Source organism: Danio aesculapii, chromosome 22 (assembly GCF_903798145.1).
Source record: "Danio aesculapii chromosome 22, fDanAes4.1, whole genome shotgun sequence".
Lineage (NCBI taxonomy): Eukaryota > Metazoa > Chordata > Actinopteri > Cypriniformes > Danionidae > Danio > Danio aesculapii.
The window spans coordinates 26,944,166-27,016,254 of NC_079456.1; the positions used below are offsets into that span (position 1 = coordinate 26,944,166).

The 72,089-nt window shown below is 38.6% G+C and overlaps 2 protein-coding genes across 2 annotated transcripts; both read right to left on the reverse strand.

The window, feature by feature from the left end:
- Window positions 1-19,418: 19,418 nt before the first annotated feature.
- LOC130215839 (D-galactoside-specific lectin-like) lies at window positions 19,419-20,774 on the reverse strand. Its single transcript, XM_056447684.1, has 6 exons — window positions 20,736-20,774; window positions 20,475-20,564; window positions 20,322-20,369; window positions 20,083-20,218; window positions 19,784-19,887; window positions 19,419-19,706 (listed from the first exon to the last, which is right to left on the reverse strand). The coding sequence occupies exons 1-6, from the start codon at window positions 20,761-20,763 to the stop codon at window positions 19,693-19,695; spliced, it is 420 nt and encodes a 139-aa protein (XP_056303659.1). The 5' UTR covers window positions 20,764-20,774; the 3' UTR covers window positions 19,419-19,692.
- A 29,790-nt stretch (window positions 20,775-50,564) lies between these two features.
- Window positions 50,565-51,877, reverse strand: LOC130215983 (D-galactoside-specific lectin-like). The gene is made up of 6 exons (XM_056447857.1): window positions 51,838-51,877; window positions 51,573-51,659; window positions 51,443-51,490; window positions 51,191-51,326; window positions 50,885-50,988; window positions 50,565-50,806 (listed from the first exon to the last, which is right to left on the reverse strand). Exons 1-6 carry the CDS (start codon window positions 51,863-51,865, stop codon window positions 50,793-50,795), a joined length of 417 nt encoding a protein of 138 aa, XP_056303832.1. The 5' UTR covers window positions 51,866-51,877; the 3' UTR covers window positions 50,565-50,792.
- Between the last annotated feature and the right edge of the window lie 20,212 nt (window positions 51,878-72,089).

A 72,089-nucleotide genomic window follows, 5' to 3' on the forward strand; every position in this document is an offset into this window, starting at 1 on the left:
TAAAGCATGAAGCAGAATGGCAATCTTTACCTTTTCAGTTTTTGAGTCTGATCCTGTAGCAGTCATATAAATGTTGAACCGCTGTATCCATCTTCTCCAGTTTTCACCTGTATTGCCAGACAGGACTAATGGAGGTGGTAATCTGAACTGATCCATGTTTGTTTTTCACTATGGCAGACTTACTTTAGTCAGGATGAGTTCACGTTCTTCATCAATTTGCTGTCAACTGCAGGCTTGAGTCCGCAAAACAACTCTTTTCTGACACCATGTAGTGTTTCCCTCCTTGTGCTGTGTGTTATATAGACAGCTTACACGGAGAGGTATAATTCAGAAACACATTTATTAACAGAACACGAGTAACTCCCACCTTTAATTATCACATGCACTTCAGTCTCACTCTCTGACTCACTGACTCCACAGCACCCCCGAAGTTAAAGAGCCCATATTATACATGAAATAGGGTCATATTTAGGTTGTACGGGTCTCCAACAACAGTCTAATATGCATGCAAGGTCATAAAACACTTTGATGGTCTTATAACCTGCATTTATTTTTACCTAATTATCCCAACGACTCCCATATGAATCGTTCAGCGATTCATTTGTTCCCAACCCCCTCCTCAGCACGAAGCTAATCTGCGCTGATTGGACCGATGACAGCCTGCTGCGATTGGTCGACAGTGACAGGCTTCAGCACGAGACAAAGTGAAATGCCCAGCTGGTAATCAACTATATAAAAGTAGTCACAGTGCACACGCGCTTCATAGTGCAAGGCTTTTTTCACACACACACACAACCCTCCTCAGAAGAACTGGGGAGATCGACGCGAGTCTCTCTCTCTCCCTCTCCCTCTCTCACACACACACACAAAGCTCCTCAGAAGAACTAGGGAAAGCGACGCGAGTCTCTCTCTCTCTCTCTCTCTCTCTCTCTCTCTCACACACACACACAACGCTCCTCAGAAAAACTAGGGAAAGCGACGCGAGTCTCTCTCTCTCTCTCACACACACACACAACGCTCCTCAGAAGAACTAGGGAAAGCGACGCGAGTCTCTCTCTCTCTCTCTCTCTCTCTCTCTCTCACACACACACACACACACACACAACGCTCCTCAGAAGAACTAGGGAAAGTGACACGAGTCTCCTGTCTCCTAGCTTACGATCGATCGCCATAGCAACGACAAACGGCAGTGGAACGCCAGCTCACAAAAGCCTTTAACGTTAAATCCGTAAACAAAGCGGCACGCGTCGCATTTTTAACGTGGCTTACATGTGATAAGAGAATATAAAGAGTAACCGCGTGTACTGTACCAGGTTAACAACTCATCTTTGGGTAGAGACTGTCAATATTATCCATCTGAGCACAGCGTGACTTCATTGACCGGCGGCGTCTGTGTGTGTGTGTGTCTAGTGTTTTTTCTGTGTTACTGGGCGGGGCCGCAGGTTTCAAATCTCCCTGGTTTGCGCGCGTAACTACTGGCGAGGCTTGTGTTTCGTGGCTGCGTCATCGCGAAACACCTAATGACTCGTTATCAAGGCGACTCGTTTGAAGCACTATGAGTCGACTCTTTTATAGATGAATCAATAGTTTTAAACACTGTACACTTACAGATTTAAGCCTTAGCTGGATATTTCACTTCACTTAGAGCTGTGGTACACACTACATGGAAGGGCATTTTCAAAAACCCATAATATGGGCTCTTTAAACCCAGGTGGCCCTCTAGTGGAGTGAATACGCAATTACATTATAAGGGCATATAACACTACACCACAGACTGTTTCTCAGTCTCCACTCTGAAGTCATGAGGTGTATTTCTATGTTCTGCAATCTTCTCATTATTAATGTGGTCTCTTACAGATGACTAGCATGGCTGCTAATATTAGCGCAGCGAGTGACTCTGTCCTTTCTCTCCAGTTGGAAACTCAGATGGATGATGCTTCTGCTTAAACCAGGTCTACTCAATAGATACGTTCACCTTCATTGCTAAACAGTTATGTGTGTAATCTCTTTTTGTCATGTTTTCTTGATATTTTACAATATTTTGTTGCATATCTGGTGTGAATTACCACTCTCAACAGTTTAACGACATGTGTCCAGTAGGTTAGTGGTAGTGCAATATTTCAGGCCAGCTTTGTCCATCTCAGGCAATCTTTTCATGGTTAGATGTTACTTTAAATTTTACACTCACGACGTCCCCACAACACACATTCAGTCTCTGTGTTGGAGTTCACACTGGTGCATTAACTTGAATGAATCTGGTCCCCATAAGTAACTATAATGTTGTGTGTGGAAGGTCCTCATAAAGCGTGTTTTACTCAAGGTGTGTGTGAGAGAGCACAGACAGAAGTTCCAGGACAGGAGTAAATATTTAAGTTGAAGCCGACTGTCTCTCAATCTCCTTTCTGAAGTCATGAGGCGAGTTAATGTTCTGCAATCTTCTCATTATTGATATGGTTTCTTACAGATGACTAGCATGGCTGCTAATACTACTGCAGCAGGTGACTTTGATGCTTCTCTTCAGGAAACTCAGATGGATGATGCTTCTGATTATTGGTGTAGTCCCAAATTTTAAATGAAAGTAGGCAAAGAAACGGTGAAAGTCGATGTTTCTTTCATTCATTAGCTATGTATGTATGTATGTATGTATGTATGTATGTATGTATATATATATATATATATATATATATATATATATATATATATATATATATATATATATATATATATATATGTATGTATATGTATATATACACATATAGGACGACTATCCGTTTAAAAAGAAAAAAAAAACATAACAAATTTGTTCATTTTAAAGGGTAATGCTAATAGTCTAATCCTATTTAATGATTTATGTTTAGCTAATAGTGCCATCACCCCCCCAACAGACTCAGACATTGGCTGTATGTATACAGTATGTAGCTTATTTAATCATTTTATTATGGAAAAAAAAGAGTCATTCAAGATAGTTACAACAATTTAGTTCAATTTTATTTAAGTTAACTCAATAGGGCCTGTGCATACATGGAAAGACAGCTTTTTAACTTAGTTTCTTTACTGGCTTATTACTTTACATTTAATAGGTTCCTTTAAATATCAATTAGCCATTATTTTTGATTGTCACATTCGTGCATGCTTGTTTTAAACCAAGCTATTAGGAGTCTGTCATCTGTTGTACTAGTACTTTTTTATACTAGTGGTTACCCTTTTAAATTGCATATTGTTACGCGATTTATGAGTAGTCTTTGCCTCATCGTTTTTAGTGTTATAATTAGTGTCGTTCCCTGTAGCGGTAGGCATGATTAAGACAAATGTGAAATACTGCGATTTTAGGAATTTAATTTTAGGGCGGCTCAGGATCAGATCGTTTTGGGGTAAACAAAGAAAAATGTGTTATATACATATATACACATTTTTAAGTAAGAATTCAAAATAATACACTTAAAAATGTTTGACCAATATGGTAGGCTAGAATACTAAACTAGCAGTATTCCACTGTATTATATAGACAGGCAAAGTCATTTGAGTTCTGAATGAGCCAAATAGGCTCAACATACCCGTTTACTGTAGTACAAATTACTTTCTATATTTAATTATTCTTTTCCATGTATTAAATAAATAAAACTGCCACTTTTTAAATTCAAAATGGCATAAATATGAACATATAAAAATGTACAGGTTATTTTACATATTTCACTATCATAATATAAGTCATAATAAAAAATAAATAAATACGATGGAGGGGGGAGTGGAGGGGGAAAACCGATTGCTCCTCCATGCTCCTTTGATTGGGGTAAAAATGATACAAGTGTTTCTGTTGTAAAGAACTACAAATATGCAAATATTATAAAAATCTTTGGATAAACACACACCTTCTGCTCTCACTCTGCACAGCTGTGGTTTGCTGATTAAATGGAAAACGAGCTGAAAACGCCGCTGTTTTCATATCAAATTTAAAGGGGACTGAGGCGATCATTTAGTAGTGTACAGTTCATGAGCTAAATCGCAAAAAATTCAAGGGGGATGAATAGCTAAAGCGACACCCATGCTGTTTCATAAATTTACCTGATCGTTTCAGTGAGACATCATTCAGCTGACTTGTCGGGGTCTTCGAAAAACTCTCACGGAATTTTCTCACAGCTGCTGCAGTCGTCAGGGGGCGGGGAATGGTGCAGTTTAAACAAAAATGTACCAGTTGCAACCAATCAATATGCGAGTTAAAAAAAAACATTTGGTATACAGTTAAAGATGACGTGAATGGACTTCCGGTTATGAGGCGTGCAGGGTAGTCGCGTGCTCCGCTTGCTCCCACAGTTTTACTTATAATTATCTTAATAGACATCGTTTTTTTTCAGTTATTGGGCTAACGACAGTTTTCATAACTTACTGCAGTCAATTTGATCGCGTTACCATGTCAAAGGCTAAAGGAAAGCAATCAGAAAAAGACAAGGAACTTTCGTCAGCATCCAGCATAACTATGGCCGACATTAGCGCGCTCCTGGAGGAACACAGAGAGGGCCTGTCAAGCGATTTTAAGTCCTCCTTTGAGTCCCTCGCTTCAACGTTGGACAGCATTAATTCCACTGTTGCCGATCACGAGCAACGCATTGGCTCTCTGGAAACAAATGCCACGCTCGTTGACCAGCGGCTGCAGCAGCTGGAAAAAACTTGTTCCGATTTACAGAAGGATAACGAGCAGCTCAAACTTAAAGTATCTGACCTGGAAGGCCGCAGCAGGCGCCAAAACGTACGGATCATTGGCTTACCGGAATCAATCGAGGGTCCCCGTCCAACCGAGTTTTTTTCCAAACTACTTGCGGATGTTTTTGGCACGGATGTCCTTGCTTCACCCCCCGAACTTGATAGAGCACATCGAAGCCTTGCTCCGAAACCAGCTCCAGGAGGAAAACCCCGGCCAGTAATCTTACGCTTTCACCGGTTCCAAGTTAAAGACCTGGTTATCCGCGAAGCTCGTAAACGGGGAACCTTGAACTACAAAAGCCACCCGATACGCCTTTTTGATGATTACAGCCCTGACGTTTTGAAACAGCGTGCTGAATACAGAGGTCCGATGGCCGAGCTATACAAGCGGGGGTACAAACCAGCGCTCCTGTACCCAGCGAGACTGCGCATCACTCTGCCTAACGGGGAAAAGTCATGGATCCAGTCCGCCTCGTCGGCTGTGAAATTCGTACAGGACTTAAGTACGAACTTGTAAGCAATTAAACTGACACCCTTCTCGTTTACATACATATACCTACATATGCCTAGTAGGCTGTCTCTAAAAAGGTGATGTTGACATTATTGTAAATAATTTTGACCCCATTTTTTGTTTGTTTTTGAACTGTGAATTCTGGGATAATTTATAAAAGTACATAATACTTGTTATTTGCAATATAATAATGATTATCTATAGAAATAAGTTTGGGGCTTTCTTTTTCTTTGTTTTTTTTTCTAGCCCTCATCTCTGTTTATTTGACTATAGCTTTTGAGATGTCTGAAAGTTCTATTTGTATTTCATTATGCTGTGGAAGCTGCGAGTTAAATATAAGGAAGTTGTGAAGTTTGCTGATCATTGTATCAGAGAATGTTTGTTGCTGTTTATGTTCGTTACGGCAACTGGTTTAAATGTTGATTTGTTTAATGTTGTTATTTCTCTTCCTTTTTCTTTTCTTTTTCTCTTCTTTTTTCTTTTGTTTTTGTTTGTTTTGATTTTTTATTCATCATCTTATTTTTGTGTGCTACCGGGGGCACAATTGAAGTGTAGAGCAAATATGTACAGATTCATGATCTCTAAAATGATTTTATGTCAAGTAATGTAAGAACAGTGCCAAGTGGTACACTGAGACTCATTAGCTGGAATGTGAAAGGGTTAAATTCGCCAGTAAAACGCAGCAAAGTGTTTGACCACCTGAAATCTTTAAACACTAAAATCGCCTTTTTGCAAGAAACGCACTTAATACCAGCGGACCATCTTAAACTTCGTAAAGGATGGGTGGGCCAGCTTTTTCATTCTTCATTTTCAAATAAGGCAAGAGGCACCGCTATTCTTGTGCACAAGTCAGTACCACTCTCGGTAACTAAAATAATCTCAGACCCTAATGGTCGCTTTATTGTTGTAGTAGGGAAGCTCAATGGCAACAATTTAATTCTTGCTAATGTATATGGCCCAAACTGGGACAACATGGATTTTTTTAGTAAATTTCTGTATTCTCTTCCAGATATAAATTTTTGCCAGCTTATTCTTGGTGGTGATTTTAATTGCTGCCTAGATCCTTTATTGGATCGTTCATCTACCAGGCCCCTTTCTTTGTCTAAGTCATCCCAAGTCATAAAGCTATTTATGGAGCAGCATTCAGTCTCTGATGTATGGCGCTTTTTCAACCCTTGCGATAAACAGTTTTCTTTCTTTTCCCCCGTGCATGGATCTTTTTCACGAATTGATTATTTTCTCATCGACAAGAAACTACTCCCCTTTGTAAAAACCTGTACATATAATCCTATAGTTATTTCAGATCATGCTCCAGTCACAATGGACATATCTTTTCCGGGTAGTCCTTCAACACGTTCGCCATGGCGTTTTAACTCACTATTACTCACTGATCCTGACTTTATTCAAACCATTAATAATCGCTTAGATATTTTTCTTTCTACTAATATTACTCCAGATGTGTCCGAGTCAACAATTTGGGAGGCTTGTAAGGCTTACCTGCGTGGAGAGATAATATCTTATTCTGCCTACCGTAAGAAGCTCACTGCAGAAAAAAGCACTACCATTTCTAAAGAACTGGCAGATTTGCAATCTAGATGTGTGGATACACCTGACCCTGAACTCAATAAGGATTTACTTATGAAGAAGGCAGAATTTGATATCTTGATGGCTAATAAAGCAACTAAAGCGTTACTTAAATCACGTCATAAGTATTATGAGTTTGGAGACAAACCTGGCAAAATTTTAGCCCATCAGATTCGACAATATGCTTCAGCGCAACACATAACACAAATTAACACTGACAATGGTATTTCAATCGACTCTCAAAATATTAATAAACAATTTAAGAATTTCTACTATTCATTATACAAGTCTGAGTGCTCATCTGATGAAGCTCAGTTAGATAACTTCTTTCAGTCCCTTAACATTCCCTCAATCGACTCTGAAACTTCTTCCAGGTTGGATGTGCCCTATTCAGTAGAAGAAGTTAAAAAGGCATTGTCAGCTATGCAGAATGGGAAATGCCCTGGGCCCGATGGATTTCCTACTGAGTTTTTCAAGGCCTTTGCTGATAAGCTTTCTCCACTACTCTTAAATATGTTTAATGACTCCTTAGAATCTGGCACACTACCTCTCACTCTTAGACAGGCCACAATTTCTCTTATTTTAAAGAAAGGAAAGGATCCCCTTTCCTGCAGTAATTATCGCCCCATTTCCCTGTTATGTGTGGATGTTAAAATCCTAGCTAAGATGCTGTCAAAGCGTTTAGAAGATATTTTGCCCTCAATTGTCTCCTCCGATCAAACAGGGTTTGTAAAGGGTAGACATTCTTTCCACAATATTAGACGTTTATTTGATATTTTATACTCTCCCTCTACTTCAATATCCCCAGAATTGGTTATTTCAATGGATGCGGAAAAGGCTTTTGATCGTGTGGAGTGGCCTTATTTATTTTACTCATTAAAAAAATTTGGATTTGGCAGTAAGTTTATGTCATGGATTAAACTTCTTTATGCCCTTCCCCTGGCCCGTGTCCGTACCAATAATGATTATTCTGATTATTTCCCTTTGGAGCGTGGCACTCGTCAGGGTTGTCCACTCTCACCCTTACTGTTTGCCATTGCTATTGAGCCACTGGCGATAGCTCTCAGGTCCAGCCATATGAAGGGAATTATTAGAGGAGACTCAGTGCACAAACTGTCCCTTTATGCGGATGATCTTTTACTTTTTGTTTCTAACCCGGACCAATCTATACCTTGTGTGTTGGACCTGCTGAAGGAATTTGGGCTAGTATCAGGATATAAACTAAATTTTCATAAAAGTGAACTTTTGCCTATAAATTCTGCAGCTGAAGCATACCAACTTTCTAAACTCCCATTTAAAATATCACTTGATAATTTTACATATTTGGGCATATGTACAACCAAGAATTACTCAGATCTGTTTAAAAGTAATTTCTCTTTTTTGATGGATAGAGTGTCTGAAGATTTTCATCGTTGGTCTCTGTTGCCCCTATCACTTGCTGGTAAGATAAATTGTATTAAAATGAACATACTGCCCAAGTTTCTTTATCTTTTTCAATGCATACCAATTTTTATTCCAAAACATTTCTTTAATTCCCTTGATAGTGCCATCTCTCATTTTATCTGGAATGGAAAAACTCCTAGAATTCGAAAAGGCATATTACAAAAAAATAAGGAGTTGGGTGGATTAGCATTACCAAATTTCCTGTTTTATTACTGGTCTGCAAATATCCGCAACATGCTATTCTGGCAACTTTCTAATGCTGAACCTCCTGCTTGGTTAAGGATTGAGGAGGCTTCATGTGGCACTCCCTCACTCACTTCTCTTTTATGCCTACCCATGCCATTTTCACCATCACAGTATTCTAAAAATATTTTAGTTAAAAATTGTCTTAAGATCTGGGTTCAGCTCAGACGTCACTTCAATTTACAGATCACACCTCTTCTATGTCCTGTTCACTCGAACCCTCTTTTTCCTCCCTCGCTTAATGATAAGGCTTTCGTAACATGGGTGAGATGTGGAATTGTTTCTATCAAAGACCTCTACATTGATAATATCTTTGCGTCATTTGAACAACTAACTCAAAAGTATAGTCTACCAAAGTCACAACTTTTCAGATATTTTCAGATTCGGGATTTTGTCCGTAAATACTTTCCCGGTTTCCCTACTAAACCACCATCTACCCTGATCGATACCATCTCTAATATTAATCCTGGTCAAAATGGAGCCATCTCTAAAATATACAACTCCTTGCTCACGTCTCATACTTCTACATCTGAAAATTTGCGTTTTATTTGGGCTAGGGATCTTAACATAGACATAAAAGAAGATCTTTGGTCAACAATTTTACAAAAGGTCCATACATCATCTGTATGTGCTCGCCATGGGATTCTACAGTGCAAAGTAGTTCACAGAGTTCACTGGTCTAAGTGTAAACTGGCTCGGATGTTCCCTGCTATTGATCCAACCTGTGACAAATGTCATGCTGAACCTGCAAATCTAGTTCACATGTTTTGGACCTGTCCAGCTCTGTTTCCTTTTTGGGAGTCTGTTTTTGATTCATTTTCAGCAATTACATCTATTAATATTGATCCTTCTCCGTTAATTGGCCTGTTCGGAGTTCTTCCCCCTGACTGTGAGTTACCATTTTATTTTTCTGAATTAATAGCTTTTCTGTCATTATTAGCTAGGCGGTGCATTTTGTTGCAGTGGAAGTCACCTCAACCCCCATCCCATACTCAGTGGATTAAAGATGCCTTATTTTTTGTTAAATTAGAAAAAATTAAACATAGTCTTCGAGGTTCAGTGGTCAAATTTTCTAATATTTGGTTGCCTTTTTTGGAACATGTTAAATCTCTGAGACTTGAGGCAATTACTGTGGAGTGAAGGGTTGCCATTCTTGCATTTTTGTTTTGATCTGTGTTTCCAGTTGAGTATTAGTGCTGTTGATATAGCACAAACATACAACTTTTTCTTGACATAGAACCACAAGTTTTAAGAATGTGCCACCCTCCAGCCTATTTAGTTTAATACACTTTCCCTTTTCTCTTGCTTTTTTTTTTTTTTTTCTAGTTTTTTTTGTTTATTTTAAAATTTCTTTTCTATTTTTTCTATTTGTTTATTTTATTATTATTGTTTATTTTACTCAATACACCATGCTGTCAACCTCAACGTCTGGTACAGACCTGTTTAAATGCTCAATTTGAAAATTGATTTATGCACATCATATAGTGTTTATGCATGTCATATACTGTGTGTCGCACAATATGAGGGTTATAGTGTGGTTTATTATTATTTTTTTTTAATCAATGTTGTACTGTTATATATATTTTTTTTCTGTTTGTACTGTTATTGTCTCTTTTTACTTTGTTAACTGTCAAAAAAATCTAATAAATAAATCTTTAAAAAAAAAAAAAAAAAGATGACGTGAATACACGTAAATAAGGGAAGTTTAATCAGAAAAAAATAGAGTATACCGAGGGTATACGCAATTATTGATCCTCAGAAATCGTAATACCCAAACAGCTCATGGAAAAAAGTAAGCATGCTGAGTATACGTGCGTATAACACGGACTACACCACTGCTTCTGATCAAACCAAATCTATTCAACAGGTACAGGACCAGAATTAATTTATTTTCTCTCTTAATTTTGTTCTCTCTCTCTCTCTTCTCCATTTTCTACGTGGCTCTGATTTACTGTATTATATGTATTTTTAACATACATTTTACTGTACTGTATTTAATGTATTATATCAACCAGACTGATTGATCAATATTGGCATTGGCCATTAAAAAATCTCATCTGGGTCAACCACTAGAAGAGACTCCATGCTATGTAATTGTACTTAGTCAATAGTCTGATGTTTGTCTTTGTCTGATAAACTACTACTGAACTTTTATTTCACTTACAACTTTATTTTAAAACAGAAAGATTCTACAAATACCACATGTAAATTATAAAACTGACAATATCTTAACAACAGTTGCAAATTTACTGTCTTTTAATATACTGAAGAATTAATTGTGGCATTTCTACTTTATTTGTTTTATAGATGTAATGCACAAATCTTCAGGATTCAACATCACAGACACAGTGAACAGTCTTGCACCCAAAAGCACCTGGAACAGGAGAAGAACCCAGTCAGAACACACATAACAAAAAAGAAATGGGGCTAGAGAGTGATCTTTCTTAATATGTTCTCATAGAGCCTTCAGCAGACGTGGCTCTTCCTCCTGCTGAAGTGAATACGTCACCACCATCCGACGAGCAAATGCCTTCTGGAATGTGAAAACCGTACAGTTTTACATTTATGAATTGCATCACAGTTTAAAGAAATTATTACTGTAAACAAGTTCTCTGACATGGCAGGGTTTGTAACTTATGGCTTAAAAAACATGAAATATATTGTTAGGTATAAAAAGACAAATATTTAAGTTTGACACAGATTAAAATCTGCGTTTGTTTTGTTTTACATATTCTACTGTTACACGTGGCCATTTGTAGTTTAATTTAGCATAAAGCAACATATGTCTAATAGCAACATGTAAAGGTGGCCTTGCAGCACTGTCTCCAGAAGGCATCTGATGATGTTTTGATCTCCTGGATGCGTGTTGATGTATTCACTTCAGTAGTAGAAAGAGCCACCGCTGCTAAAGGTTCTATGAGAAATATTCAACATGTTAAGAAATATCAATAATAAAAATAAATAAATCTTTTTTAAATGTTTACTATGCACAAGCGATTTAATTTGTTAAACTAAAGTTTCAAAGTAATTTCTACTTTTACAAATAATCTCAAAAGCATGTAGTTCTTATCATCATTACAAATATAACTGAACTACATCTACAAATGTTTTTGCAGTGAACATTTATTTAAAAATAAGCTCAACTAAATAGTTTTATTGTAGTCATAACGTCATAAAACCTTTATTTGTTGCTCAACCCATCCAACATAAGAGTGAATCAGCTAGCATTGCACATGTAAGCTTTTCTTATGAATCCACAATTATATTAAGTATTAAGTTCCTCTAAATATTGGTTACTTTAGACTGTGTGGAATGATAGCTGGAAGACATTTCATTCCCTACAAGCATTTTTAACAACAAAAAAAGCATTTTCAGCACACTGAAGCTGCATCCTTAATGTTGGTTATGATGCTGGATGCCATGGTATATATGGTATACCCCCTTAGCACTGATCCCAAATTCATCCAAGTTTTCACAAATGAACTCCTCTAAGTTTCCGTGTTTGAACCACTGGAGACACATGGGCTGTTTTGAGAGTGTTGTTGGTTCCTTTCTGGTCATTGAGTGTCTTGATGCTATGGGGGGGTCAGAGAGCTCTCACATTTCATCTAAAATATCTTCATTTGTGTTCTGAGAGGGCAACTGAGAAGGCAAATGCATTTGAATATGAATAGACAGAATAGAGAGGGCGGCGTCCGCGTCAGCTCCCTCGCCACCCACGTCCTCAGCAGTTATATCTGTGCCTAGGGTGGCAGAATAGAGAGGGCGGCGTCCGTGACACCTCCCTCACCACCCGCGTCCTCAGTTATATCCGCGACCAAATCCTGCTTGGCAGACTTACTTTTCAAGCCTTATAAACAGCAACGTAAATAATGCTTGTAAACTCTTTGCAATGATAGAGAGCCCCAACACCCCCCCCCCCCACCCCCCACGTATAGTAATATCAGAAAGGCAATCAGCTCATCCAATCAGCCAAGTTGTGTCGAAATCAGACAAGCTCAACCACAACTTAAGAAATCAGACATTATGTTTGATTTCATGGCAATTAAATGGTAAAATCTTAGAAGAGATTGTGCAAGTTATAAAAAACATCAACCTGCACTCTTGACACGCTCCCCACATCATTCTTTAAAACAGTGTTTACCTGTTTAGAAATGGATCTACTAAAAGTGGTAAATGCTTCACTTCTCTCAGGGTTTTTTCCAAACTCACTTAAAACTGCAGTTGTTAAACCTCTCTTGAAGAAGAGCAACCTGGATAATTCACTATTGAGCAATTACAGGCCCATCTCAAATCTCCCTTTCATTGGCAAAATCATTGAAAAAGTTGTTTTTAACCAGGTTAACAAGTTCTTAAACTTCAAGGGGTGTTTAGACAATTTTCAATCTGGTTTCAGACCACATTACAGTACAGAGAGTGCCCTTATAAAGATAATCAATGATATCCGCCTTAATACAAACTAACAGTGCTGGTACTGCCCGATCTTAGTGCCGCATTTGACACTGTCGATCACAGCATACTTCTGGATAGGCTGGAAAACTGGGTTGGGCTGTCTGGGAAGGTCCTCAAATGGTTTAGATCTTACCTTGAAGGGAGAGGTTACCATTTCAGTATAGGTGATCATAGGTCAAGGTGGACACCCATGACATGTGGAGTCCCACAAGGCTCGATTCTGGCACCTCTCCTGTTCAACCTTTATTTGTTAATTGATTGTTAATGCGTGCACACGGCGCATACCTGAAGGCATTTTCAGTAGATCGCAGAATTCACGAGTCACCATAGAAAGTCACGGTGAGAAAAAAAAAGCAATGCACCTTACAGAGGCGGAGCTGGAGGTTTTAATGAAAGATTACACATCTGCATCAATGAAAGAAAGACATATAAGATAAGAAATAGATAAGAAAAGAAAAAATAAATAATAAGAAAATTTGTTAGTTCATTAAATTGCACATGCCACCCTCCCTTTTATTGTAATGAAACATTTAACTTCTCTTTAACATCCTTCTTGAGTATGTTATGTAACCATTCATGCATTTAATTTTCTTGCCATTAATTTCTTAAGGCCACAATACAAATGTGTATTGACTCGTATATAAGGCTTATAGAAATTGTAATCCTTCTGGAGCTAGAATAACTCTGTCCAAAGTCATAATTAAACACAGACACATTCTCTGAAAACGTAATATTTGATTACTGGAGCCATGTATTAAACACTTTAGAATATTCTTTCTGTCATGTAGCTAATAGAAAGGAGGTTGAGGCCTGTCTAACTGCTGTGGCCCACCAGTTAGAGGAGCTGCTCTGTCCTTTAATAAAGGCTCATCAGTGGTTGAGTTATTTGACTTAAACCACACAATCTGTCACTGATGTAGATGAATGCAGATGAAGTTCCTTCTGCCTCAACTAACAAGCAGTGCAAGAATTTGTCTGCACTTTTCCATATTTAAATTTCACTATCGTATCACAAAACAATCATTTATTTATTTATTTTAATTCTAAAGTAGCTGAATAAGGTCCATCTTCAAAGACAAATAAAGTCACACGAGCATCATCTTAAGGAAAGAAATGTAAAGGAAAAAATATGTTACATGTTGAAAGGTGTGTGAGTGTGAGTGTATAAAGCTATGTAAAAATCAAATCATTCATTTTATTTCAGGAAATAAAGAAATGAACAGTGCTTCAGTCCAAACTATTTAATTAAACATTTTTTTGACAAATTATATTTCTTAGCACACTTCCATCTCTTTGGTCTGCTTGGGTCACTGAGGTTTCCTCTGGGTCAGGCTGCAGGTAGGGTGTCATCTTGTAAGTCAGAAAAGGGTATCCTTTAACCTCCAGCAAGTAACAATGTAGTGCCCAGTACTGATTCAAGTGTACAATACAAATATAGTGAAATGAAACATTGTTTAATTTAATTTAACATGCTTTACACAATGTTTTTTTTTTACTATATTTGTATTATACAATTGAATCTTTACTCCCTGAAAATCAGCCATTTAGCCTCAACATAGTGATGAGGTGGGGTCATCATCACTTATGAGCTAGTAAGTGGGAGCAGTAATGAGTTTAATAGTTGAAACACCAAAAGATTAAGGACAGAAAATTAAGTTGTACCTGCACATTTATACCATTGACAGATTTCATATTATCGGTGTCATTTAGTGACTGATGGAGCTTTAAAATAAGCAGCAATTAATGCTCACAATCGCATTTGGAAACCCTGAAAAAATATTAAAAATATATAGTGTGTGCGCGCGCGAATAGATGTTTACATATGAACGACGTCCTACATCTGAAAATATGGATATATTTTCCGACAAAAGACAAAGCTGCACTTATATTATAAATTACAGAAAAATGTGAGGGATGCAGAATGAGAAAAAAAAAAAAAAAAAAAAAAAACGAGAGCTCTATGCGAGATTCAAAATCAAGTCCCCACACACACACCATAAAGCAATGTGTGTTTGCAGGATCACCACAAATCATAAACTTCTGCGTGTTTGTATTATGCATATGAGGTTCTTGTAAGTGACATACAGTCAGTTTTGGAAATACCATGAACAATTTAAATCATCTCTTAAATCCAGGTATAAATGCTGATTTTTATCAGACCTCTGAAACCTTTAGAAAGTGTGGTCCTCACAGATGATGATGATTGTAAAGTCTGTCCCCCAAAAAGCGCGCGTGCGCGTGTGTGAGTGAATACTAGCTTGTACCTAAAGATTTAATGCGTTTAAGATCCTAGCAACATTTCCATTATTCTATGGTTCATTCAATTCAATTCACCTTTATTTGTATAGAGCTTATACAATGTAGATTGTGTCAAAGCAGCTTCACATAAAAGGTCACAGTAAATAGGAACAGTGTAGTTCAGTTTGTAGTGTTTAAGTTCAGTTGAGCTCAGTTCAGTGTGGTTTAATAATCACTACTGAGAGTCCAAATATTGAAGGGCAAATCCAACGATGCGCAGCTCTACAGATCCCGAACCATGCAAGCCAGTGGCGACAGCGGAGAGGGAAAAAAAAAAAAAAAAAAAAAAACTTCACTAATGGCGGAAGTGAAGAAAAAAAACCTTGAGAAACCAGGCTCAGTTGGGCACGATCATTTTAATTTCTCCGCTGGCCAAACGTCTTGTGCAGAGCTGCAGTCTCAGTGGCGGAGGCTGGAAGCTGGCCTCAGCGAAGACTCGTCTGTCTTTGGAGCGTCACAGGAATCAGTCTCATGTTCCACTCTTCCATGACCATCACAGTAGCTGCTCAGGATTCGGCCAGGTCCAGGATATGGAAACCTTGTGATCACCTCGTCGTTGGTCTTGGATCGAATCAGTGACTCTGCGTAGTCTGAGGGTATCGGGAAGAGTATCCCCAGGTGGAAATGGAGAATAAAGAAAATAATTAGCGTAGCTGATTTTCACAGTGTATATCAACAAGATGCATAACCTGTGTGGAAGCCCCCTAAGTGGTGCACTAAGTGTATGCTTTACTGAACAGATAGGTCTTTAATCTAGTTTTGAATTGGGAGAGTGTGTCTGAGCCTCGGACGTTATCAGGAAGGCTATTCCAGAGTTTAGGAGCTATAAATAAGGCTCGACCTCCTTTACTCGACTTTGCTATTCTAGGTACTACCAGAAGCCCTGAGTTTTCAGAAGAGCGAGTTGGATTGTAGCGAGACAAGATTGGTTAGATAAACAGGAGCTAGATTTAAAGCTTTATATGCAAGAAGCAATATTTTAAATTCAATACGAAACTTAACAGGCAGCCAGTGTAAGGAGGATAAAATTGGGGTGATGTGATCAAATTTTCTAGACCTGGTAAGAACTCTGGCAGCTGCATTTTGTACTAGCTTAAGTTTGTTAATAGAGGATGCTGGGCAGCCAGCAAACAGTGCATTACAGTAGTCCAGCCTAGAAGTCATAAAAGCATGGACTAGCTTTTCTGCATCTGAGATGGATAGAATACTTCGTAACTTAGCGATATTTCTCAGATGAAAACAGTTTGTGACATGGGATATGATTTTTAAAAGTTAAATTGCTGTCTAATATGACACCCAAATCTTTTATAGTAGAGCTAACGCCAACTTTGTATCCCTCTAATTGTAGGTCGAGTTGTGAGATCTGCTGTGTACAGGATTTTGGCCCAATAAGTAATAATTCTGTTTTGTCTGAGTTTAAGAGAAGAATTGTTGGTCATCCAGTCTTTAACATCTTTAATACACTCAGTTAGCTTGGACAGATTAGACGTCTCGTCAGGTTTAGTTGAAATATATAATTGAGTATCATCTGCATAGCAGTGAAAGCTGATCCCATGTCTTCTAATAATGTCTCCCAGGGGTAGCATGTATATTGTAAACAGCAAAGGGCCTAAAACTGATCCTTGAGGCACCCCGTATTTTACTGGGCTGATTTGTGAAGGCTGTCCATTAATATTCACAAACTGGTAACGGTCAGAGAAGTATGATTTAAACCAATTATAGGGCCTGTCCCTGGACACCTGTAGACTAATCGATTAATAAGGATACCATGGTCAATGGTGTCAAATGCCGCACTAACATCGAGTAGAACTAATAGCGAGACGCACCCTTGGTCAGCACCTAAGAGTAAATCGTTGGTTATTTTCACTAATGCAGTTTCTGTACTGTGATGAGCTCTGAAACACTTCAAAAATATTGTTGGTCTGCAGAAAGGAGCATAATTGAGCAGAAACAACTTTTTCTAGTATTTTAGACATAAATGGAAGATTTGAAATAGGCCTATAATTAGCTAAAGTTGCTGGGGTCCAGTTGTGGTTTCTTAATAATAGGTTTAATAACAGCTAACTTGTAAGGATTTGGAACATGGCCTAAAGATAAGAGTTGATAATGTTAAGAAGAGGTTCTCCTATAACAGCTAGCAATTCTTTCAGTAACTTTGTTGGAATTGGGTCCAATATACACGTAGCTGATTGAGCTTTTTATAATTTTGTCTAGCTCTTCCTGTTCTATGATTTTAAAGCACTGTAGGTTTAGATTCAGTGGCGTGTTTACTGGATCTGGAATATAAGGCGGTGCAGAAAGTTTAATATCTCCTATTTTCTGTCTAAAGCCTTCTATTTTATCACTGAAAAAATTCATGAAGTCATCCCTACTAATTTGCAGTGGAACGTTTTGTTCCAAAGAGGACCGATTATTTGTTAATTTAGCGATGGTGTTAAATAAGAATCTAGGATTGTTATGATTATTTTCTATCAGTTTGCGGAGGTGCTCAGCCCTCGCAGATTTTAAAGCCCTCCTATAGCTGGACATACTGTCTTTGTATGCAATTCTAAAGACTTCTAAATTAGTTTTTAGAAAATTGACATAGGGTCCTGGGGGTCTATATATGGTGATTAGAGCGAGAGATAACATAGGTTTTTGCATAGTGTTTGGAAGGACAACATTAAGCGCTAATACTTCAAAGGAGCTAAACATAAGTCCATTTCTCTGACATTAAGAATATCACTAAAGATTGACGCGACTCCACCACCACGACCAGTTTGACGAGCCTCATGCTTATACAAGAATCCTGGAGGAGTTGCCTCATTTAAACTAATATAGTCATTTTGTTTCAGCCAGGATTCAGTGAGACAAAGTGCATTAAGATTGTTATCTGTTATTTCATTTATGATAAGTGCTTTAGGCGCTAGTGACCTGATGTTTAGGAGACCAAGCTTCATGAAATTTGTATTTTCACTTTAGTGTTATTTCTGGTTTAATTCTTAATAGATTATTTCTGGAGCACACAGTACGTTTATTTCTTGATGTAATAATACGAGGAACAGACACAGTCTCTATGGGGTTAGCTAGGTATGCATTACTGTCATTTATGTGGGACGAATAGGACTCTGTATGGCTAAATTGTGAATTTGAGTTTTTACTTACTAGTCAGAGTAAAGTATTCTGGAGATGTTGTCCGACAGGAGTTCAGCTCCAGCTCGACTGGGGTGCAGCCCGTCAGCGCGGAAAAGCCTAGGACGCTGCCAGAAAAGATTCCAGTTATTGGCAAAGAGCAATTTCTGTTCTTCACACCATGTTAATAGCCATTCATTCAGAGCAAAAAGTCTACTGAACCTTTCATTTCCTCGGCGGTAGGTAGGAAGCGGTCCAGAAACGATGATCTGTGTGGCGGGCGAGGTGCGTCGAACAGTCTCGATCAGGCTCCTGAAGTCCTTCTTCAGGATCTCTGTCTGCTGGAGCCCGGTGTCGTTCGTCCCACGTGGAGGACGACGGCACCGAGGCTCTCGGCAGCGCTCAGGATAGTAGGTATCTGTGCAGAAATATTCTTTACTCGGGCACCAGGGAAGCAGAAAGTGCGTACTTTGTTACCTTTGGAGGAAGTGGAGCGGACGTGGCGCACGATTGAGTCGCCAATGATGGCAACATCGCGACCCGTCTCGCGGAGAGGGGCGAAGCGGTTCTCCGTGGGGGATCTCGAACACCGGAGGAGGAGACGTTCTGCCCCGGGACCTGGTAAGCACCTTACGCGGCTGCACCCAGGGGCCGTGGTTGCCGGGAGTCGGCGTGAACAACGCCTGGGTGAACCGCGTCCTCGGTGCGCTGGGCCTGGACAGAGAAGCACACAGGGTTGAGGAAACAGGGAGATTGTCGTTGTATCGAACACTTACCTCAGACGAGCGAGTACGGGTTAAGAGCTTAGCCCTGATGCCCTCTCGCTTAGTCTCTCTTCATATTTGGTTAACTCATGGAAAAATTCACTTCAGTTGATTAACAAACAGAACTGGCACCAATGAGTTTCATTTGCAGCAGCTCATCTTTCAGTTTTTGAAAAGGTTTGTCAGGATTGTAGTAACTTTTGCCAGCTTTAAGAAGTCCGGCCAAAGTCTTAATACAAACAGGTTTCAAAAGACCCTTGATAATAAAACTTAATATTTTAACTAAATAAAACAGGAGATAAACAGAACCAACATTTTCATGTCAAAATGCATTTAATGCAAACAGCACAGAAGGATAATATTGCCAGTTGTGAACCACACTCAAAAGGGAAAGTTCATGTATTTGTGGAACAAATCAGATTTTGGTTAACCATTTAGCACATTTAAATGCTACAGTTACACTACAGCACATCCATAGCCATCATGGTTTAACCACAGTTAGTGAGAAGGTTAATCTTCATGAGGGAAGGCTTCAGAAACTTTGTGTTCCCAATGAGAAGATGTTGGCAAAAGGTCAAATCCACAAGATTAGCCCCTACGACCTGCAAAATTAAAACGGTGGCTTAATGGGAGTTTTAACTCATCTCGAATAACTTTGCTGCTCGGCCCAATAACTTACGCTTGCAGCAGTATTTGACTCTCAGGAACTTGTATGTGCCGACACATGGATCAGAGAATACACTGTTGGTGGCTGATATGGTGCAGCTCCGATGTCCATCACAGCTACACAGACAATTAATGAAACTCATTTGATTAAACTGGACATTACGATTTGTTCTAGTGGTGTATAATGCTTATAAAACACCATTAGAGACCATACAAAAGCTTATATGCCCATCACATGCCCCCATCTATTAATAAATCAAAAATGTTAAAGCCTTAGAGAGGGAAAAAAAAAAAAAAAAAAAAACCTTATACCTTCTGGACACAATGTACAGAGAGTTGCGTGAAATGCAGTTGGTTTTTCGGATTTGACCCCATGGACGATGGTCAATGCAGGTTCTTCTATCTGTACGTCCATAGTTTGCAGCAAGTATGTGGATCTTACGAAATCCTACAGAGGGAGAAAGGAGAAAAAAAAAAAAAAAATACACACCATTAATACCACAATATTTATCCCACATGCCTAAATATATTGGGACACTTTAACAGCTTACTAGGACAAGACAGCACCAGATTAAGTCCTTCACACTCAGTTGCAGTTCCTGTAAATAGGACAGTCCAGCTTCAGTAACAAATTTCACCTACTTAAAGAAACTCTGGGGGGGGGGGGGGGGGGGGGGGGATTTTTTGGGACATAAAACACTCACTAGAAGACCTCCTACAGTAATCATCATCATCATCATCATGACCATGGCCACCATTTGCAGATATTAGCAGGCTGGAGTTCAGAAGAATTACTGAAAAAAACAAAAAAACAGGACAGAACTAATTAAGAAACTGGAGCATTTCTATTCACATTATTAGTAGCACAAAACCTGATACAAAGAAAAAAAATTTCACATGAAAACAATATAATTAAAATAGAATTTCACTGCACATCTGCTTTCTCAATTCAGTAAGAAACTCACAGGTGAGAACTAAACTGAGAAAAAACATGATTCTGCTGTCGTCCTCAACATTCCATGCAGCCTTTACTGATTCAAATTTATAGGCCGCTGGTGTGAGTGGTAATCAGCGACACCTGTGTGCCACACCAATCTGCAGTCCCACAAAGGACAACACTAGGATGAGTGACCAGCGCATAACAGTTCTGAAGGGAAGTTAATAAACATTATCAATCAATAATAATATAATAAAAATAATTATAATAATATTGCCTTTATAAAGGCAAATGCAGAAAAGAGGAAGTGCTAATGACTAGACTAAGATTAGGATATAGTAGTTTAAATTTCACTCCTGCTTTAATGGGGAAAAGTTTATCAGATAAATGTGACGATATAACAGAAAATGTAGAGCACGTCCTTATGAAATGTAATAAATATAAGACAGAAAGGAAAATCTTGAAGGAAATAATGTATAAATTAGAACAAGAATGGGGATTGAACGGATTATTGGGGCAGTTGGGAAAAATTTGGGAAATTAGCAAGGCTATTTTAAACTTCCTTAGAGATACGGGACTGGAGCATAAGATATAGATGATTATCATTTTTTTTATTTTTGAATGTACGTGAACCCTTGAAGTTGCACGTCCCGGTACAGTAGGTACAGATCCGTCATTAAATCAAGAAAGAAAGAAAGTTAATGAACATCAAATTGTTAGAGGCTTTTGCTTGAGCAATCTACAGCGTGCAAATTCAGCCAACTTGTGAGAGAGAGAGAGAGAGAGAGAGAGAGAGAGAGAGAGAGAGAGAGAGAGAGAGAGAGAGAGAAAGTGTGTGTGTGTGTGTGTGTTTGTGTGTGTGTTTTACAGTAAACGGCATGTTCTCGCAGAATAAAGCACAACAGGTTTATCAACCACACAACAGGACTGTAGGCTGCGTTCACACTGCGAGGCTTAGTGCTCAAATCTGATTTTTTCTCAGAGCTGATTTTTTTGCATAGCTGTTCACAGAAAAAGTACAGATACGGACAGCACAAACTGTCTAATTATGCACACAATATATGAAGTAAGCACGTTGTCAGAACATATATGATTGCCCTTTTCACAGACAAACGTGGTGTATTTCATGAACTGTAAAGGATTGTTTTGCTACAACTGATCTGTATTTCGGCATTTGAAAATAAGTCACTTTTTTCTATCGGAGAGAAAGTTCCCCCTTGAACTGAAAGTGTCCCGTCCTTTGGACCAATAGTATCATCCTGCACAACTGGAGTAGCTGCACATTAGACCCTTTTCACAATGACGTCGCTTCACTTCCCCCTATCGGCAACGCAGTGTATTTTTAGTTCCGGTTTACCTTTGAATGAATGGGAGACTTCTCTGGAAAATGTACAAATAAAAATATTAACATTGCACGATCTGATTTAAGACTATTATTGGTATTGGGCATGTGTCCAAATGTTTCTCTTTTAATAATGAACTGCTTTCTGAGTTTGAAAATGATTCTTTAAGTTATTAAGAATAGGTATAAGCTATTGTTTATCAAGAAAAGCATATGTTTGCAACCTTTTCACTTATTAATTAGTTTTTTTTTCCTGAATAATGGATTTATTTTTACTTTAATGCTGCTCTGAATATAAATTTATATCATTTGTTGTATGTAAATGTTCCAGCATGAGTACAATTCTTTACTAAATCTTCTTATATTACCTGGTAAGTATGTTTATAAATGCAACCAGTTTCATAATTTATTATTTACTGATCTATTAATGTTTTGTTCAGTTTCTCCATTTGAATGAAGAAATTATGTCCTACCACCACCTTTTGGGTGGATTTAATTTGATATTAGTACTGCATTTTAATTAATAACGCTACAAATAAATTCATAATCTAATAATACTGAATTCAAATGCAGTCTTCTTGGTGTTATTTTTGCAATTGTAATTTTTTTAATGCTTTTGTTTGATTATTAAGAGTCACATACAACATTGTTATTCTATTTAATTTAATTTGAATATTAAATAGACATAAATGTTTTATGTTCATGAATAAAATACCTTTATAGAAATAAAATGGCAGAGAACTGAGCAGTAGAATGTGAACAATATGAATGTGTTTGTGAATCAGCTGTCCACTGTATAGAACCACAGTGAAACGCACACCGTTTTATTTATTTTTTATTCTTCAGGACACAAAATAATAATAATAATAATAATAATTCTGACATAAAAAAATGTTGAGCACCCGTGTAAACATCTGAAATCTTTATTTGACAAATACTGACAAGTCCATACCAACTTCATCTGCAGTAAAGACAGCAACACAGAACAATAGACTCTGTTTAAAGTCCCATTTTTCTTGGTTCAAGCAGAAATCTGGATGATCTGTAAGTTTTTTAGATGTCAGATGTCTCACCTTGGATGCAGACAACAGAAACCAGTCGTAGTCACAGTCTAACCGTTTCTGTAGTAAATATACAGCTGACTGGCTGAGTTCTCTATGGGGATTTCTGTGTAGGCGGAAGTAACCATACACTGCGTGGAGTGAAACCAGAAACCGCGTGACGTTATGTGAAAAGGGTCTGCAGCAGCACCATCTACCGCATTAACAACATCTCAATTTTTTCTAATGTTCCAAGTTTCTGCACTCTATTGTTAACTGTTATTGAAACCAATAACAGTAAAAATATAAAAATAAAAAATTCAGATTCCTGAAAAAAAAAAAAACACCTACCGCATAGAGTGGAGGAACTATGATGTCACTTTGTAGTCGAATCGGCTGCTAGCATAAAACTGGTTCCCTCGATAAAATCCCTATAGGATTTTCCCATAGGCTTTTCGAAGATTGCAAATAATAAGCTCTGTGTTCAAACACCTTTCATTACACTTACACGTTTTAAATAGGCCATAGGCCGGACACTGTCGTGGAAGGTGAGATTTTCCACACTTTTTGCAAGTGAATGTTACTGTTTTTTGCTGTTGAAATGACTTTCTTTCAAATATTTTGTTCTGTTTTACATCTTTTGTCTTCTTCTTAATGGCGTGAACAGTTTTACTCTGCTCCCCCATTGCTTGAATCTGTGATTTTGCTGCCTCTGCCGCTCTGCATATGTCCACAGTTTTTTCAAGGGTCAAGTTTGTTTCTCTTAGTAGCCTCTCCTTTAAACGCTGATCACTGATACTGAACACAATCTTGTCTCTTATCATGTCAGATTCTGTTGAGCCAAACTCACAGTCCTTACTCTTTTGTTTTAGTTCTGTGACATACTTATCGATGTTAATCGCATCAAGCATGGGGTAAGCCCAGAACTGGTGCCTTTCGAAAACAATGTTCTTTCTTGGTAAGCAATACTTCTCCATTGCAGTTACTATATCTTGCATTGTTTCATTTTCCCCATCTAGCTCAACAGACAGTGAGTTATATGCTTCTAATGCCTCCTCTCCTAAAGCATGAAGCAGAATGGCAATCTTTACCTTTTCAGTTTTTGAGTCTGATCCTGTAGCAGTCATATAAATGTTGAACCGCTGTATCCATCTTCTCCAGTTTTCACCTGTATTGCCAGACAGGACTAATGGAGGTGGTAATCTGAACTGATCCATGTTTGTTTTTCACTATGGCAGACTTACTTTAGTCAGGATGAGTTCACGTTCTTCATCAATTTGCTGTCAACTGCAGGCTTGAGTCCGCAAAACAACTCTTTTCTGACACCATGTAGTGTTTCCTCCTTGTGCTGTGTGTTATATAGACAGCTTACACGGAGAGGTATAATTCAGAAACACATTTATTAACAGAACACGAGTAACTCCCACCTTTAATTATCACATGCACTTCAGTCTCACTCTCTGACTCACTGACTCCACAGCACCCCCGAAGTTAAAGAGCCCATATTATACATGAAATAGGGTCATATTTAGGTTGTACGGGTCTCCAACAACAGTCTAATATGCATGCAAGGTCATAAAACACTTTGATGGTCTTATAACCTGCATTTATTTTTACCTAATTATCCCAACGACTCCCATATGAATCGTTCAGCGATTCATTTGTTCCCAACCCCCTCCTCAGCGCGAAGCTAATCTGCGCTGATTGGACCGATGACAGCCTGCTGCGATTGGTCGACAGTGACAGGCTTCAGCACGAGACAAAGTGAAATGCCCAGCTGGTAATCAACTATATAAAAGTAGTCACAGTGCACACGCGCTTCATAGTGCAAGGCTTTTTTCACACACACACACAACCCTCCTCAGAAGAACTGGGGAGATTGACGCGAGTCTCTCTCTCTCCCTCTCCCTCTCTCACACACACACACAAAGCTCCTCAGAAGAACTAGGGAAAGCGACGCGAGTCTCTCTCTCTCTCTCTCTCTCTCTCTCTCTCTCTCACACACACACACACAACGCTCCTCAGAAAAACTAGGGAAAGCGACGCGAGTCTCTCTCTCTCTCTCACACACACACACAACGCTCCTCAGAAGAACTAGGGAAAGCGACGCGAGTCTCTCTCTCTCTCTCTCTCTCACACACACACACACACACACACACAACGCTCCTCAGAAGAACTAGGGAAAGTGACACGAGTCTCCTGTCTCCTAGCTTACGATCGATCGCCATAGCAACGACAAACGGCAGTGGAACGCCAGCTCACAAAAGCCTTTAACGTTAAATCCGTAAACAAAGCGGCACGCGTCGCATTTTTAACGTGGCTTACATGTGATAAGAGAATATAAAGAGTAACCGCGTGTACTGTACCAGGTTAACAACTCATCTTTGGGTAGAGACTGTCAATATTATCCATCTGAGCACAGCGTGACTTCATTGACCGGCGGCGTCTGTGTGTGTGTGTCTAGTGTTTTTTCTGTGTTACTGGGCGGGGCCGCAGGTTTCAAATCTCCCTGGTTTGCGCGCGTAACTACTGGCGAGGCTTGTGTTTCGTGGCTGCGTCATCGCGAAACACCTAATGACTCGTTATCAAGGCGACTCGTTTGAAGCACTATGAGTCGACTCTTTTATAGATGAATCAATAGTTTTAAACACTGTACACTTACAGATTTAAGCCTTAGCTGGATATTTCACTTCACTTAGAGCTGTGGTACACACTACATGGAAGGGCATTTTCAAAAACCCATAATATGGGCTCTTTAAACCCAGGTGGCCCTCTAGTGGAGTGAATACGCAATTACATTATAAGGGCATATAACACTACACCACAGACTGTTTCTCAGTCTCCACTCTGAAGTCATGAGGTGTATTTCTATGTTCTGCAATCTTCTCATTATTGATGTGGTCTCTTCCAGATGACTAGCATGGCTGCTAATATTAGCGTAACGAGTGACTCTGTCCTTTCTCTCCAGTTGGAAACTCAGATGGATGATGCTTCTGCTTAAACCAGGTCTACTCAATAGATACGTTCACCTTCATTGCTAAACAGTTATGTGTGTAATCTCTTTTTGTCATGTTTTCTTGATAATTTACTATATTTTGTTGCATATCTGGTGTGAATTACCACTCTCAACAGTTTAACAACATGTGTCCAGTAGGTTAGTGGTAGTGCAATATTTCAGGCCAGTTTTGTCCATCTCAGGCAATCTTTTCATGGTTAGATGTTACTTTAAATTTTACACTCAATGACGTTCCCACAACACACATTCAGTCTCTGTGTTGGAGTTCACACTGGTGCATTAACTTGAATGAATCTGGTCCCCATAAGTAACTATAATGTTGTGTGTGGAAGGTCCTCATAAAGCGTGTTTTACTCAAGGTGTGTGTGAGAGAGCACAGACAGAAGTTCCAGGACAGGAGTAAATATTTAAGTTGAAGCCGACTGTCTCTCAATCTCCTTTCTGAAGTCATGAGGCGAGTTAATGTTCTGCAATCTTCTCATTATTGATATGGTTTCTTACAGATGACTAGCATGGCTGCTAATACTACTGCAGCAGGTGACTTTGATGCTTCTCTTCAGGAAACTCAGATGGATGATGCTGATTTACTGTATTATATGTATTTTTAACATACATTTTACTGTACTGTATTTAATGTATTATATCAACCAGACTGATTGATCAATATTGGCATTGGCCATTAAAAAATCTCATCTCGGTCAACCACTAGAAGAGACTCCATGCTATGTAATTGTACTTAGTCAATAGTCTGATGTTTGTCTTTGTCTGATTAACTACTACTGAACTTGTATTTCACTTACAACTTTATTTTAAAACAGAAAGATTCTACAAATACCACATGTAAATTATAAAACTGACAATATCTCAACAACAGTTGCAAATTTACTGTCTTTTAATATACTGAAGAATTAATTGTGGCATTTCTACTTTATTTGTTTTATAGATGTGGCCAATAACACCCTACTTTTATCAGAGAAATAACATCTATAAGAAAAATGGATTCTTTTATTCTGGACTGAGCCTCAAGGAGACACAGCATTAACTTACTTTGTTTGGGAGATAAGCAGCAAGCTTTAAAATAGGTCCAATCAATAAACAAAGTTGGCTTTATGGCAAAATAAAAATAGGTCAGCAACAGGAAAAATAAATGTATATATAACTAGAAGAATAAATTCTTTGACAGTATTCAAAACATCCAGATCAAAATCCCCATGTGACTTAAAGTAGTTCAAAACCACGTTAATAAACTATTTAATATGTGCAAAACAACGGCAGTGGCTTATTTGTGCCTAATAAAGCAAACAAAAAAAAAACAGAGTATATGAGCAATCAGCACATTCCACTACATACAACACATTACACATATGATAATTCACATGAAAAGGCATTTTTTACATAAATTAATGTGTTCAGGACCCACACATAAGTTTACATTTTACACTGAGAACAAAACTTTCATGTCTTACGCATAATCACACTCCATGAAAATAAAATGAGCAAACTCACTCGTTCTGATTCTCTGAAGCACACGTGCGATTAGCAGTTAGCACCTGTGTGATCTTGTGTACTGCTCTTCTCCCCTCTAACACAGCATAAGAAATAACAATTACTGTATGTACAGCTTATATAGAGAATAAACAGCATCATCAAACATTTTGGAACATTATCAAACTCTTAATACATTTATTAAGTTAACTCACGCTCAATCTCCACTCGCGTGCTCTGAATTCTCCTTCCTCACCGAGATTTCTCACATGCAGGAACAATGATCGGCTGAGCAGCAAATTAAGCCAGCAGATAAACAAACTCACACCACCTGCATCTGCTACCTGCTCCCAAGTTAACACAAAACTGCAAACTTTCTCTCTTTAACAGTTGTATCCACTTTCTCTCTCCCTGTCTATAACTGCTTCACACTGCGCTCTCTGTATCTGACGTGCACCGCTTTTTTTTCCGCGTTTGTGTGTACGTGAACTCTTAAAGGGGCAGCGTTTCAAAACAAACAAAACTAAATATGGTTGTATAACTGGGGAAATTAATTAAATTTCAAATGAATATTACCCCGGTTACACTCTCCCCTGCCACCTGTCAACGTCCTCGATGACTTCAAACCCCCTTAATCATCTACTTCTTGAAGTTTCTCAGATGTATACAGGAGTATACCTGCTAACACCTTGGACAGAATATCAGGGCTGAGGCTCACAGCATTGCAAACTGACTTTGGCAATTTATTTGGATTACTATGAACACCAGCAGTTGACCGCTGAGTTCTGCGTGGTGATGGACAAGGTGCATCAACATGAGTACTCTCTGTCTTAGGCTTTCTGGGAACTGGCACTGGTCTAGCACTCACCGTTTCTATCGGTGAACCAGTTCTTTCAGGGTTAGGCAGAGAAAGCTCTTCAATTGCGCTCACTTCATTAATCACTCGATCCTTACTTCTCTCCTGTGCTTCCTCCATCTCATCCATAGCACCACTATCTGGATCCAAGTCCAGATAACTCTGCACTGACTCCTCCCGTACTGGATTTGCTGAGCCACTTTCATGCAATCGGGTGTTCTCCACAACCACACACTCTGCATCCAATGAAGGCATACCTTTTATGGAGGTAGGTACTTCTTCCACTGATTTAATTTTTCTCCGTGGCATTGGGACTGGTCCCAGACAGGGTCTAATGTCAGACCTATGTACTCGTCTTGCCGGGCCAACTCCCACTGGCTCCACAGTGTAGGTTGTTCCATGCACCTCGATCACCTAATAGGCTGTGGGTGCCCAGGCATCCTGTATCTTGTTCCGTCCCAGGGGACGATGCCGTAAGTACACATGTTGACCAACTGCAACTTCTGGACAGTATAACTCATTATGGCGCTTAGCAACTCGATCTGCTGCCTTCTTCTCAGCGTACTCGCGTGCACGTGTGTGAGCCTCCTGGAGTCGCTCTTTATAGACTGACAACCAGGCTGATTCCTTCTCACTCATGGGTTCCTGACCCAACAAAGCATCCACTGGTAAATGCGGTTGTGTACCAAAGAGCATATAATGAGGGGAGAACCCGGTGGAGGAATGAGGAGTGACATTATAGGCGTACACTAGCTCAGGTAGGTACTCGAGCCACCTTCGTTTTTTGTCAGGTGGTAGGGAGCGTAAAAGATCATGCAAGGTTCAGTTGAACCTTTCACACTGTGCATTTCCCTGTGGGTGATGTGGTGTAGTGTGAGACTTCCTTACCCCATATAGCTTACAGAGCTCTGCAACAACAGCACTCTCAAAGTTCCTCCCTTGGTCTGAATGGAGACGCTGGGGAACACCATACTTGAGGAACCATTCTTTAAGTATGATCTTGGCTGTTGTATCTGCCTTCTGATCACGAGTAGGGAATGCCTGGCTGAACTTAGTGAATACATCGGTCACCACCAAGACATTCTCTCGCCCATCTGATGCAGGCTCCAGTGTGGTGAAATCCATCGCAACCACCTCCAATGGATGAGAAGCTAAGAATGGGGTCCAGGGTGCCTTTATTTTGGGCTGCGGCATTTTTGATAGCACACACCGCTGGCACTTTTTCACCCACTGATCCACAGCATTATACATTCCAACCCAGTAACAGCGCTGCCTAAGCAGACCCAAAGTCCTTTCTACCCCCTGATGCCCCATGTTGTCATGGACACTTTGTAGGACCCGTTCAACCAGACAAGCTGGAAGCAGCAGCTGTTGACATTCCCCATTGAATACATCATCAATGATCCTGTACAGCAGTCCATCTTTCTCTTGTATTCTGTCCCACTGTTTTAACAATGCCAGAACTGATCGGGACAAGCTCACTCTCTCATTTTTTGTGGGTTTCCTTTTCTGGTTCCAGAAAAGTCTAAACAAGCTAATAACGGGATCTGCCTTTTGGAACTGGTAAAGCTCATCCTTGGTATACCCAGGCAATGTTGGAGTGTTCTCTAGAAAGTGTTCACCCTCAATAGCTTCCTATAGCTGCCCTGTTCCTTCCTCTCTAGATCCTGCCACTTGTTCTGCAATGCCGGCCTCCACTAAAGTTCCTACCAGAAGCTCACTGCAAACAGCCACACAGCCATCGTACTCTGAATCCTCAGTCACTACCTCCATACCTTCCATTCCTGGTCGACGAGATAGGGCATCCGCTGCATTGTTGCTCCGCCCAGGGCGGTACTGCACTTCAAAATCGAATATTGCCAACTGTGCGGCCCACCTCTGTTCAACAGCACCTAGCTTAGCTGTGTTGAGGTGGCAGAGGGGATTGTTATCTTGTTAGTACCGTAAACTTGGAACCAAGCAGGTAACTCCTAAACTTTTCCACTACAGCCCATTTGAGTGCCAGGAGCTCCAGCTTCATACTACTGTAGTTCCTGTCATTCCGCTCTGCACCCCTCAACCTCCGGCTTGCATAGGCTATCACAGTCTTATGTCCCCTTTGCTGTTGGTATAGCACAGCACCTAATCCAAGGTTACTGGCGTCTGTCTCTAACACAAAAGGTATGGTAAAGTCTGCGTATCCCAATGTAGGAGCAGAGGTAAGCTTCTCTTTGAGTTTCTCAAAGGCTTGCTGGCACTCCATGGTCCAGGAGTCTTTGAACGACTTGTTGGCCAGAGCAACACTTTTCTGGTGAACGCATGTGTTGACAATATCATGAAGCGGACCTGCAACTCTGGAGAAACCCTCAATAAAACGTCGATAGTAGCTGCAAAATCCTAAAAAGGATCGCAGCTCTTTTAGAGTGTTAGGGACTGGCCACTGGTTCACTGCACTCACTTTTTCCGGATCTGTGGACACTCCTTGAGCAGACACAACTTGCCCTAAGAACCTCACCTCAGATTGCAAAAAGTGGCATTTGTCCACCTTAATCTTAAGTCCTGCCTCCCTCAACCTCTGTAACACAGTCTCAAGTCGCACTAAGTGTTCCTCAAATGTACTCGAGTACACAAGCAAATCGTCCAAATAGACAAGTACCATTTGAAAGACCAGGTCACTCATTATGGTCTGCATGAGACGCTGGAATGTCGCTGGCGCATTACATAGGCCAAACGGCATTCGCTGGTACTCATACAGGCCAAATGGTGTAATGAAAGCTGTTTTGTGGCGATCTTTCTCATGAACTGCAACCTGGTGATAGCCGCTCGCAAGGTCAATAGACGAGAACACCTGCGCCCTACCCAAAGCATCCAAACTTTCATCTATTCGTGGCAATGGGAACGCATCCCGTCTAGTTTTACAATTTAACTTCCGGTAATCAACGCATAAACGAAGACTCCCGTCGGTCTTTCGAACTAACACCACTGGAGATGCAAACGAACTGGAGCTTTCTTGGATGATACGCTTTTTGAGCAATCCAGCTATATGGTCCTTCACTTCCTGAAACTGATTTGGGGGTATTCACCGGTATGACTGTGAGACAGGTAATTCGTCATTTAAGGGGATCTCATGCTTCACTAGTTCAGTGTAACCTAGGTCTTCCTCAGTGACTGCAAATACATCTAAATACCTTCTGAGAAGTGACTTCAACTCTGCCTGTTGTGCCTGGGTACCACCAATCTGTACTCTTTCTAAGGGACACTGCAGATCTCCACTAACTCCCTTCATTGACCTCTGATTAACCATCACCTCCTCATGATCAACAGAAATTCGGTGGAATCTAACTTCACAGGAGCTACTCTCGACATGACCACCATGGCCTAGTACCACTAACTTCACTTTGGGTGGCAACCATGCGCCTTCAGGGGATAGATTTACTACCTGTATCGGGAATACCCGCTTTGCAGGTGATACCAAGGTAGGGATCAATACCAAACCACCTGGCAATGAAGACTGGCCTGGCTCAAACAAACATAAGTCTTTACTCTCAGGTAGTATTTTAGGTGTTCTGGCCTGAACTGTAGCCACAGAAGCTGCAGGTATATACAATTTATGTGTGCTGGCTACCCGGACCAAAGAGTTTGCTTCCACTGCGGCAGCTTCTTGTACTTTGTTGAGAGCAGCTCTCCACTCAGCATCCAAATTCCCCTTCAAAGCATTGTCAAACTCAGCTAAAATTAATTGTTTACAACGCTGTGCTATATTCATGCCAAGTATGCCTGGGGGCGCTGAGTCAATCTCCCCTTCCTTCTGGTCTCGTATCACTAAGAACCCACACCCAGGTAAAGTCAAACCCATAACCTGGATATCAAGTTCAATGTACCCCTGGTAGGGAAGAGGCAACCCGTTAGCGGCAGTAATCTTTAACCACTTGCTTGTGCAGTGCATATCTTTGTCTTCCCCGTGAAGATGTTCTTTAAAAAAGCTCTCTGTTAAAGTGCTCACATTACTGTTAGGCACCGGATTGCAACTCCCCCAGTATGAATTTCCACTTCTGGGCACTTGCCCACTGCACACTCCAGAAACTGCTCTTTTGTGAGGGTACCAGTCTTTGAGCCATCTGTGCCACCTCTCACTGCTCGGCTCTTCGCAATGGAGGTGCACCGTTTCCCGCAATCAGTGACTCAGACGTAGTAGGTACAGGGTTTTCCTGGGAGCGCTGCCCAGTGCATTGCCTGGCTATGTGCCCAACACCCTCACATCTCAAACAAATGGGTTGGCCACCCCGGGTGTATCTTGGCTTAAACTTGGGCTTATTCGATTTCTCAAGAGTTGAGTCAGACCTCTGAATTGTTAAATCACGCACAGCATTGGTAAGTTCCCCGATTGCTTTCCCTTGTTGTGTAATTACTTTAATTACGTCTTGTAGGGCTAGTGTTAAGTCATTTGTTACAGTGGCTGTCACCTGTGCATTCTCAGCACTTTCTTTCACACTCACTAGATTTCTGTTTCGGGCTACATTTGTTGAACGAGGCCTCTCTTCTGAGCACCACAAAAGGGCCTCCTCACGGACTTCAAATAATGTAGCATCAGGTCGCTCTCTAACCACTTTACGGAGCTCCCTGCGGAGTGCTAGATCCCTCACCCCCTCGATAAACTGGTCCCTTAGTGCCCGTTGCACATTTGGAACACATTGTGGTGCTTGTTGCAGAGCAGCATTTAACATCAATGACAGTGCATGTGAAAAATCACGAAAATCCTCACCGTCTAATTGTTTGCGTGCATAAAATGTGTGCAATAACTGGGAGGTGCTACGCTTTTCCCTAAAAGCTGCCCTCAAATATGAGAACATGTCTTCAGCTGACTTATCCTCACCCCCCATGCACAACTTGACTTCATCGAGAGCTGAACCCCTTAAGTGCGAGAGGATAAAATCTACCTGATCCTCAGAGTTTAAACCCCTAACCCTGATTACCCTTTCCAGCTCCTCAATGAATTCATCAACATTCTGGCAGTCTTTACCTAGATCCCCACTAAAAGGTACAATCTGTTTTTCCCTTGGGATATACACATAGGATCTAGTATGGACATTGGTCATGTTAGATAGAGCTGACATGACTTGATCATGCCTACGTCCCAACTCCAGGATCTGGGACTGAAGCTGTGAAATGGGATTACCTCCTTCAGCGTCCATTCCTGGTGCTGCAGCACCTGCACCTTCAATGTCTTCTGCCATTGCGTCAGCATTGTCCATGTCCCTCTCAGCATCCATTACCTTGTATCAGAGTTTCAAAATGTCTTGACCAGCCCACAACAGTCAGATCGACGAACACTGTCCTCAAAGTCCTTGCAGACAGCAGCCCTGGTGCTCTGGCCTCTTTATCCTGCAGCTACTTCTGTCAGAATGGCACTGCAGGTCCTTCCAGCACTCAGTCGCGTGTCACCACTACCGTTGTTTGCACTCTTTGATTTTTTAGTTATTTATTTTTATTTTTAGTCCCAAACAAAACAGAATCCCACCTCTGACACCAAAATTAGATGTGGCCAATAACACCCTACTTTTATCAGAGAAATAACACAGCCAAAACATCTATAAGAAAAATGGATTCTTTTATTCTGGACTGAGCCTCAAGGAGACACAGCATTAACTTACTTTGTTTGGGAGATAAGCAGCAAGCTTTAAAATAGGTCCAATCAATAAACAAAGTTGGCTTTATGGCAAAATTAAAATAGGTCAGCAACAGGAAAAATAAATGTATATATAACTAGAAGAATAAATTCTTTGACAGTATTCAAAACATCCAGATCAAAATCCCCATGTGACTTAAAGTAGTTCAAAACCACGTTAATAAACTATTTAATATGTGCAAAACAACGGCAGTGGCTTATTTGTGCCTAATAAAGCAAACAAAAAAAACAGAGTATATGAGCAATCAGCACATTCCACTACATACAACACATTACACATATGATAATTCACATGAAAAGGCATTTTTTACATACATTAATGTGTTCAGGACCCACACATAAGTTTACATTTTACACTGAGAACAAAACTTTCATGTCTTACGCATAATCACACTCCATGAAAATAAAATGAGCAAACTCACTCGTTCTGATTCTCTGAAGCACACGTGCGATTAGCAGTTAGCACCTGTGTGATCTTGTGTACTGCTCTTCTCCCCTCTAACACAGCATAAGGAATAACAATTACTGTATGTACAGCTTATATAGAGAATAAACAGCATCATCAAACATTTTGGAACATTATCAAACTCTTAATACATTTATTAAGTTAACTCACGCTCAATCTCCACTCGCGTGCTCTGAATTCTCCTTCCTCACCGAGATTTCTCACATGCAGGAACAATGATCGGCTGAGCAGCAAATTAAGCCAGCAGATAAACAAACTCACACCACCTGCATCTGCTACCTGCTCCCAAGTTAACACAAAACTGCAAACTTTCTCTCTTTAACAGTTGTATCCACTTTCTCTCTCCCTGTCTATAACTGCTTCACACTGCGCTCTCTGTATCTGACGTGCACCGCTTTTTTTTCCGTGTTTGTGTGTACGTGAACTCTTAAAGGGGCAGCGTTTCAAAACGAACAAAACTAAATATGGTTGTATAACTGGGGAAATTAATTAAATTTCAAATGAATATTACCCCGGTTACATAGATGTAATGCATAAATCTTCAGGATTCAACATCACAGACACAGTGAACAGTCTTGCACCCAAAAGCACCTGGAACAGGAGAAGAACCCAGTCAGAACACACATAACAAAAAAGAAATGGGGCTAGAGAGTGATCTTTCTTAATATGTTCTCATAGAGCCTTCAGCAGACGTGGCTCTTCCTCCTGCTGAAGTGAATACGTCACCACCATCCGACGAACAAATGCCTTCTGGAATGTGAAAACCGTACAGTTTTACATTTATAAATTGCATCACAGTTTAAAGAAATTCTTACTGTAAACAAGTTCTCTGACATGGCAGGGTTTGTAACTTATGGCTTAAAAAACATGAAATAATTTGTTAGGTATAAAATGACAAATATTTAAGCTTGACACCGATTAAAATCTGCGTTTGTTTTGTTTTACATATTCTACTGTTACACGTGGCCATTTGTAGTTTAATTTAGCATAAAGCAACATATGTCTAATAGCAACATGTAAAGGTGGCCTTGTAGCACTGTCTCCAGAAGGCGTCTGATGATGTTTTGATCTCCTGGATGCGTGTTGATGTATTCACTTCAGTAGTAGAAAGAGCCACCGCTGCTAAAGGTTCTATGAGAAATATTCAACATGTTAAGAAATATCAATAATAAAAATAAACAAATCTTTTTAAAATGTTTACTATGCACAAGCGATGTAATTTGTTAAACTAAAGTTTCAAAGTAATTTCTACTTTTACAAATAATCTCAAAAGCATGTAGTTCTTATCATCATTACAAATATAACTGAACTACATCTACAAATGTTTTTGCAGTGAACATTTATTTAAAAATAAGCTCAACTAAATAGTTTTATTGTAGTCATAACGTCATAAAACCTTTATTTGTTGCTCAACCCATCCAACATAAGAGTGAATCAGCTAGCATTGCACATGTAAGCTTTTCTTATGAATCCACAATTATATTAGTATTAGGTTCCTCTAAATATTGGTTACTTTAAACTGTGTGGAATGATAGCTGGAAGACATTTCATTCCCTACAAGCATTTTTAACAACAAAAAAAGCATTTTCAGCACACTGAAGCTGCATCCTCAATGTTGCTTATGATGCTGGATGCCATGGTATATATGGTATACACCCTCAGCACTGATCCCAAATTCATCCAAGTTTTTACAAATGAACTCCTCTAAGTTTCCGTATTTGAACCACTGGAGACACATGAGCTGTTTTGAGAGTGTTGTTGGTTCCTTTCTGGTCATTGAGTGTCTTGCTGCTATGGGGGGTCAGAGAGCTCTCACATTTCATCTAAAATATCTTCATTTGTGTTCTGAGAGGGCAACTGAGAAGGCAAATGCATTTGAATATGAATAGACAGAATAGAGAGGGCGGCGTCCGCGTCAGCTCCCTCGCCACCCGCGTCCTCAGCAGTTATATCCGTGCCTAGGGTGGCAGAACAGAGAGGGCGGCATCCGCGACACCTCCCTCACCACCCGCGTCCTCAGTTATATCCGCGACCAAATCCTGCTTGGCAGACTTTATTTTCAAGCCTTATAAACAGCAACGTAAATAATGCTTGTAAACTCTTTGCAATGATAGAGAGCCCCAACAACCCCCCCCCCCACCCCCCACGCTCATTTCTTTACTGACAAGATCAGTAATATCAGAAAGGCAATCAGCTCATCCAATCAGCCAAGTTGTGTCGAAATCAGACAAGCTCAACCACAACTTAAGAAATCAGACATTATGTTTGATTTCATGGCAATTAATGGTAAAATCTTAGAAGAGATTGTGCAAGTTATGAAAACATCAACCTGCACTCTTGACACGCTCCCCACATCATTCTTTAAAACTGTGTTTACCTGTTTAGAAATGGATCTACTAAAAGTGGTAAATGCTTCACTTCTCTCAGGGTTTTTTCCAAACTCACTTAAAACTGCAGTTGTTAAACCTCTCTTGAAGAAGAGCAACCTGGATAATTCACTATTGAGCAATTACAGGCCCATCTCAAATCTCCTTTTCATTGGCAAAATCATTGAAAAAGTTGTTTTTAACCAGGTTAACAAGTTCTTAAACTTCTAGGGGTGTTTAGACAATTTTCAATCTGGTTTCAGACCACATCACAATACAGAGAGTGCCCTTACAAAGATAATCAATGATATCCGCCTTAATACAAACTAACAGTGCTGGTACTGTTCAATCTAAGTGCCGCATTTGACACTGTCGATCACAGCATACTTCTGGATAGGCTGGAAAACTGGGTTGGGCTGTCTGGGACGGTCCTCAAATGGTTTAGATCTTACCATGAAGGGAGAGGTTACCATGTCAGTATAGGCGATCATAGGTCAAGGTGGACACCCATGACATGTGGAGTCCCACAAGGCTCGATTCTTGCACCTCTCCTGTTCAACCTTTATTTGTTAATTGATTGTTAACCTTACAGAGGCGGAGCTGGAGGTTTTACTGAAAGATTACACATCTGCATCAATGAAAGAAAGACATATAAGATAAGAAATAGATAAGAAAAGAAAAAATAAATAATAAGAAAATTTGTTAGTTCATTAAATTGCACATGCCACCCTCCCTTTTATTGTAATGAAACATTTAACTTCTCTTTAACGTCTTTCTTGAGTATGTTATGTAACCATTCATGCATTTAATTTTCTTGCCATTAATTTCTTAAGGCCACAATACAAATGTGTATTGACTCGTATATAAGGCTTATAGAAATTGTAATCCTTCTGGAGCTAGAATAACTCTGTCCAAAGTCATAATTAAACACAGAAACATTCTCTGAAAACGTAATATTTGATTACTGGAGCCATGTATTAAACACTTTAGAATATTCTTTCTGTCATGTAGCTAATAGAAAGGAGGTTGAGGCCTGTCTAACTGCTGTGGCCCACCAGTTAGAGCAGTGTTTCTCAACCCTGTTCCTGGAGGCACACCAACAGAACATATTTTGGATGTCTCCCCTATCTCACCCATTCACTTCAAATTTTGGAGTCTCTTCTAATGTTCTGGTGAGTAGATTCAGGTGTGTTTGATTAGGGAGAGCTTGAAAATGTGTACTGTTGGTGTGCCTTCAGGAACAGGGTTGGGAAACACTGAGTTAGAGGACCTGCTCTGTCCTTTAATAAAGGCTCATCAGTGGTTGAGTTATTTGACTTAAACCACACAATCTGTCACTGATGTAGATGAATGCAGATGAAGTTCCTTCTGCCTCAACTAACAAGCAGTGCAAGAATTTGTCTGCACTTTTCCATATTTAAATTTCACTATCGTATCACAAAACAATCTTTTATTTATTTATTTTAATTCTAAAGTAGCTGTATAAGGTCCATCTTCAAAGACAAATAAAGTCACATGAGCATCATCTTAAGGAAAGAAATGTAAAGGAAAAAATATGTTACATGTTGAAAGGTGTGTGAGTGTGTGTATAAAGCAATGTAAAAATCAAATCATTCATTTTATTTCAGGAAATAAAGAAATGAACAGTGCTTCAGTCCAAACTATTTAATTAAACATTTTTTTGACAAATTATATTTCTTAGCGCACTTCCATCTCTTTGGTCTGCTTGAGTCACTGAGGTTTCCTCTGGGTCAGGCTGCAGGTAGGGTGTCATCTTGTAAGGCAGAAAAGGGTATCCTTTATCCTCCAGCAAGTAACAATGTAGTGCCCAGTACTGATTCAAGTGTACAATACAAATATAGTGAAATGAAACATTGTTTAATTCAACATGCTTTACACAATGTTTTTTTTTTAACTATATTTGTATTATACAATTGAATCTTTGCTCCCTGAAAATCAGCCATTTAGCCTCAACATAGTGATGAGGTGGGGTCATCATCACTTATGAGCAAGTAAGTGGAAGCAGTAATGAGTTTAATAGTTGAAACACCAAAAGATTAAGGACAGAAAATTAAGTTGTACCTGCACATTTATACCATTGACAGATTTCATATTATCAGTGTCATTTAGTGACTGATGGAGCTTTAAAATAGGCAGTAATTAATGGTCACAATAGCATTTGGAAACCCTGAAAAAATATTTTTTTTTAAAATATATAAAGTGTGTGTGAGAGAGAATAGATGTTTACATATGAACGACGTCCTACATCTTAAAATATGGATATATATTCCTACAAAAGACAAAGCTGTACTTATATAAGTTACAGAAAAATGTGAGGGGTGCAGAATGAAAGAAAACCACGAGAGCTCTATGTGAGATTCGAAATCAACTCCCCACACACCATAAAGGAATGTGTGTTTGCAGGATCACCACAAATCATAAACTAATGCGTGTTTGTATAATGCAGATAATATGCATATGAGGTCCTTGTAAGTGACATTCATTCAGTTTTGGAAATACCATTGTAATGGAAATTCATTTATATTCATCTTTTAGATGTGAATGCATTTTCTACATTGCTCAATTTTACTGTGCATGACTACTCTGTGTTTTTCATCTTACACTTCTATTGTGTAATGTTGTTTGTCTCCTTGTTTCGTTAGGGGCATGGGTCAGAAAGGTTGAGACACCTAACGTAAACATGATATGGCCTGATTAAAAGACAAACCTAAAGCAGTAAACAAGAATCCAATACAGGGGAAAGATAACTATAATCCATGATGCATGTGCCTAGCGCATGACTGTAGTGACCTTGTAAGCAGTGCAGGGGAGAAACCAGATAAAAACGAGCGAGCACTCTGTTTCAGTGTCTCACTCTGCAGAAACTGTCGTTGCTGTATGATTGTGACCTTCTTTGCAAAGAAATAAAACTTTAAAAGACACCCTGGGTAAGACTTTGTCTTTTTTACCACAGAGAACGCCTCATTAAAGAAAATTGCCACTACAATTTGGTGTCAGAAGTGGGATGTCTTGGAGGAACTTTTCCGGACCCTGCGGACGGTGACTGATCATCCTGAGACTTCGTGTCACAGCCCTGCCCCACTCGGTTGAGGGTTGAGGGGCCGACCGCCGGGCTCGGAGAGGAACCCCACTGACATCTGGGAAAAAGAACTCAAGTGGCATCTGAACTCTCTGGTAAGAGACAAATTCTTTGTTAATTACTAAATGAGATTCGAGTAGATTTTGGCATTTTTATTGGGCAGTCAAAACATTTTCACTGTAATTTGGGCCATCACCATGCTGGTAGATCTGTCTCTGTGGGATAGCAGCGTAATTTAAACAAGTGAGATCTGACACCAGGCGAGGATCAAGACCTTTCTCACAAGTGAGATCTGGCGCCTGACTAAGATCAAGACCTTTTTTACGTTTGGCTAGCAAACTGCGATTTACTCCCGGGAGGGGGTTGAAATCAGGGGCCGTGCGATTTACTTCCAGAAAGAGGTTGAAATCAGGGGCTGTGCGATTTACTTCCAGAAGGAGGTTGAAATCAGGAGCCGTGCGATTTACTTCTAGAAGGGGGTTGAAATTGGGGGGCACGCAATTAGAGCTGGATAGCTTCACTTTTCGACTTTAGGTGAAAAGTCGAAATCTGTTTGAGACGTCCGACAGATTAATAGGTACCGAAAAAGCCCAAAGAGAGGGGTTATCGCCAGCATGGGGAAGTCTCAAAGTAAGGTGAGAAAATATGATACACCGGTGTTTTGGAACATGGAAAGACTTTATGGAGAAAAAGGCATGAAAAATATAGGGAAATTAATAAGGTACCACAATTTTCCAAGAGAGGGAACGTTGAGTGTTACGAGGTTAAGCACAGTGAAAGAGTCGATAGAAAAGAAAAAAGGAAGAGCAGGTTGTTGTTGTGAAAGACATGTGTGTGTGTCCTGCGAAGACACTATTGATTGTTGGCTAGAAGAAGCAGATAAGAGACAAAGGAGAATGCTGCAGAAGCAACTGGCATGTAGGGAAAAGAATGAAGGGAATATAGTGAAGGAAAAAGCAAATGAAAAATGTGAAAGTGTGAATGAAAAAGTAATTAGCACTACTAATCCTTTCTATACATCTGTTTCCACACATGTACCACCGCCGTATCATCACTATCCCATGGCTGAGCTGCAAGCCCTAAGAAATGACCCAGACCTCGACTGCTGCCCTCCCAGAAGACCAACCGCACCACCGCAACCCCCACCACAAGCAAGCGGAAGACAAGTGGCCACAACCAGCAGTGAAGAAGACGAAAAAGACTCAGAGGATGAGGAAGAGGATCCGATCACGGAAGCCACAGCCAAAAGGGTCGAAAATAAAGCAGGAAAAAGACGGAGGACAAAAGGAAGACCTGTTAAACCATCAACCAGAACCAACAGAAGCGACTCAGTCAAGAGTGAGGAGGTCAGTTTTGAAGTCACAGCGCCGATGGTAGAGGTGGCTGGACCGGAAGGAGCAATGATGGTCTACAGATCCTGGACGGTGGCTGACATGAAAGAAGGTACAGCTCACTTACCTGACCCTGCAGCATCTGGGGAACAGTTTGCCGAGGCACTAGAGAGCTTCTGTAAAGAATTCAGCCCGACCACAATCGAACTTCGACGAGTGATGATGATGAAGATGGGACCAGTGAACTGGGGGAAAGTGAGTGACAAACTGACAACTGATAACGTCCGACGGGAACATCCAGAATGGGAACATGGCAGAAATGCGACATATGTGGCTGCTATCGAACGTCTGACCAGAGCCATAAAGATTGCCTTTCCAGTACAGGTTGACACCACACTGCTTTCTACGTGTCATCAAGGAAAGAACGAGTCTGTCCAAGAGTTCTACCACAGACTTCACGATACTTTCAAGAAACACAGCGGAATAAAAGAGCCAGCAGTAAGAGCAGGCGAACCGGACACATGGGAATGCCATTTGCGTGGCTATTTCCTAGCTGGACTGAGACCTGAAATCTGTCAAGGAGTGAAGGACATCTGTGTGAACTGGAGAAACGGACGATTAACAGATATTTTGCTTTATGCCCAACACGCTGAAGACAAGCTGACAACGAAACAAGAGCAAGGCAAGAAGAAGGCAGAAAAGGAGCTACATATGGCCCTCGTACAAGCAGCATCAAGGCCTGACAACCAAAGATACCGCAAGTTCAAAGGCGATAAGGGTCCCAGAGGTGAGAGAGATGGCAGAAAATGGAGAGCCTCACACATGGCAGAGGGTGACGGAACCTGCAAGGCCTGCGGTGCAACTGACCATATGACAAGGGACTGTACCAAGTGTCTGCGTTGCCATGCTGAAGGACACTGGTCAGCGGAGTGCCCGGAAAGGCGAAGACCAGCAACAACGAACTGATGTGCGGAGAAGTGGGAGAGGGAGAGCGGAGAGGGTCCGGGCGAGCAGCCAACAGCCACAGCAAAGGGAAGTGAACATTTTTTACTAACAGACACACAAAACACACACATATACACATACACTGACATACTTTTAGCTCTCTGCAATGAAGAAAAAGCTTGCATTTCCCACTGTAATTTTGATCGCAGTAATAATGATGATTTTTCTGAGATAATGGCATTATTCTTTAATAATGAAGCGTTTTTAGATATGCCGAAGTATTCTATGTTGATTGAGAATACGTTGGTTGAGTTTCTAGCCGATAGTGGGGCTAGCAGATCTTGCATACGACCATGTGACCTACAGTGTGAAATACCTTTAACAACCAAATTTCACGAGTCTCTGTCTGCAACTGGTCATACTGCCGTTGAGCGATTTACAGCTCCGCTGACCTGTGAGACAGAGGGGGGTAAAATTTTCAACCATGCATTTGTTTGTTCACCAAAATGCCCCGTTCCTCTCCTTGGAAGGGATATTTTGTGTAAATTAAACTTGGTTTTAACGGCAGACTCCTCAGGTGTGAGAGTGGAGGAAGGGGAGGAATTTTGTTGTTTGCGGGTTGAATCACAAACACCACAGTGGGCCTATGAATGGCTCATTGAAGACAATGAATGGGCTGATTTGATTTGCAATTTGGCTAAAGAACGTGTAAAACCTTTCGACATTGATATAATGTCTCCTGGTGAACTGCATTGTACGTCACATGTCGCGACTGAAAGAGATGAAGAGTTTGAAAAAGCTTGGTTTGAGACAGATGTAAATGAAACTTTGGTTTTAGAACAGATGTACTGGACAGAAAGCTTGTGTGCAGTTTCAGTGTCTCTGTCAGAAAAGCAGCTCTCACTCTATCTCATGTCAGAGCAGGCTGTACCTCACTTATCAGTCTGCAAAAGTAAACATCAGTCTTGGTCTGAATTAGGCCAGTTTGTGAAACTGTGTGTTGAAGCCATAGACTGGGAGAGCAGAGAAGGAGGGGTAGAATGGAGCAAGCACTTGCAAGCATTTAGGTGTGACTGCAAAAATGAAATAGCTGTATCAAGAACTGTGACTGCTATTGACAAACTTGGTGTAAAGAATTCTTGCATGGTTGACTTTAACACAGAAGACATACACCCAGCTTTAGCAGAAGTGCCAAATGAATTATGGGCTAAAAGCAAATATGATGTGGGTTTAATTAAAGGTTGTGATCCAGTGACAATCACTGCAAAATCTGATTACAGACCTTGTCAACAACAATATCCTTTAAAAAAGGAAGCCATTGATGGCATTACCCCAGTATTTAAAGCCTTACTGGAACAGGGTGTTATCGTGCCATGCAACAATTCTGAGGTTCGCACCCCTATTTTTCCTGTAAAAAAAATAAGGGATAATGGAATGCCGACAGAATGGCGTTTTGTACAAGATTTGCAAGCAGTAAATGCAGCTGTCAAACAAAGGGCTCCATTAGTTCCTAATCCTTACACGATTTTGTCACAAATTCCTGAGAAATCACAATTTTATTCAGTGGTTGATCTGGCAAATGCGTTTTTCAGCGTGCCAGTGGACAAAGATAGCCAGTTTTGGTTTGCATTCAATTTCAATGGTAAAAGCTACACCTTTACACGTTTGTGTCAGGGTTTTACAGCATCTCCAACTTTATACAATGAGGCATTGTTGAAAAGTTTGGAACCTTTGACCCTGACAGCTGGAACTGCTTTGTTACAATATGTTGATGATCTGTTGATATGCGCTGAAAATGAACAGACGTGTGTGAATGACACTGTGACTCTCCTTAAGCACTTAGCTGCGGAGGGCCACAAAGTCAGTTTAGCAAAACTACAGTTTGTCAAACAAAAGGTAACTTTTTTGGGGCACGTCATTACTCCACACAGCAAATCTCTATCTGAAAAAAGGGTGAGTGGTATAAAAAATGTACCAAAACCACTAACAAAAAAACAGATGCTGTCCTTTTTGGGAATGTGCTCATACTGTCGCACATTTATTCCAAATTATGCAATTTTGGAACAACCCCTGAGAGCCCTAACGTTAGGGAAGGGGATGAAATCCACTGATAAACTAGAATGGACAACAGAGGCAGAACAGGCATTTGTAAATATGAAATTACAAATGGCTGAAGCCCCTGCATTGGGCTTACCAGTACCAACAAAACCATTTGTTCAGATGGTAGATGAAAGGAGTGGGTTCATGACGTCATTACTCTTACAGGACCACGGAGGTAGGCTGCGACCTGTGGCCTACTTTTCGAGCAAACTTGACCCTGTAGCAGCAGGCCTGCCACGTTGCTTAAGAGCAGTGGCGGCAGCGGAAAAAGCTGTTATGGCTTCAAGAGATTTTGTTGGTTATTCTGATTTGATGCTGATGGTGCCGCATGCAGTGTCTATGATACTCCAAGAACAAAAAACATCGCATTTGTCAACAGCTCGCTGGCTGCGATATCACACCATCCTGTTAGATATGCCAAATGTGACTGTTAAACGATGCACAGGGTTGAATGCGGCTACTCTTCTTCCTAATGAGGAAGATGGGGAGGAGCATCATTGTTGTTTAACAGCACTCGAACAGGTGTGTACACCACGACCTGACCTTTCTGACGAACCGCTTGAAAATTGTGAAAATGTCCTCTTTGTGGATGGTTCAGCATTTAAAAATCCACAAACAGGCCAGAATAAGGTTGGTTACGCTGTGACAACTGAATTTGATGTGGTGACCTCTGGGAAATTACCAGGGCATTACTCTGCACAGGCTGCAGAGCTTGTGGCATTGACAGAAGCATGTAAATTGATGACAGAAAAGGAAGTCACAATTTATACTGATTCAAGATATGCGTTTGGGGTAGCTCATGATTTTGGGGCTTTGTGGAAACACAGAAATTTTCTAAAATCTGATGGTCGACCAATACTCCATGCTCCTTTAGTGGCTGCACTACTGGAGGCGATTTTACTACCTAGCAAACTGGCCATTTGTAAATGCGCAGCGCACTCTAACAACAAAGATTCTGTATCTGTAGGTAACTCCAGAGCAGACGCGGCAGCAAAAGTCGCGGCGTCCCGAGACGAGGACAGTTCTGAATGTACTTTGCTATCTGCTGACAATAACAATGATGTCTGTTCTTCTTTACAGGATATGCAAACGTTCGCGACGGGACTGGAGAAAAACAAGTGGAGACAGTCTGGCTGCGTGATGAAAGATAATGTGTGGAAGTGTGCTGAGGGCAAGGCTTGTTTACCAAAACATTTTTTCCAACATTATGCGAAATTGATTCACGGTAAAGATCATGCGTCAAAGACAGCAATGGTTACGCAAATGAGAGAACTGTGGTTCACAAAGGGGTTCACCACATTTGCGGACAATTTCTGTAGACGATGTGTAATTTGCAATACACATAATGTGGCCACAGCAATAAAGGTTCCACAAACATCTCACCCACCTCCAAAAGGGCCATTTGAATATTTGATGATGGATTTCATTGAATTGTCCCCATGTAATGGGAAGAGGTACTGTTTGGTGATGGTTGACATGTGGTCAAAATGGGTTGAAGTTTTTCCGACCTCAAAACAAGATTCGGCAGCAGTAGCAAAAGCGTTACTGACTGAAATTGTACCGAGATGGGGAATTCCACAAAAAATAAGCTCAGACAATGGTACTCATTTTGTTAATGAAGCAATCAAACAAGTGGGTCAATATCTGGAAATTGATTTGAGAACACATTGCAGTTACCATCCAGCTTCAGGTGGAGCGGTTGAAAGAGAAAATGGTACACTGAAAAACAAATTGGCAAAATGTTGTGAGGACACAGGACTTACATGGGTTCAAGCTCTACCTATCGTCCTGATGTATATGAGAATGAGAAAAAGACCAAAAATGAATTTGAGCCCGTTTGAAATTCTCTTTGGCAAACCACCGCGTGTAGGAGTGAATGGGGGAAAACAGCAGCTGCCCTCAACAGATGTGTGTGAGAATGACATGTTGAATTATTGTAAAGAAATGTCTCATGTGTTGTCTGATGTTTGTGTGCAGGTAAAGGCCGCACAGGGGAAGGCTGCAGAGAAACCACTGCACAGTTTGAGGCCTGGCGATTTCGTGGTAATTCGAGATCTAAGGAGAAAGAGCTGGAGAGCGAAGCGTTGGTTGGGTCCATTCCAAGTGCTACTGACCACGGAAACAGCGGTGAAGGTCGCAGAGCGGGCAACGTGGGTGCATGCTGGACACTGCAGGAAGATCCCATCACCTGAAGAGGAAACAGTTAAGGAATGTGTGAGAAAGGGAGGCTCTGAAACTGTCTGAGAGAAAACAGCAGGCTGTTATCTGAGTGAAGCAAGGACACAGCTGCGGAGAAACAACAACATAAGTCAAGATATGTGTGTGAGACAGTAACTTCTGAGTTCAAAGCCAACACAGGCACAGAACAACGAAAGAGAAGGTGACCAAAAGAGAGGTGAATAAGCTGTCAACATCAACCCTCAAACCTGAAGATGGACGGAAAGATTCGTTGGTATCCAGTTCGAGTGCCTGGAGTGTGTGGGCCGAAACCAACCATGCTGTGGCTGATGGTAACATCATTGACATTATGTTGCATCATTTTCCTTGCTCTGGAACTGGCAATTGAATATAGAACAGAGCCTAACGTCTGCACAGGGAACTGTACGGAAACTGGGATGACATCACCACAAGCCAACCATTCCAAAAACCTACGGGCAAAGAGAGCATTAAAGGTGACGATCGCCATACCGGTCTACCGCGAAGAAGAGGAAGTGGTAACGGTGACTGAAGGGACAACGGTAGAATTTTCCTGTAACCCGTACCTGCACAACTGTCCCTATTGTGCTAGACCAGAGTATGAAGGCACAAGCAAAGCTGAGTACGGCGAAGTCTACTTCTGCAAAGATTCATGCAAGTGGAAGGATGTGAAAGCCTACAGCAACCCGGCCATATATGGAACGGATGACCGATTTGAAGTAAAGAAGAGGAATAGACGGGGAAACAACAAGGATGGGATGACGGTTCTGATGGAGAGAGTAAAAATGTCCGATGCAGGCACATACTACTGTGGTATTGATGTTCAGGGAACCGACTGGTATGAGACTTTTAAAGTTGTTGTAAAGAAACCGGTTCCACACCCAGTCAAAGCGGTTGTGGGTCCGATGGTTGAACCAGCAACCGAGACAGAGAAGGCCTGGATGGGGAGCTATGGTGAAGACGGAGGAAAAGGGCTGAACGAGCCAGTAAAAACAGCTATGTCTCAATGTCAGGGAAACAAAGCGTGCACTTTGGTTGTGTTACAGAAGAGGGAGCTGGAGATCAACACAAGCTGTTGGATGTGTTTGCAGATGTCCCACTCATGGAGAGCAGCCCCTCTAGCGGTGACAGCATGGAATGACACTAAGTGCCTGATACCACTTCAAATGACAAGAGTCTTGGAGGCCGGCAGGGATATTGACAATGGCCTAGTTCCAAGAGCAACGTCTGATCCGAATTGTGAAGCATCACGGATGAATGAAAGATCTGGAATAGTGTTGCCACCCCTTCGAGTTGTGCACGCACGAGGAGATGTGTGTGTGTGTCATCCTTCACGAACGAATGTGGCAATAACGGGTTGGTCTGACTGCAGATTGCAGATAGAGACAGTGGACAAACCACCGTACAACTGCACAGCGTTAATCAAAGGCGTAAGAAGGTACTTTAGGTGTCCATTTGGTAGTCCAAGTGACACCTCACCAGCAGCAATATGGGTGTGTGGAGATAGAGCATTTCACTCACTACCAACAGGGGGGTGGTCGGGATGCTGCTATCCTGCTTTAATGAATGTGGGTACTTCAGTTTATCTTCCTAGCACTGATAAAAACGAAGGGGGAAGACATAGGAGAAGTGTTAGTATTTTACCTGGTGAAATGCCTGACAGATATAACGGATATGTGTTATTCGATCCTTGGACATCAATAGGGGCTAATGTTGGGTGGTCAGTGTTTTTGGGAGGGGGTACAGCCGTGAGCATAAACAAAATTAACGGATTGGCATGGTCAGTCTTGGTAATTGCAAATAAGACTGAGACTGCTCTGACTTTGATCAATGACGAGATGAAACAAATAAGAGATGCCGTAATCCAAAACCGAATGGCGTTAGATATACTAACGGCGGAACGGGGAGGACTATGTAAATTGGTGGGCGTGTCCTGTTGCTTCAGCTTACCTGATTACAGCCAAAACATTACTGGCATTGTGGCTCATATGAGAATGGCCGTACAAGTGCCTAAAAGAGCTAACAGTTCATGGCTAGACTGGTTGTCATTCAAATGGGGAGACTGGATCTATTGGGCCTGTACTGTAGTTGCACCTGTACTGGGGATAGGTCTAGTGATATTATGTTGCTTGCCATGTATATTTAGATTCGTATCATGGTCAGTAAGCAGGCTTGTTACAGTGTCAACATCACATCAGATGATAAGGATGGATGTTAATGAAGGTGGTATGAACATTGACATGGGTGATGATTTTGACTATGACTCTAATGATAGCGACAGCTATGTGACTATGGAAAAACCGTAAACAGTTTGACAATGAAAATTAGGTGACGGCTGTTACTTAATTGCAGAAATTAACAAAACTGACATTTGAGAATGAAATTACTATTTGCTTGCTTATATGAATTTTGGGTCTATCCAAACAAAAACAGCAAAACTGCATGAGTTGATATGTTCTGTAGCAAATCTTAAAAGAGTGATCATTTACATGAAAATCGAGAGAAGAGTGTAAATGTGATGTATGTTTAAGAGTACAGTAACAACAACGTATTCATATGTTGTAAATGTTATTAATGATGAATTAATGATGTAGAGTATTAGTGAATTTTAACTGATTGAAGAAATGTTTTGCAGAATTTATTATGTGTATGAAACAATAATAATGTAAAATTAACAGGCAAATTCTGCGATTTGAACCTCTGTGGGTGACTGAGGGTCTGATTTCGGTCAGGAGCGCAATAACAGTGATTATTCGTTTAGCCCGGCTCCAGGGAAGAGGGATGTTTTGGAAGGTAGATCTTAATGGGGAAACTATATTAAGAAGACTGTATGAACATCTCTAGTGTATATGATGTGTGCAGAAACCTGTTAAATGATTAACAACATGATTATAACCAGTATGATTTTAGAAACTAACAGAAAATGAATTTAGTGTTGTGTTATCAATGAATGATAAAAAGAGAGGAATTGTAATGGAAATTCATTTATATTCATCTTTTAGATGTGAATGCATTTTCTACATTGCTCAATTTTACTGTGCATGACTACTCTGTGTTTTTCATCTTACACTTCTATTGTGTAATGTTGTTTGTCTCCTTGTTTCGTTAGGGGCATGGGTCAGAAAGGTTGAGACACCTAACGTAAACATGATATGGCCTGATTAAAAGACAAACCTAAAGCAGTAAACAAGAATCCAATACAGGGGAAAGATAACTATAATCCATGATGCATGTGCCTAGCGCATGACTGTAGTGACCTTGTAAGCAGTGCAGGGGAGAAACCAGATAAAAACGAGCGAGCACTCTGTTTCAGTGTCTCACTCTGCAGAAACTGTCGTTGCTGTATGATTGTGACCTTCTTTGCAAAGAAATAAAACTTTAAAAGACACCCTGGGTAAGACTTTGTCTTTTTTACCACAGAGAACGCCTCATTAAAGAAAATTGCCACTACACCATGAACAATTGAAATCATCATCTCTTAAATGCAGGTATAAATGCTGATTTTTATCAGACCTCTGAAACCTTTAGAAAGTGTGGTCCTCACAGATGATGATTGTAAAGTCTGTCCCCCAAAAAGCGCATGTGTGTGTGAATAATAGCCTGTGCCTAAAGATTTAATGCGTTTAAGATCCTAGCAACATTTCCATTATTCTATGGTTCATATTTGGGTAACTCATGGAAATATTCACTGAAGTTCAGTAAACAGAACGGGCTCCAATGAGTTTCATTTGCAGCAGCTCATCTTTCAGTTTTTGAAAAGGTTTGTCAGGATTGATGTAACTTTTGCCAGCTTTAAGAAGTCCGGCCAAGGTCTTAATACATCTTATACAAACAGGTTTCAAAAGACCCTTGATAATAAAACTTAATCTTTTAACTAGAATAAAACAGGAAATAGAGAACCAACATTTTATTTCAAAGTGAATTTAATGCAAACAGCACAGAAGGATAATATTGCCAGTTGTGAACCATACTCAAAAGGGAAAGTTCATGTATTTGTGGAACAAATCAGATTTTGGTTAACCATTTAACACATTTAAATGCTACAGTTACACTACAGCACATCCAAAGCCAACATGGTTTAACAATTAGTGAGAAGGTTAATCTTCATGAGGGAAGGCTTCAGAAACTTTGTGTTCCCAATGAGAAGATGTTGACAAAAAAGGTCAAATCCACAAGATCAGCCCCTACGACCTGCAAAATTAAAACTGTGGCTTAAATGGGAGTTTTAACTCATCTCGAATAACTTTGCTGCTCGGCACAATAACTTACGCTTGCAGCAGTATTTGACTCTCAGGAACTTGTATGTGCCGACACATGGATCAGAGAATACACTGTTGGTGGCTGATATGGTGCAGCTCCGATGTCCATCACAGCTACACAGACAATTAATGAAACCCATTTGGTTAAACTGGACATTACGATTTGTTCTAGTGGTGTATAATGCTTATACACCATTAGAGACCATACAAAAGTTTATATGCCCATCACATGCCCCCATCTATTAATAAATCAAAAATGATAACACCTAAAAGAGGAAGAAAAAAATAAATAAATAAAATAAATAAATACTTATACCTTCTGGACACAATGTACAGAGAGTTGCGTGAAATGCAGTTGGTTTTTCGGATTTGACCCCATGGACGATGGTCAATGCAGGTTCTTCTATCTGTACGTCCATAGTTTGCAGCAAGTATGTGGATCTTACTAAATCCTACAGAGGGAGAAAGAGAACACGCACGCATGCACGCACGCACGCACGCACACACCATTAATACCACAATATTTATCCCACATGCCTAAATATATTGGGACACTTTAACAGCTTACTAGGACAAGACAGCACCAGATTAAGTCCTTCACACTCAGTTGCGGTTCCTGTAAATAGGACAGTCCAGCTTCAGTAACAAATTTCACCTACTTAAAGAAACTCTGGGGGGGTTTGGGACATAACACTCACTAGAAGACCTCCTACAGTAATCATCATCATCATCATGAACATGGCCACCATTTGCAGATATTAGCAGGCTGGAGTTCAGAAGAATTACTGAAAAAAACAAAAAAAAAAAAACAAGACAGAACTAATTAAGAAACTGGAGCATTTCTATTCACATTATTAGTAGCACAAAACCTGATAGAAAGAAAAAAACAATTCACATGAAAACAATATAACTAAAATAGAATTTCACTGCACATCTGCTTTCTCAATTCAGTAAGAAACTCACAGGTGAGAACTAAACTGAGAGAAAACATGATTCTGCTGTCGTCCTCAACATTCCATGCAGCCTTTACTGATTCAACTTTATAGGCCGCTGGTGTGAGTGGTAATCAGCGACACCTGTGTGCCACACCAATCTGCAGTCCCACAAAGGACAACACGAGGACGAGTGACCAGCGCATAACAGTTCTGAAGGGAAGTTAATAAACATTATCAATCAATAATAATATAATAAAAATAATTATAATAATATTGCCTTTATAAAGGCAAATGCAGAAAAGAGGAAGTGCTAAAGACTAGACTAAGATTAGGACATAGTAGTTTAAATTTCACTCTTTAATGGGGAAAAGTTTATCAGATAAATGTGACAAGTGTAATATAACAGAAAATGTAGAGCACGTCCTTATGAAATGTAATAAATATAAGTCAGAAAGGAAAATCTTGAAGGAAATAATGTATAAATTAGAACAAGAATGGAGATTGAAAGGATTATTGGGGCAGTTGAGAAATATGTGGGAAATTAGCAAGGCTATTTTAAACTTCCTTAGAGATACGGGACTGGAGCATAAGATATAGATGATTATTATTTTTTAATTTTTTCATTTTAATTATTTAACCCTTGAAGTTACACGTCCTGGTACAGTAGGTTGCAATCCGCCATTAAATCAAGATGTGTGTGTGTGTGTGTGTGTGTTTTACAGTAAACGGCATGTTCTAGCAGAATAAAACACAACAGGTTTATCAACGACACAACAGGACTGTAGGCTGCGTTCACACTGCGAGGCTTAGTGCTCAAATCTGATTTTTTCTCAGAGCTGATTTTTTTGCATAGCTGTTCACAGAAAAAGTACAGATACGGACAGCACAAAATGTCTAATTATGCACACAATATATGAAGTAAGCACGTTGTCAGATCATATATTATTGCCCTTTTCACAGACAACCGTGGTGTATTTCATGAACTGTAAAGGATTGTTTTGCTACAACTGATGTGTATTTCAGCATTTGAAATCTAAAATAAGTCACTTTTTTTCTATCGGAGATAAAGTTCCCCCTTGAAATGAAAGTGTCCCGTCCTTTGGACCAATAGTATCATCCTGCACAACTGGAGTAGCTGCACATTAGACCCTTTTCACAATGACGTCGCTTCACTTCCCCCTATCGGCAACGCAGTGTATTTTTAGTTCCGGTTTACCTTTGAATGAATGGGAGACTTCTCTGGAAAATGTACAAATAAAAATATTAACATTGCACGATCTGATTTAAGACTATTATTGGTATTGGGCATGTGTCCAACTGTTTCTCTTTTAATAATGAACTGCTTTCTGAGTTTGAAAATGATTAAGTTATTAAGCATATGTTTGCAACCTTTTCACTTATTAATTAAAATGTAATGTAAACATCTGAAATCTTTATTTGACAAATACTGACAAGTCCATACCAACTTCATCTGCAGTAAAGACAGCAACACAAAGCAATAGACTGTTTAAAGTCCTATTTTTCTTGGTTCAAGCAGAAATCTGGATGATATGTAAGATTTTTTAGATGTCAAATGTCTCACCTTGGATGCACACAACAGAAAACCGTTTCTGTAGTAAATAAACAGCTGACTGGCTGAGTTCTCTATGGGGATTTCTGTGTAGGCGGAAGTAACCATACACTGCGTGGAGTGAAACTGGAAACGGCATGACGTCATGTGAAAAGGGTCTGCAGCAGCACCACCTACCGCATGAGGTTGGCACAAGATGGCGACCTAGACGGTTGTGCTGGTTTGAGCTCTGAGCTATCTGGAGGAGTTTACATTGTTTGGGCGAATATGTATCACTCAAATCAAGGTGGGAACTTTTAGAAGTAATAACTCCGCTAATTTTGATGTCTAAACCCCTGTTATAGACTGGACTATACACAGATTCAAGAGTCCAGCGCACGTGCAAACGCTGCAAAAATGCCAAAAAGTAAAGACAGAAAACTGTTCTCTTCGCTTTTCGAACCTTCTGGAGACCATGATTCGTCGTCAAATACACCATCAAGCAGTCCTCTCTCAAAAAAACTTTTTCAGGATGAAGATGATCCTAAAGTTTCGAATGTTGACATACTGCGTGCTGTTAATTCCCTCAGTGACCGATTTGCGTCGATGGAACAACAACTTGCCCAGAATTCGATTACGATTGCTAATCTTTCAAAGGCTGTTGATTTTGTAGGCGAGGAGTTAAAATCGATGTCCACACGAGTTAAGGCAAATGACAACAAGGTCTCGCAAATTCAGCAGGCGGTTCAGGTGATTCAAAGCAAATGCGATCAAGCCGAGATCTACAGCAGAAGGTGGAATTTAAGGATCATCAATCTCAAAGAATTGGATGGAGAAAATATCAGAAACAAAGTGCTGGAAATCCTTAAAGTTCTAACTCCAGACGAAGCTGATGACATCCGTTTTTATGTTGACACCATTCACAGAATTGGTCGTCCCGGAGCAGGTGGAAATCGCCCTAGACCGGTCATAATTCAATTTGCGCTTCGAGTGTACAGGGAGAAAGTCTGGAAAGCAGCTCGGGATCATCCCGCTCTAAAGGAAAGAGGTGTTCGTCTGATGGAGGACTATACGTTTGCAGAAAGACAACAGAGAAGGCTGCTATGGCCAAAAGTAAAAGAGGCAAGAGAACAGGGCAAGAGAGCTTACTTTTCCTGGAGCAGATGCTTTTATTGATGGCAAAAAACTGTCCGTCGAGGAGTTTGAAGCTGAGCAGTGAACACTGACAGAAAACTTCCCACTGGTCGCTGGCTCTTTGTCAGTGCGAAAAGTTATTTGTTCAGTCCGCGATCGTCCAGGTGATGTGACTTTTCCAGGCTAATAACTGTTCAACACCGGCTGCTTTGTGAATTTATTTGTTTCAGGGTTCTTTATACATTTATACTAACGTTCTGACATCCAAAATTTTGTTTTATGTCTGATTTTGTTTTTAGTAATTTTAAAATTGTTTCACTTAATGTTAGGGGTTTACGAGACAGCATTAAAAGGAAATCTATTTTTATTTTTGTTAGACGTACCAACGCGAATATAATTTTCTTTCAAGAGACACATTCATGTGAAAACGATGTTAGATGGTGGCGATCGCAGTGGGGTGATCAAATTTTTTGTTGTCATGCTTCTCATCATTCAGCAGGTGTCGCTGTTTTGTTCAATAAGTTCAAGGGCGATGTGTTACAATCGGTTAATTCACCAGAAGGGAGATGGATACTGATAACTGTTAAGTTGGATAATTCCGTTTTTATCTTGGTAAACGTTTATGGTTATAACTCATCAGTCCAAGCCAAAAATATGTCCACAGAATTATCTAACACTATTTTAGTTTTACGGAGAAAATATGAAGACGCTTTTTTGTTAATTGGAGGCGATTTTAATGATGCCCCAGATGACTTCATAGATTGTTTTCCCCCTCATTCTTCATCATCTTCAAAGTTTAAACTTACTAGTTTCTTGTCTTCTCATCTGTCTATTGTGGATGTTTGGAGATTTTTAAATTTTAGTGATAAATGTTACTCATGGAGCAATTCCTCTAGATCGTTACAATCAAGGATTGACTTATGGTTGATCAATCCTGAATGTGTTCAATATGTAACAGAAATCTCATATACCTATGCTCCGCTTACAGATCATAAAATGCTTGTTCTGGCTCTCTCTAGCTCTAAAAATAATAATAAAAGTCTGCGGGGATATTGGAAGTTAAATAATAATTTGCTTAATAATGAAAATTTTAATAAGCAGGTTAAAAGTATAGCACAACACATTTTTGTCAATAATCAAATGTCTCATTCTAGTAAATGGGAACTATTTAAGTTTAAAGTTAGACAGTCAGCCATATATTTTAGTAAACAAGTTAAAAACAATAATTTGAATAAGGAACAGTTATTGATGAATGTGTCACGATTGCAGGTTTGTGCGCTTTCCGGAGCGTCTGTTTTGTCACGTGGGTTTGTTTTGTTTTGGTTGTCTACGTGTATTTGTTATGGTCACGTGTCATGCCGATACTCAGCTGTTTTGATTAGCAAAACAGCTGAGTATCGGCATGACACGTGACCATAACAAATACACGTAGACAACCAAAACAAAACAAAAAAAGATTTAAAGATTTAAAAAAAGATAATCTGACAGAGGATGAAAAAGTTAGGTTGGAAACTATAAAATCTGAAATTGACAAAATTTACGTCGATACTGCAAAAGGTGCTTTTATTCGTTCAAGAGCCAAATGGTTAGAAAAATGAGAAAAAAATACAAGTTATTTTTTTCTCTAGAAAAGCGGAATTATAAAAGACAAATGATTTCCTCCCTTAAAATTGATGATGTTATTACTTCAAATCCTAAGTTAATTTCAACTTATGTAGAGTCCTTTTATTCCCAGTTATATAAATCTGTATTTCAAAGTGATAAATGTTATAATTTTTTTGAATCTGTTAAATCTTGTGTCTCTCCTATTTCACCTCAATTTAAAGATACTTGCGAAGAAAATTTGAGTAAGCTTGAGATGGAAACAGCGATACGTTCAATGAAAAAAAATAAGTCTCCAGGTACAGATGGTCTTTCAGTGGAGTTCTATCTACAATTTTGGAATATAATTGAAGATCCTTTATTTGAAATGTATAAGGAATCTATTGAGCTAAAGGAGTTACCAACCACTTTGAAACAAGGGTTAATAACCTTGCTTCCAAAACCTAATAAAGACTGCATGATTTTAGATAACTGGCGCCCAATAACACTACTAAATGTAGATTATAAATTATTATCTTTGATTTATGCAAAACGCTTAAAAGAAGGTCTAAATGAAATTATTAGTGAGTATCAAACTGGTTTTATGGCTGGGCGACACATAAGTTGGAATATTAGATTGATTTTGGATCTGTTAGATTATTCTAATTTGATTGAATCTGAAGCATTATTAGTTTTTCTGGATTTTCATAAAGCTTTTGACACTATTGAGCACCAATTTATATTTATGGCATTAAAATATTTTGATTTTGGGGACAGGTTTATTTCTATTATAGAACTGTTTCATAGAGACATCAATAGCTCTATTAATTTATACCCAACTACTTCTAAAAGATTTCCCATATGTAGAGGTGTCCGTCAAGGATGCCCTATTGCCCCTTTCTTATTCCTTTTTGTTGTAGAGTTCCTGTCCGTTTATGTTTTAAAATCATCAGCAATTCAGGGTATTACTATATTTAATAAAGAAATAAGCATATCTCAACTTGCTGATGATACTGTTCTTTTTCTAAAAGATAAAGATCAGTTACCTGCAGCTTTGCAATTAGTAAAGGATTTCTCTATTGCATCTAGATTAACTCTAAATGTGACAAAATGTGAAATAATGTCTCTTCATGATTCTGAAGTAAAATCTTTATGTAATATACCAGTTAAAAAGAAGGTAAAATATTTAGGAATAAGTTTAACAAAAAGTTTATCAGAGAGACAAGATTTAAATTTTTCCCCTAAAATAAAAAAGCTCAAGGTATATTTAATAACTGGCTTCAAAGGGATTTATCTATTATTGGCAGAGTGTTGTTGACTAAAGTAGAAGGAGTGTCTAGATTTGTTTACCCGGCTTCATCTCTTTTTGTTCAAGATGCTATTTGTAAAAGAATTAATGATTTATTTATACAATTTGTTTGGAGAAATAAGCATCATCATTTAAGAAAGGAAATACTTCAAGGGCCAAGAAAAGATGGAGGATTTGAACTTTTGGATTTTTTTGACTTAAATTATACATTTAAAGTTAAATGGCTTAGGAACTGTTTACTGAAAGCAGATTCAATTTGGTTTTTTATACCATATAATATTTTCAAAAAGGTTGGAGGATTGCGTTTTTTACTAACTTGTGACTACTCTGTTAATAAACTACCAGTAACATTGTCCAATTTTTATCAACAAGCTCTTAAAGCGTGGAAGTTGTGTTACGTGCACAATTTCTCGCCCCATAAAGCAATTTTGTGGAATAATTCTTATATTACTGTTAACCGGAAATCTCTCTACCTGCAAAGTTGGACAGATAAAGGTATTTTTTTCTTATCTGATATTTTGGACCAATCAGCTAATTTACTTTCTTACAAAAATTTTATGGAAAGATGGTCATTCCCTATTAAATTTAAAGAATATAACTCTGTAACAAAAGCCATTCCCTCTGGTTTACTAATGCTAATGAGAAGTCATATGTCCTCATATAGCATTAATAGAAATGGTCCTGCGCTTTACTTAAATGGGGTTGAATTTTGTAGTAAAAAATGTACAAACAAAGTTATTAGATTAATATTTTTTAAAAACAGAGCCTTAAAACCTAGAGGAAAATTTTTTTGGAATGTTTATTTTGAAGATATTGTGTGGAAAAAAGCTTGGTTGATTCCTTTTCGTTTCTGCATAGGTAATAAATACAGGGAACTACATTTAAAAATTTTACACAACATTTATGTTAGCAATTATACATTAACAAAATTTATGCAGACTGATGGAAACTGTTCATTCTGTTCACATCACCCAGAGTCTTTGATTCATCTTTTTTATGAATGTGAACATTCAAAAAAATTTTGGGAAGATCTATCAATGTATGTCCAAAAAAAATCTGGTTTTAGTTGTAATTTGACCCTCAAAGATGTCATTTTTTATTTTGTTTCAAAAAATTTATCCGTGGAATTTATTATGAATCTTTTGATTTTATTTGGTAAATTTCATGTTCATAAATGCAGATTAAATAACTCTAAACCTTGTTTAAAGGTTGCTATTATAGATTTTCATTTGTATATAGAATCGCTGCAATATATTAATAGCGAAAAATGTAAAAATACAATTATAGTGGCAAAGGAGCTGAAGCTAATTGACTAGTAAACTTGCTGTCATTTGGATAGGTTATAACAATTTCATTGTAAAGATCTCTATGTTGAATTGTTTCTGTATTTACTTAATTTATGTAATTTATTTTTGTTTATTTTGTGTTGTTGGTTACGTTTGTATTTTTGGATGTCATGTTTGAATTTTATATTTGATGTTCTTTAATAAAAAAAAAAATAAATAAAAAAACTAAAAAAAAAACCACCTACCGCATTAACAGCATCTCAATTTTTTCTAATATTCCAAGTTTCTGCACTCTATTGTTAACTGTTATTGAAACCAATAACAGTAAAAATATAAAAGTAAAAAAATCCTATTCATGAAAAAAACACCTACCGCATAGAGTGGAGGAACTATGACGTCACTTAGGCGAATTGGCTGCTAACATAAAACTGGTTCCCTGGTTTTGTTTGGAAAATGGCAGCGTGAAGTTGACAGCGCAGGTGAATCAGTCCTGGGACATTTGACTCTTTGCCCTCAGTTCTCAGCCCAGATCGTTTGACATAACATGTATTCTTCACTCTAAACTTTTTCTGATCAGTGAGGGGATCTTTTAGATATACTTAACGTTACACATTTAAATGTTTTTTTTTTATGTCTGTTATGCAAGTTAATTAAGCGTGTTTGTTGCCATGGCTCACTCTTTCTTGGATACTTTACTTTTTGTTAGTGCTGTGATTGATCTTGTTCGACAAATTTATGGACTATGTCAAAGGATAAAAAATGCAAATCAAAATCGATGGATTCATCTTTAAGTCTTGGTGCCTGTGTTACGGTGGACTCGGCCTCAGATGTAGGCCTACTCATTCCACTACCCGAAACTCCACTTAAGGAACCTAAACAAAAAAAAAAAGGCAGAAATGGCGATGATGACGGCGTTGAAGACTTGCAGTCTGTTACATATTTGTGTTATTTGTGCTCTGTTTGTGTTTTCTCTCTCGCTCTGCTCTCCCATATCTGCTTTCATTATTCACAGGTTCCGTTCATTGGTCTATTCAGCTGTCAGTCATTTCTCCCCCGGTTACGTCATTCTTACTTCACATCCAATAAGCAAAGACCACCCACCATAAAAGCGCGCGCCAGACCACTCACCAGCTCCCTCTCTTTTTTCCCTTTCTTATCTTGTTTTCTTGTTGCGTTACGAAAAAACCCATCTAACTGTGTATTTTGTTGTTGCCCATTTCTGTGTGCACGTTATCCGTCCGTTATTTGTAGATCCCTCCATTTCTCTGTTTAAACGTTGTTTACGAGGCTTGGACGAAGCGGACAGGTAAGAAGGTCACGTGACATACATTTTGCAACACTTAGGACTACTCTTCTGTATAGTACATTAGGTTAGGGGCGAGCGCCACCCCTTATACTTTTGGATAGATAGTAGACAGTCAGGACTCGGAAGACTCTTCGCGTGCTAATTATTTTTTTTCACATAGTTAGTTAGCTAGATGCTTCTGGGAATTTAGATTTAGTTAGGGTTTTGTTCTTTTCGTTTCTTTAGCGCCGCCCATGTCCCTTCTGCCAGCTCTCCTGTCTTTGTATTTGTTTCAGTGTTGTAAATATTGTAAATAGTAGATTTTGCCTTACTTTATTTTCTTTATTTTGGGAAATATAAATAAAAATCACAATTTTGGTATTATTTTGGTTGTCTTTAGCACTTATTTACTGTTTGTACAAATATATTTTAATTACAAATAAATGTCAAACCCCACCATCCCCTGGACTAACATCAGGGGTTTGTAACATTTATGGGGGCTCGTCCGGGATTAATTTACCCATTTTAAAACAGTTAAAAATATTTATATTGATAGTTTGAGTGCAAAAGCAACCAACTAATTTACAAAGGCCCATAGTAGGCCCAATCCGCGGGACGCGCTGCTCTGGTAAACACACATGTACACAATTCTCTCTGTATTATTTCTGGTGCAAGGATAAACAGGATGGCATTGTTTGATTTACAGACATTTATTAATAATCCAACCATAGAACAATTCGATCGCTGTAGAAAAGATGATTTTTTGCAAATAGCGGATCATTTCAAAATTTAAATTGTGAAAGAAGCTCTTAAGAAAAATATTAAGAGTGCATTATATGAAAGATTGGTTGAGTTAGAGGTTCTCATAATGCCTGTTGTGGAAGAAGAAGAAACTGAGTTTCTTGGTGCTGGCACGCGTAGCTCATGTGCACATGAGCCGGATGAAGGGCAAAATGAGAGCGGTGCTGCGGCTGCGGACACTGAAGTCAAGCCAGCACTGTCGCCTTTCGATCCGTTTTCCCCCGTTTATTCTGGGTCTAAAGAGGATGGACGTTTAAAAGTCCGCCTGGCCCGTTTACAGTTTGAGGCACAGGAAAGGGCACAAGCGCGTCAGGCTGAGATGGACTTGAGGCTCGAAATCCGCAGGCTTGAAGTTGCGGCCGAAAAAGAGGTGAAGCTGCGTCAGCTGGAGTTGGAGGCCTTGAAAACTCCTAAAGTGGCTGCGCAGCCCACCCGTGCTGAGACCTCTGTTGCTCAGATGGGCGATCCAACCTCAACCACTTTCGATATAAGCAAGTATGTTTCTATCGTACCAATATTTAGGGAATCCAAAGTCGATTCATATTTTAGCGCTTTCGAGCGTATCGCGGCTTCTTTTCGTTGGCCTAAAGAGTCATGGTCCCTACTTCTCCAGTGCAAATTGGTTGGAAAGGCACAGGAGGTTTTTGCTACTCTGTCCTTAGAGGAAAGCCTTAATTATGATACTGCAAAATCAGCAATCCTCCGCGCTTATGAACTCGTACCTGAAGCATACAGACAGAAATTTAGAAATCATAAAAAGCTTTCTAGCCAAACTTTTGTTGAGTATGCGCGAGAAAAAGGCGTTCTTTTTGACAAATGGTGTAATGCGAGCAAGGCAACTGACTTTAATTTGTTAAGAGAATTAATTTTACTCGAGGAATTTAAAAATAGATTGCCTGAACGTGTGGTGGTATATCTTAATGAACAAAAAGTTATGTCGTTGTCGTAAGCAGCTGTGTTGGCAGATGAATTTGTGCTTACGCACAAAAATGTGTTCTATCCAGCCCGATCAGATAAAAATCCCACTGTTCAGTCTGTCCAGTCCAATTTCCCACGTAATCCGACTGCTACTTCTCGACCTAAAGAGGCAAGGGAGTGTTATTACTGCCATAAACAGAGGCATGTAATAGCAGATTGTCCTATGTTGAAGCGAAAAAATCCGCAACAACCATCTAAAAGTGTAGGGTTTGCTAAATCTATTCTAACTAACAGCAATGACGAGAATACTGATCCGAGCTATAAACCATTCTTGCTCAAGGGGTTAATTTCATTATCTGGCAACCCTGAAGATCAGTGCGAGATTGTGCTGCTGCGTGATACAGGTGCTTCTCACTCGTTCATGGTAGAAAATGCATTATCCCTGCCTGAACACTCATCTTGTGGATCTAATATTTTAGTCCAAGGCATTGAGATGGGTTTTGTTAATGTGCCATTATATCGCGTTCATTTACAGTGCGATTTGTTCACTGGGTTTGTGTCAGTTGGCATTCATCCTTCTCTTCCAGTTAAAGGCGTTTCATTTATTCTAGGCAATGATTTGGCCGGTGGTAAAGTAATGCCTATTTTAGAAGTTACTGATCACCCCAATCTTACCTCTTGTCCAGACGAATTGTCTGTAAACCACGCAGATGCTTTTCCAGCATGCGTAATGACGAGCGCAATGTCACGGAGAGATGATTCTGTTGACTTATCAGACTCCTTTATTGCACCCGTATTTTCTGATAATGTACTTTCAGCTCCACATACAAAAGCTATGCAGAAACAACAGGAAAAATCTGAAAATTTTAATTTTGATGGTGATGCTCTGAGTTTGCCCGTAACTTGTCAGCAGATTATTGCTGCACAGAAAACGGATGATACTTTTGTAAAGTGCTTCGAGTCCATTATTGATTGAGATCAGATTGATTCAAAGAAAACTGCGTATTTTGTCGAAAATGACTTGCTTATGCGCAAATGGTGCTCTAACATTGAGACCGATGGTGACTAGAATAATGTATACCAAATTGTCGTTCCCTCTGTTTACCGCCAGCATGTTTTATGTTTAGCACATGATCATGTGATGTCAGGTCATTTAGGTATCATGAAAACATACAATCGGATACTTAAACATTTCTTTTGGCCTTGTTTAAAGAAGGACGTCGTGCAGTTTTGTCGCACCTGCCATACGTGCCAATGCATGGGGAAGCCAAACCAGGTAATTCCACCTGCTCCTCTTTTTCCCATCCCAGTCATAGGAGAGCCATTTGAACATGTAATTATTGATTGTGTGGGTCCATTACCTAAAACCAAAACAGGTAAACAGTTTCTACTTACAATAATGTGTACAGATACTCGATTTCCTGAGGCAATACCGCTCCGCGGAATTACAGCTCCTCTTATAATCAAATCATTGATCAAATTTTTCTCCACATTCGGCTTACCAAAAATCATACAAACTGACCAGGGATAAAATTTCATGTCTAAAATGTTTTCTCAAGTTTTAAAATCATTGTCCATCACCCACCGAGCAGAGCCGGCCCAAGGCATAAGCGAACTAAGCGGCTGCTTAGGGCCCCGTGGCCACCAGGGGGCCCCCAAGAGTGCACGAAATGAATGAGTGACTTTCATTTTATGTTTGTTTGTTGGGTTATGGATAAGGGGTGGGACAAAACATATGCCCATTTATCATGTTATTTCCGGCCGCGATACATGTTCTGGCGCCACGTATCGATACTTATCTAAATTTACAAAAGATATGAATTAATTAATTAGTCTTTCACACTGACTGCAACAGATTACCGCTTTAAAGACAGTACACTCAGCCACCACCAGGCGCTTCCCATAACAGCAGATCATCAGAGACACACCGGCGTCATGTAAACCGCTGACAGGTGAGCCATTGCAATGGTGGAAATCTCAGGAATACGGACATTCTTCTGTCCAAGCTGGACCAAGGTATTTGTGTTTCAGACATCCAGCTCCCCCGAATTTTCCGCTAGTTTCTTCCTCACAGATGCGCTTTCACTTCGCTATATCGCTCGCGCGTGCCCGCGGGCAGTGCTGTGACTTAAATGTGCTCAAACATTTTAATTCCGCCAAAATATGTATTAGATAAAGATATCAATAGGGGGTGAACATATAATTTAAAAGGCCTTGCGTTTATTTAACCCTTACAGATTTTGGCAAACTCTTGTAGATGGTATTTTGGCTAAAAATATTAGGGTAATTAAAAAATCTTTTTAAATAGATGAGTAAATAACTGATGTTCTCCACTGCTGAAAACTTCATACGCGATCAGAGGAGTCTGTTCTCACCTCTCAGAGCATTCTGATCAGTTGAAGAAAAAATATTAATGCATAAAAAATATTACAAATATTTAATGCATGATTGTTTATTCAAAATAATCCAGGGCTAAGCATAAAATGTTTCCATGTTTTCATAAAATAAGTTCATCAAGTTGTTTTAAGTTTACAGAAAACTAGAAAGCAATAATTGACTATTTTGACAGTGTTTTCTTAAATGCATATTCCACAAAATTGAGATTCTGCTGCTATGATAGAGATGATTGTGATTTTCAATCACAAACTGCTCTTTGCACATCAGCATTGTTAAGTTGTTTGACAGCGGAGCGCTTGTTTTTCATTGTTGCAATTTTAGAAACATGCTGTCATTAAAAGAAATGAATCAACCTTTTGATGCATTTTTTCCTTTTTGCATTTTTTTATAAATTTCTTTTCACTTTTGATGCATTTTTTTCATGATATATTTGTGATTGGTTTTCTGTTGATTTATCGCAGAATCACTGATATCGTGATTGAAGCAACAGTGCACGGCACAGCAGCAAAACGCTTCATAAACTTGGTGATAAAAAATAAGCTTCTGATTTATACATTTGTTTCAAATTTCTTATTACACAGCCATTAACTATGGATGGTAAATACACTGCAAAAATGATTTTCTTTCTTCTTTTTTTGTCTAGTCCAAATATCTAAAAAAAAAAAAATTTAACCAATAAACATTTTCTAGACAGATTTTGTCAAAATTATGTGTGTTTTTTTTTTTTTTTTCATAAAAAAAGCTCAATAATCTGCCAATTAGGGTAAATAAAAGAATATTGTTTTTGGTTTTAAATAAGATTATTTTACTTATCTCATTGGCAGATTAATTTGTTCACTTTACAGAAAAAAATTCACTTAATTTATAATTATTTATGAAAACTGAATTTTTTTTTCTACATATTTAGTAATATGCTATATGCGAATATGTCTACAAAATGCTTCCTGATTTAATTTGAATTTGATGTAAATAGTTTTAAGCTATTTGAACTACAAAATGCATTTATGTTAACATTTATCCATTTTTAAAAAAATATTTTTTTATTGTCACTATTTTTGACTGTTTGGCAGCGTTTTGTGACTGAATAATAATAATCAAGGATCAACGATAATTTGTCACATTGTTTGCACCAAGGGGGCCCCAACTAAAATCCTGCTTAGGGCCCCCTGAAGGCTTGGGCCGGCCCTGCCACCGAGTATCAAGTGCTTTAGCAGATACTCGTTTGTTGGCCTTGCTGAATGATTTAAATTGGACAGGTTTCATTAATATAATGGATTCATTTATCACGAAGCAAATAATAGCAAATTAAAATAGGCAATATTACATCTGTAATAAAAATCTTTTTAAATGTAATAAATGAATAACACTATATTAATATTTTACTCAACCGATTTAATAGTATTTATTTGTTTAATGACTTCTTTATCAATGATTTCCCATATTAAATACTACAGTAATTTATAGTAAGCAAAATATTGTTTTTAAACCATAAAGTACTGGTAATTTGTTGTAATTATAGTTGCAACAAATTTAGCATTACAAACAAATTAACTGTTAATAATTAATTAAAATAATAATAAAAATTATATATATAAATATATATCTATATATTACAGTTTAGTAAAAGATAATAGTTTATAATCAGATCAGTTAAGATAAAATAATATATATTATATATTGTTTAAATAATTAACTATAGTAACTCATTTTAATGTGACACATTATTGTTTGCTTTTTATATTTTACAACAAAGTGATTTTAACCAAGTATGATAATATTAAGATCCTGAATTAGTCTCTTACACTTTATCCTACTATTAGATGGTCTATTATGTTTTCTTTGTGTATGTGGACAGGTAAATAAAGTCATAAGTGTTTTAACTTATTTTTTTATTTAGATAATTTGAGTTCAGAAACTGCAGAGATGATAAAATGATCGTTACGATACAAAAAATACTATAATGACTGAAATGGGAAACCATATTTGTGAAATTCAATAGGTGGCGATAATGCTCCTAAGGAGTTAGTTACCATATATGGTTTGCCTAGATTGTGTGTGCTAGATTGTTAATGCGCGCGCACGGCGAATACCTGAAGGCATTTTCAGTAGATCGCCGAATTCACGAGTCAACATAGAAAGTCACGGTGAGAGAAAAAAAGCAACACACTTTACAGAGGCGGAGCTGGAGGTTTTAATGACAGATTACACATCTGCATCAATGAAAGAAAGAAATATAAGATAAGAAAAGAAAAAAATAAATAACAAGAAAATTTATTAGCTCATTAAATTGCACATGCCACCCTCCCTTTTATTGTAATGAAAAATTTAACTTCTCTTTAACATCCTTCTTGAGTATGTTATGTAACCATTCATACATTTAATTTTCTTGCCATTAATTTCTTAAGGCCACAATACAAATGTGTATTGACTCGTATATAAGGCTTAGAAATTGTAATCCTTCTGGAGCTAGAATAACTCTGTCCAGTCATAATTAAACACAGAAACATTCTCTGAAAACATAATATTTGATTACTGGAGCCATGTATTAAACACTTTAGAATATTCTGTGTCTTGTAGCTAATAGAAAGGAGGCAGAGGCCTGTCTAACTGCTGTGGCCCACCAGTTAGAGTCTGTCTTTTAATAAAGGCTCATCAGTGGTTGAGTTATTTGACTTAAACCACACAATCTGTCACTGATGTAATGATGATGTAATGATGTAATGATGAGTGATTGTTGTCAGGTAGCTTTGGGTTCTTTTTGTGCTTTTTGTTCTGCATGCAGATGAAGTTCCTTCTGCCTCAACTAACAAGCAGTGCAAGAATTTGTCTGCACTTTTCCATATTTAAATTTCACTATCGTATCACAAAACAATCTTTTATTTATTTATTTTAATTCTAAAGTAGCTGTATAAGGTCCATCTTCAAAGACAAATAAAGTCACACGAGCATCATCTTAAGGTAAGAAACGTAAAGGAAAAAATATGTTACATGTTGAAAGGTGTGTGAGTGTGTATATAAAGCAATGTAAAAATCAAATCATTCATTTTATTTCAGGAAATAAAGAAATGAACAGTGCTTCAGTCCAAACTATTTAATTAAACATTTTTTTGACAAATTATATTTCTTAGCGCACTTCCATCTCTTGTCTGCTTGGGTCACTGAGGTTTCCTCTGGGTCAGGCTGCAGGTAGGGTGTCATCTTGTAAGACAGAAAAGGGTATCATTTATCCTCCAGCAAGTAACAATGTAGTGCCCAGTACTGATTCAAGTGTACAATACAAATATAGTGAAATGAAACATTTTTAACTCGACATGCTTTACACAATGTTTTTGTTTACTATATTTGTATTATACAATTGAATCTTTGCTTCCTGAAAATCAGCCATTTAGCCTCAACATAGTGATGAGGTGGGGTCATCATCACTTATGAGCTAGTAAGTGGGAGCAGTAATGAGTTTAATAGTTGAAACACCAAAAGATTAAGGACAGAAAATTAAGTTATACCTGCACATTTATACTATGGACAGATTTCATATTATCAGTGTCATTTAGTGACTGATGGAGCTTTAAAATAGGCAGCAATTAATGCTCACAATAGCATTTGTAAACCCTGGAAAAAAATATTTAAAAAAATATATAAAGTGTGTGTGCGCGCGCGCGAATAGATGTTTACATATGAACGACATCCTACACTGTAAAAATGAAAGGTTCCTTGAGGCACTTTTTGGGGTTTTTCACATTGCCACACCGGCGGAACCCTCTAAAGAACCTCTAGGCACCATTTCAAAAGAGGGCAGTTCTTTAAGGAACTTCAAGGGTTCCTGGATGAACCCTCTTATTAACACTGTAAAAATAAAAGGTTCATGGAGGCACTTTTTAGGGTTCTTCACATTGCCACGCCGGTGGAACCCTCTAAAGAACCTCTAGGCACCATTTCAAAAGGAGCAGTTCTCTGAGGAACCCTCTTATTAAGAATGACCAGGAACCACCTTGAGTGCTTTGAAGCACCATTTTATTTTTTTATGCTTGTTTTTTCTCTCTTAATTTATGGTTTGTGCAAACATGTTTATTCACAAATTCAATAGACATCTATCTATCTATCAATCTATGTATCTATCTTTCTATCTATACATGTTTATAGATTCTTTAAAAATACAATCGCATTTTTCATAAATAATTACTTTTATTAATCAATATACATCACAATTACATTCACATAATATGATTAATAATGTAATATACATTTTAATGCAAACAATCAAATTTAAATAATGTCTAGCAATAACAGCCAGCAACATCTTTAGCTGTCCACTGCTTCACATTGGAAGTGTCCCTATAAAAGTAAATTAAAAAAGTAGTTAACCTGAGAAGTTATGAAAACAAAGGAAATTCACATTATTCCCAGTGCCATTTTTTTTACTTATCAAGACATATTCACAAAAGATATGCAGAACATTTCTGAATAACAAAAGGAAACATCAATAAAATGAGGAATTGTCTCAATTTATATAGAAGGATTTTTTTTCACCGCTTGCAGAGTGCCCATATACATCAATAAAGGCAAAATCCATAGAATGTAAACCTCTCAAATATCTGAGCACAAGCAGAAATAAGACAACACAAAAGCTGTGTCTGAAACAACTCCCTCCTTAGTGCACCCCACATATTTTCCCACTCATTCACACAGATAATGCACTATAATTTGTAGTTTAATGTAGTTATTAGCTTTTTTTTAAATTAACCATTAGTTGAATGCACATTAGTTAAAAACACATTAAATAAAGATAAAATTATATGAGTTAATTTAAATCAATTATGCATGAAGGTCAAATATTGTTTTTGGACTAAATGTAAGTGGCCTTTGAAATACAGAAATTAATATTACGGGGCTCAACAATAAGTTTTTACAATAATACAATGTAAAAACATGTATATACAGTACTTAATAAGTGCATTGTACCATATTATTAATTTAACTTTAAGTACTGTGGTTAAGGTGCCTTAATATAAAGTTGGTCTTGTTTTTTAAAATATATAAATGAAAGTAAAGCAGTCTGTCAAGTTTACATTATTTTGCGAATTGTTTTCTACTTTAATGAAAATATATATTACAAACTCAATTAACATAACCATTTAGAAGAAAATGGCATGTTTTACTGTAGTTTTAGAGCTAGGGTGCAGCTATTTTGGAATGTCGCTGTGTCTGACGTCACGGGGTTGGTTCCGTTCCCTCAACTGAACTGATATCATGGGAATAATGGACTGAACATGAAGACTGAAAAGCCTAATTTAACACAATGCATGAAGTTGTGGACATGCATCGCAGATCTGGTACAAATACAAGGAACAGTCTTGTGTCTAAAATCTAAACTTTTTTTTATATGTTTACTATTTTTCTTTTTCTTTTTTTAAATACTGTTCATTTGATGTGCTTTGGTCTTTTTAATGTTTTGCACTCAACTAAAGAAAGAAAACCAAACAGGTTTGGAACATATTAGAGGTGGGTAAATGATGACAAAATTTTAATTTCTTTAAACCATGTTTATTTGTGAGGTGGTATTAACTCACTACTCTGTAAAAAAAACTATAATTTGGTGGACACTTTATAAATATTATTTTAATTGAACAACTATTAATTTTAAATGTATTACCCAAGCATTATGTTGCTTTATCTAATAATAAATATATTTTAATTAAATTCAAGTTCAACGCGGCTTCGTTTTAAACTAACATACTGTAGTCATTTTGTTTAAGCCAGGTTTCAGTAAGACATTAAGATTAGGATTATTAGTGCATTAAGATTGTTGTCTGTTCATTTACAATACGTGCTTTAGGTGCAAGTGGCCTGACGTTTAGAAGACTGAACTTTCACTTATTTGCCATTTTTCTGGTTTGATTTTTAATAGATTTTTTTCTAGAACACATAGTAAATTTAATTCTTGATCTAATAATACGAGGAACAGACAGTTTCTATGGAGTTAGCTAGATATGCATTACTGTGATTAAAGTGGGATGAGCAAGAGTCTATATGGCTAAAATGTGGATTTTCACCAACTAGTCAAAGCATCCTGAAGATGTTGTCCAACAGGAATTCAGCTGCAGTACTGCTGTGGTGCAGCCCATCAGCATGGGCAAGCCTAGGACGATCCTAGAAACGATTCCAATTGTTAATAAAGAGCAGATTTTGTTCTTCACACCATGTTAATAGCCATTCATTCAGAGCAAAAAGTAGGCTGAACCTTTCATGTCCACAGCAGTAAGTAGAAAGCTGTACAGAAATGATGATCTGCATTGCAAGTGAAGTGCATCGGACCGTTTCAACTTGGCCCTCTGCTACCTGGATTTGATACAGCAAACTTTAAATTTCTAGTCTATGTCACAATGATTTACACCTAATATGGATACATCAGAAATAAGCAAATGAGAAAAATGAGTAAATGAGTGATTTTAGACACTTAAAAGGTAAAAGTTTAATGTCATTAGTTCAGTGTTACCCAGCTGTATAATGATTATCAAATAATATTGTTTGTTAAATGAAGTATTTTTACATTTATTTCCAATTCAGTTAGTTACTTAAAAAAATACTTACATTTGAGGTGACTCAAACGGCTGTTTGAGAGAATACTGAACAATTTCAGGGTTTATGTGGATGTTCTGAGAAGGAAAAAAGCAGGCTTTATGTACATTATTTGTGTGAATGAATAAAAAATGTATTGAAGTACATAACTTAGACACAATTTGTCACACAGGTAACTGTTTAAGAAACAAAAATAATAACAAATGCGTAATATTACTCACAAACAATATAGGGAAAGAATATTAGATAGCATTGCGGTTAGAAAATAATATAAGCAACCCTGCTCAAGACACTTGCTACACACTGTATATGTAAGGGAAGACAATAAATAAATAAATATATTTGTGGAAAAAAGCCGTCTAATAAGTACGAATGTATAACGTTATCTGTTTAATTTGAAATTAACAGTCGCTTGCAATGGCTTTCATAAAAGCTTCGTGTTCAATGACAATAAAATATTTCGACATAAATCAATATTTTACATCAAATTATTTATATTTGTGTGAGGTAGACGTGTAATTTGAGTGATTATGTATATCCAGCCGTTTGTTATTATCGCAAAATAGTAATGTTTACCCAATCTTATACAACAGCAATCGCTTCGCGAGACGTTCCTAAAACAGGTTACATGACATAATGATGCGTGTAAGTGTAGATATTTGTGTGCAAATCCTATCTAATTTGTATATTTATTTTGCCAACTTACTCACCTTCCGTGTGTTAGAGATGACAGCAGTCACGAAATGGAGGAAAGGAGCCGTTACAAATCGCTATTTGAAAACGCTCCTGCGACCTGCACCTGCACGTGCAGGATGACTGGTGGGACCCAAGTGCGCGCATCCGCGTCATGTTTATATTATTTTGTTAGTTCCGGTTAATTTTTATAAAAAAAATTTGGCAACACAATTAATTTCATTCCATTAATCCAAGAAACAGATGAAAAAAACATTTAATTCAGAAAAATTAAAATGTACAAAATACTGCATTCATTAGCAAGTTATCGTTGTTGATTTATCTAAACAAACTGGATGAATACTTTATCAATAAACCAGAGCCCATAGCCTATATACTTAAGTTTAGTAATATCTTAAATATTTTTCATGAGTGGATTTTTGAAGAACTGTGTTATATAGTTCTATTTTTCCAAAAAATAACAATAATACTAATAGCTTAAAATGTATTATTATTATTATTAATAATATTATTATTGCAGCAGTTGTTGTTGTTATTATTATTGTTTTAAATGTCAAAATTCAAGGGTCTAATGAGGTTAAGTGACAGAAAATTGAATTAGTCCCCTATAATAATTATAATTTTCATAATTGTACAAGCCTGTGCATGTTTTTGTCTCTTTTTTCCCCCCTGTTGTGGCTCATTTGTATTTTATCCTCCAAAATTACTTTTACATTTTCAAATTTTTTCACAATTTTCCAGTCAGTCTCCT

What these genes read in the sequence shown, in the direction of transcription:
- LOC130215983 (XM_056447857.1), bottom strand. Translation starts at nt 51,865, where the DNA reads ATGTTTTCTCTCAGTTTAGTTCTCACCT. An exon ending in TTACTGTAGGAGGTCTTCTA is followed by an intron (nt 51,491 to 51,572) that starts GTGAGTGTTATG and finishes TCCTATTTACAG; the next exon opens with GAACCGCAACTGAGTGTGAA. An exon ending in TCTGGTGCTGTCTTGTCCTA is followed by an intron (nt 51,327 to 51,442) that starts GTAAGCTGTTAA and finishes CTCCCTCTGTAG; the next exon opens with GATTTAGTAAGATCCACATA.
- LOC130215839 (XM_056447684.1), bottom strand. Translation starts at nt 20,763, where the DNA reads ATGTTTTTTCTCAGTTTAGTTCTCACCT. An exon ending in TTACTGTAGGAGGTCTTCTA is followed by an intron (nt 20,370 to 20,474) that starts GTGAGTGTTTTA and finishes TCCTATTTACAG; the next exon opens with GAACTGCAACTGAGTGTGAA. An exon ending in CTGTACATTGTGTCCAGAAG is followed by an intron (nt 19,888 to 20,082) that starts GTATAAGGTTTT and finishes TTGTCTGTGTAG; the next exon opens with CTGTGATGGACATCGGAGCT.